Source organism: Caretta caretta, chromosome 3 (genome assembly GCF_965140235.1).
Source record: "Caretta caretta isolate rCarCar2 chromosome 3, rCarCar1.hap1, whole genome shotgun sequence".
Lineage (NCBI taxonomy): Eukaryota > Metazoa > Chordata > Testudines > Cheloniidae > Caretta > Caretta caretta.
Genome location: NC_134208.1, coordinates 146923143 through 146994770, shown reverse-complemented (window position 1 = coordinate 146994770; position 71628 = coordinate 146923143). Strand labels below are relative to the sequence as shown.

Genomic DNA, 71628 nt, shown 5'->3' with positions numbered 1-71628 from the left:
AAATCCAACCCATAATAGTATGCTCCTGTAGCACACTGGCAAAAATTCCCAGGATGAATTTAATGCTGCTCCAAACAGGAGATGCTAGAAAGAGAAGCCATGTGGGGGTGTGTGTTTGTGTGTGTGTGTGTGTGTGTGTGTATATATATATATATATATCAAATTGAAAAAGAACAGAATAAAGGCTGGTCCACACACACTTTTTGTGCTGCTATAACTTTATAAATTCAGAAATCAATATAGTTAAATCAGTACAACCCACTAGTGTGAACACATGTATATCCGTATTTAAAGGTGCTTGTATCAGTGTAGCTTATTCCCTAGGGGTGTCTCCTCTAGAGTAGTTGCTTTCAACCTGTGGTCTAATATTTCAAAGGGTTCTGCACTGCCCTTTGAAATTTTTTAGGGGTCTGTAAATGAAAAAAGGTTGAAAACCACTGCTCTAGAGGAATATATTATAGCAATATAAGCACCTTTATACTGGAATAACTGCTGCCATGCTAGAGGATTGCACTGCTTTAACTAGATCTGTTTCTAAACTGTACTGCATGCTGCTTAACAAATATAGTAAAGATTTGTCTCAGGTTGATTTCTTCCTATCTTCAAGATTTGACCTTGTTTCATTTTTTTTGAACTTTATTTTTGGAAGTACTTTTTCTCAGGATGTATTAGCTAATTTGCAGTCAACTCACTGTGGCAGGTGTACTTCTCACGCACTTGGAAGATGCTGGCTTGGCAAGAATACACAAGGTGTCCCAGAAAGAGAGAGACCTGAGAGAAAGCTTACGGAAAACACTTCCCCTTTGTTCTTGTGCCACTTGGAAAGGATACCCAGAAAGCTTCTCTGCAGGGCATATTGTTCTACAGTGTAGGTACAGCTCTACCTCCTCTCTGCCAGGAACAGAAAGATGAGTGTAGTTCTAACATGGAACAAGTGGAAGCATGACACTGTGTTCCAGCAGCTATATGCTTGAATGAACTTCACCAAGCGAAGGGAAAGCCATGATACAAACCGATTCCTCTTTTTTTTTTTTTTTTTTAAATCTGCTTGTCATTAGAGTAACTATGAAAGCTGCTGATTTAATCTTCAGTGGCACTTTTTGCTTGAGCGAACAACAGAGAATCAGTCCATGGTCCATACCTTTTATGGTTTTCTAAGTAGAGTGAAAAAACTATAATTAACCATCAATTGAAATATAAAACAGGGTTAAAATATAAACTATGATAGAGAGGCTGGTTTCTCTCTCACACAATGTTGAAGAGGTACGCAGCACCAATTCTCAGTGCTCTGCAGCAGATTGGATATCACACTCATTTTATGCCATCAGAATCTGACATAAGGAGCTTTTCAGAGCCTTACTGCTCAACAAGGAAGGCAGAAATGACCTCTCCATTTCAGCCACATTATTATGATTACACATATGTACAAAAGAACTGAAAGCGTCGTCTTTTCCCTCTTGTGGGAATAATTTCGATTCACCTTCAGATATGGATTAGATGGCAGACTTCTATCTCTAGTTACTGAACCATTGGGTCACAATATCACCAAGTGTCAGATGCGGGGGAGGGGTGGGGAGGGAATACGTGGTGGTATTTAGTGAAGGTTCCCCTCCACAAAAAAAGAAATTCCATCCCCCACTGAAAATCGATAACTGAGTCAGTCACCCACCACCAGTTCATTCTGGTGCTCCCCTTAGTACAGCTATTTAATTCTACCCCACCCCATTCTGCCTCTCCATACACACCCCTGATACAGACCTGTCTACACAAGCTCATACATAACTGATGCAAATCCCCACACAGTAAAGATCCTCTCCACGATTGGTACAGACCTTCCCACGCACACAGCTTCTCACACAAATGATCGACTCCACACACTTTAGATTCTCCTCAAATACAGAGCCCCCCTGTAATCAATGCGCGCACACACACACAACTCATGTTCCCTACGTAGCCCCTTCCACAGGCTACTCCACAATTCAAACACTCCTTCCCACACAGGTCATCCCCACAGCCTTCTCCACAGGCTCCTGCAGAATTAATATCTCCCACCGCACCTCACTCCCTCCGTCAATTGACGCACTCCGCCTACACAGGTCACCCTCCAGCACCAGCATCAAGGGATCTTCATTCCCACTCCCAGATCTGGTGAGAACAGCCTTAGTGGATTTTCACCCCTCAGGCTGGGTGGAGAATAGAGGGAGCAGGAGGCCCTGCTCTGAGCTGGCACATTCCACCTTTATGCTTTCAGGAGGGAGCACAAACTGCTCCAAGTGCTGAGGGACAGTGGGGTAATAGGCCCCAGAGGGTCCTGGGGCAAGAATTTTCCAATTTTGAAATCTGCCCTCTCCATCTCCCCCACAGTACCAGTCCAGCTCCCCATTCCCTAGCTCCACATTCCAACCCCCACCACCTCCCGCTCTAATTCCTCCTCCCCCAGTTTTCCCCACACTTCCATGCAAAGTGGCAAAATACTTTTACTTTGCACCCTGCCTCTTGGGAGGGTGCATCTCCACACCCCTGCACGTCCCCTGGCACTGTGATCCCCCCCCACATGTCTTTTCTACGTGCCCTTGCGCTAGGGGGCCAATAGGCTCCACTCTTCCCAGCAGCTCCCCTGGGTGGGCCCCATAACCTTGGCCCTGGTGTGACTGCACCACTGACACCATTTTAGCTATACCACCGAAGAAGGACTAGTTGTCCTTCAGTACATGGAGCAGCTTCGAGTGACCAGTGTAGGTGACAGGAGCAGGACAAGATGGCAGGCAGCTCATAAATGTGCTGGCATGGTGTATGGGCACACCACAGTTGTTTCCAGTCCCTGATTGTCTCACACTGTCTCCATTTGAAGTTGGTGCTTGTGGCTCCTTTTAGCTTCTCTTGAGTAAGCTGCATTTTCTCCCTCTCTTGTGCTACTGCTTCTCTGCTCAGTGTCCCAGTCTGCATTATTGCACTGCCTGGGCAGTCCCCATTGATACCCTAAGACCCTCTCAATTAGGTCTTGGTTGTTAATCCTCTCCAGGTCTGTCTTCACCTCCTTCATAGTTTCCCCGGTCCTGGGCTGATGGCCCCATTCGCCTCTCCTTCTACTGATTGTGAATTGTTCCCCAGACCCTGCTCACCTGGTTCCCACTAGCCACTGAAAATCATTTTCCACCACAGAACTGGTTCTTTAGCATTTTGTCATTTGTTCTTCTCATTCTGGGTCTAATCTTGCTCCCATTGTAATCAATGGAAGTTTTGCTTTTGGCTTTAATGGCGACATGATAGTGCCCTTGGTTAGTATGTGTTCCTAGTTTCTACTGTATTTATTGCTTCAGCTTACATGACTCCCTCTCTTGCATGTATGTTGACACAGTTCAGGAGCTACTGATTTTCCAAGAAACCCATGGCAGCTGTGTAACTCTCTCAGTATCTTCCAATTCTTTATTACCACTGAACCCGATTCACAGCCTGAATAGAAGGCACAATCATTGCTTTCAGGAGCTGACCAAGACAAGGAAAAGAAAGCGATAACTCTTCCGATGAGAAGAGGATGAACGTGCTGGAAGCTGTCTTCACAAGCTCTGTGAAATCACTGAGCCCTTGAGACCTTTTGTGTTAATTTCAATGGAATAAAAGGACCAGGACAGTCAAAGGCATTAACATGATTTTGCCATTATTCAACACTAAATAGTCACATGGTTTGGGGTTTTGAGTACGAAGACATGGGCCTGCTGAGTTCCATAGCAAACGCGCTTATAAATTCACACCAATATTTGGATATCTATTGATTAGGATATGGAGCAGGAAAAGAATCTGAAACAAAATATAAAGCATTCTGAAATTGTGGTTTTGCAGAACAAGCTTAATCAAAAATTATCAAAGTTATTATTCAGAGAGAGGCTGTTGTTTAGTCCAGTGGTTTTCAATCTTTTTTCATTTGCGAATCCCTAAAATATTTCAAATGGAGGTGCAGATACCTTTGGAAATCTTAGACATAGTCTGTGGACCCCCAGAGGTCCAGGACCATGGGTTGAAAACCACTGGGTTAGTTTCTTATTTCTCTAGCATTCCTTCACAGTGGGGAAGAAAAGGTTAGTTCTTCTGTTCGATTCTGAATTGCAAATGATTGTTGTCCTTGCCCTTGACAAAACAGACACAAGGGGGAGAGAGAGAGAGGACAGTAAATGTGGGGGGAAATTCAGCTTTTGTTGATCTTGAAGTACAAGGTTACTAGACAATCGTGCAAGGGCAGCTATGGTAGCTGTTGTTCTGCATTCTGGCTCATTTCTGCAGTCTGGGATGTCATCTGGCTGGTCTGGTCAAGTCCCTCTCCTTCAGCGGTCTGTCTCAGGCTGGGCAGAAGTAGATATGCCGTCTCATTTCATTATGCTTGTGCCATGAGGTACAGCTGGTCTCGGGATCAGATGAAAAGCTGAGTGAGAGACAGTGGGGAAGGGAAGGGAGACAGTGAGGGATAGAAAAGAACATACAAGGGGAGGAAAGACAGAAGAATCTCCCATGTATACGGATGATGTCCTCGCTGGTGCAGGGATGATGGTCAGAGGTCCTCACTGATGCGTTGAGGTCTGGGAGTCATGATGACCCTTCAGACTCATGAACAAAGGACCGTATCTGGAGTGAAGTGGGGGCCTATCAGCCTTTCCCCTGAAAATCCCCCAAGAATGGAATCCCGATTCAATTTCCCCACCCCAACGTCTCTCTTTATGAACCCCGAAAGCAGATGATGGGCAGGAGAGCCCTGTCACAATTCCTGATTTAATTGCACCTCTGACTCCTTAGGGGTCACCTCGAGGCACCCCACTTTGGTCTCTGGTCTGTAGATGTCACCTTTCTGGGGACAGAATTCTGCCATTCTCTCCTTCCTGACTGGGTTTTTAGGTTGCAGACTCCCACAATTCACTGTGATCACCTGAGCAGATCTGACTTCAGTTCAGCACCTGCAGTCCTGTTCTCTGAGGCAGTGAAAATGTTATTCAGTGACTAGCCAACTTTCACAAAGCCAAGTACTCTTGATTCAGAACAAAAGCATGATAAAGAAAACTTACCTTAAAAAAAAAATATCAACAGCTTGTATGCATGCCTGACTTACCAGGTGATCACCCATCCTCTAGTCTACAAGAAGACCCTGGCATGTTTTTAAAGTACTTAGGGTCTCTGCCCACATTGTTTCAGCAGTGAAGATTTGCATTAATTATCTGTAGTGTCTTTACTTCCTGCATGCTGACAATCACTAGCAAAGCCTTAAAGATACATATAACATTAATACAATAGTCTTTGACTATTCCATTTCCAAAGCATCTATCACAAGCCCATGTTCTCATTATTTTGACACCATAGACCTACTCTCCAATAAACCCATTTTGATCCTTTAATTTCTGGTTTCGTTCTTCTCTTGTTTACCAGACATACTCTCAACATATTCCTTGGATGGTATCAGGAGACCTTTTGCTTTTTTTGTTATGACTAATCCAGTCGTTCTGTCTCCCTTTTATACCTCTCTACATCCACGCTTATTGCTATAAGGGATTGGGAAGTGGGTTTTTAAAAGGTTCTGACCGTTGAGGTCACAATTGGGGTAGACCTGCTAGGCCCCCATGTTTACAACACAGCAAGAGCATTTCAGAAATAATTTGGGGATTTGAATAAGATATTTCTGTAATGTATTTGTTTAACTGTGACTCACTTTTCTACTTGTTTCTATCATGATGCAGATCCGTCTCAGAGCACCACCCATTTTCCCCTCGTTGCCATAATAACCGCCTGTCACAGGTTAGGGAGGTGACGACCCTATGCCATTAGGCAATCTGATGGGGGTGTGACTTGTCTGCTGTTGGATACACCCTTGCCCAATCTAGAATCATTGCTACAGCCATCATCGTTTTTAAACTGGGATCTGGTGGAGTCTAACAGAAAGTTTAGCACTTCACTCAGCCTCACTTCTGTACGCTGCAATTGCTGGCCTAAAATGACATGATTTAGAAGTTTCTTGTTGTCTGTTCAGCAGCTGTAAATTCTACCCCCACATCTTTCCTCAGGCTAGCTGAGAACTGGCAGGAACAGGCTGCTGCTGTTGCCCTGTCTAAACCTCAAGCCAAATTCCCCTGGCTGCATCAGCACAAGAGGGTCTGTTAGCACTGAAGAAGCAACAATGGAGAGTCAAAATGTGTCAGTTAACCTTGAAGAGGGAGTCTGAGTTCCAGCTTTGGACAGCTGGCTAGCCAATATATTCTGCTATGAAGCACAGACATTAGGTGGGTTGGTTAGCTGGAAGACAATGGGCAAGGGGGTACTTGAGAAGGGGAGGGGAGACAAGAAAATCAGTCAGGAGTGGTGGAACCAGTGAAAGGAGGGAGGAACCAGGAAAGGAGGAACACAAAGTGGTGTGACAGAGATTGGGGAAAGGTGAACAGGAGGTGGGGGAGATAACTCTGCCACAATCTCTCGATGCTAACAGGGAATGTTTTTCACATAAAAGAAATTGGGGGAAGAAAAAAATAAGAGATTGTGAGGGGGAAGTTTTGGGAAGACCAAGAGGTGGGATGGGTACCCAAAGATAAAAGGGGGAGGGGAAAGATGGAGAAAGAGCAAAGAATGCAAAAAGACTAGAAGAATAATACCCCAAACTGATTCTGCCTTAATCTCAGGGGGAAAATATTTAGGTCACTGCAGTCTAGCAGGGACAAAGCAATTCTTTGGCCTGACTAACTCTGGGGGGGCCACGCCATCATTTGACTTTTCCCAGGTTAAGCATGCAACAGAAATAATGGTTTTGTTTATCCAAATCCCAAAAAATGAAGTATAAACTCAGCAGATTTATTGTAAGAATAATTTTTATTTAATATTTTGGTAATACAGTGATCCATCTTAAAATGACCACAAAGATTAGCTGTTTAAGAACTGCATATATTCTGAGTATTAATAAACTTGAAGAATTTTACAGTGATAGTATGATGCACATATATGACAAGCATTTATACGGTGTATCACCTGATCATAGAAATCCACAGAAATCAGTTTTGACTGTATGAATGACACTCATGTTAGAAGCCAGATACATATTTTAAAGCTTTTGGGAGAAGTACAAAATTACAAAAAAGGTATTGTTTTTTTACTGAAATAGAAAACAATGATCCTTGAGTTAGAATAACTATTCTGTTGAAGTTTAGAGCCTTTATTATGGACATAAAAGTATAAATGAAAAATGTGTTGATCTGAGTATGAACATGTTAAGTATGTTATACAGCATTTCACAGATATAGGCTAAGTTCTGGGATATCAAAGATTATTATGTAGTCCACAAAATAACTGAGGGATACCCCTTTTAGATTTTAAAAAAGCCTTTGATTTTTAATGTTTAGTTTTGAAAAACATGGACGTACATTCCCTACAAAATCAGAGATTTGGAATAGCTGAGTCAGGTGTGTCCCTACTACCTGGGTTTAGGGAGCAATGCTTTAAAGACCCTGACAGATTCCTTTGAAGTTAATAGCAAAGCTCCTATGTACTTCAGTGGGATCAGGATCAGGACCTCAATGTTGCTCCCATCCAACACCACTGTGAGTTTTGCCATTGCTATCAATAGAGGGTAGGATTGTTACCTACTGTATAATATAGGGCTCAGTCCTTCAAATCTTTATTCATGTGAACAGTCCTCACTCTATCAGGTAGTCTCATTGTTTATAGCACCAGGCCCATATTCCTCTATATACCATAGGGTCTGATTTTGCAATAGCCTATTCACCTCAAGCAATGTGCTGAGTGCCCCTAACTCCCATGGATTTCATTTAGAGTAGAGGGTGGTTTGTGTCTCACAGGAGGTGCCCAACACTTTGCAGGGTCTGCATTTTTATATATTAAAAAGCAGGTTCTCTGAGTGTTGTTCATTATCCCATATAACCATTACACAGTGGTTCAAGACTGAAATACTTCTCATGTATGTTTTACTTAACAGCTGATCACAAGGCTCTTTATTTGAAATTTTTTAAGCGTTTTGTGAAATAATGCAAACTACAAAATGTTCAAATTATCCTGATTGGGGCCCCAATAACTGTATGTAACCCAAACTCCCATTATTTTATGTTTCATGTCCTTACTGGAAGTAGATCACATTAATAATACATGATGAACCACCATAGGCATAATTTTAACTCCAGCTAATAGAATGATTATAGGAACATAACTATATCTATTCCACATGTTATTTGATTAGTGGCACAAAAGTTCTAAGAGACAAGTCCTCCTGCAAACCTATGTGAATTTTAATGGCACTTCTCATGTGATTAAGTGTTGGCATGTGCCTAAAGATTGGCAAAATCTGGCATAAGCTTTTAGCTGAGAAAATAAACAATCCACAATAAAAGGCCATCCTTAAGGTTTTCCTAATGAAAATATCTACTATTTTTCCTTTGATCAGTACCTTTGCTTCTGCTTATGAATAAATTAATGGATTATATATCATATCTGCCATTTGGTGACTTACCACTTTTAATCTTTCTGCTTGAGATGTAATAAATTTCAGTACATTCCATTTGTTCACATATAGATTATGAAATACATTTCAAAATTCCGTTGTGCTCATAAACAAGTCTCTTTGTAGTCATACTTTAAATACTTTGGAATGTTAAAGGCAAGCTTGGCATTTTACCCAACTTCATTTGAAAGTTTATCATCAAGGCACTGAAACACATCCCAGCGCATGTCCCAGGACACAACACGAGCCCATGGCAGTTCCCTGCATAGGGCGCTTGCAGAATCTGGCTCCAACAATCTAGGCACCTGTTTCCAGATAAGATTTCACTTTGGGATGTAGAGTCTTGGAAGGCAAACTAGAGCTGAGAGCTGCAATGAGACATGGAACGTGTTGTGCAAGGAGTGGCGGACAGGACACTGCAGCCAGGCAGTTAATGAGGAGGGTGTTAAAATAACTGTTTTCTTCTGCCTGTTCACCAAAAACAAATTTACTTTCAAATCACATATTTTTTGCCTGTATTTCAGCACTTAATGTATTTATAAGGCTCCCCTGGCACGCTCTCTCTCTCTCTCTCTCTCTCTCTCTGGAATTAAAAAAGAGGACCTGCTTAATGCTTGGGCAATTCCACTCCCCTGTGTTTTGTGGTACTTGGTATATTACAAAGAGCTCACCAGCACAGCATATTATTATTATTTATTTTATTTTAAGTCTAAAAAAGAGAGAGGCGGGAGCATCCTTATATATTTTATTCAAATGTCAGTGTTCATAGATTTGCTGATAGATGATTTTCAGTAGCTGTTTTCTCTGCTTGTAATCTTTGGACAGCTTTATCTAGCAAATCCATAGTCTCCCTAAGAGTGACATTAACTGTAAATGGCTTAGGTTTAATGGTCAACCCATAGGTGAAGTCCATTTTAGAGTCCTCATTTGGATTAGCAATAAAATTGCACTGGTGTACCAGTATGGAGGTAAAGAGAAAGAGCTGCATCTTGGATAACTCCTCTCCAATGCACCTACGTTTACCCAATGAGAAAATCATCACATTGCTAGTAAGATCTTTGTTAATGAATCCATTCTCATCCAGGAATCTTGTTGGATCAAAATCCTCTGGGTTGGACCATTTTTCTGGGTCATGATTCACTGACCACTGGTTGATGAATATGACTGTATCTTTTGGAATGAGGTAGCCCATTATGGAGGTATCGACTGTGGTGGCATGTGGAATAGTGACTGGCACAAAGCTGCTGAAACGCATGGATTCATAAAGGAAAGCCATAACATAGGGCAAATGAGGTTGATCTTCTGCACAGGGCAAGCGATCTCTGCCAACAATCCTATCCACTTCTTCTTGCATTTTAACCTGCACCTTTGGATATCTGTTGGGATTTAAAATATATTTATTACATATATACAAGTCATCTATGCAAATATAATCTACATTTTCAAACAACAGACTTCCTTTTCGAAAGAATTGTATTTAACTAGAGCTGCTCAAACTTTGTCACAATTTTTCGCAAATACAGTTGTGTCAAAATAAAGTATTTCATGGAAACGTTGATTTTGACAAATTTTCAGTGGGGAAAAAGTCAAAATGATTTGTTTCAATAGTGTTTCAATTTGTTTAATTTAGACTGCTATATTAAATTTTTATTTTATATTACATTTAATATTTCACATATGTATTACATATTTTAATGCAATATAAAAGTTGAAACAAAATGGATTTAAATGACACTAAATGAATCTTTTTGGAATTTTTGTTTTGTAGAAAATTTTTGAATTTCAGCTTTTCCTTCTAAATCAGAATTACTTCTCCCCTTCCCCGCCCCCAGTAGGAATTTCTCACAGAATGGAAATTCTGGTTCTTAACCAGCTCTGTATGTAACCCTAAATCTGTTTGCATTGGTATTTGAATTAACACATACGAGACTACATACAGCTCTAAACCATGTGTAATATAGTGTTTTTAAAACTAAAATATTTATCTGATAAATTATCATAATAAGAAAGTTCATGAGCTCTTTGTTTGTGGATATTTACATATCAAAATACACCTTTTCATGGTACTGCATTGTATTTCGGATCACTAGCAAAAAATTATTCCAAATTTGTTATATAAACTTGGAGAAGGATTTCCAAGTGAGAGATTATAAAAAAATAAACAAGCAAAAATGTCAGAGAGAGAGAGGAAAAAATAGACTGATCTCCTTGTTGAGGTTTGTTTTTTTTTAAGCCCTCATTCCTTCCCTGTCTAAAAGCAACATAGCTCTATTGTCTTCAAAACATTACAGATGCGGGAAGTTTTGATTTTTAACTCATCAAGTTTGGGCTTTTCATGTTCTTGTATCCCCCCCTCTCTCAGTATGTCTGCATGAGACAAGGTAGGTGAGGTAATATCTTTTATTGGACTAAGTTCTGTTGGTGAGAGAGACAAACTTTAGAGCTACACCGAGCTCTTCCTCACGTCTGGGAAAGGTATTCAGAGTGTCACAGCTAATACAAGGATCAAACAGATAAAGCACTACTTATGCTAAACTAAGGGACTATTCCAGGTGAAGTGGCCCATTAACACCTCTGTAGTCATAAGACAAAAAGGGGAAATAGTGGGTTACAAATTGTTGTAATAAACCATAAATCCAGTGTCTTTACTAAGACTATGATTTTTAGTGTCTTGCAAAGTTATGAATTTAAGCTCTCAGGCTCATCTTTTGAAAATGTTGTAAAAGTTTCCTTTGAGGATGAGGACTGAGGTCAGATCGCTTTGTGAAATATATGTCTGCATGGCAAACGAAGTCCAAATGTAAAGTACTCCAGTTAGAATGCCAGACAGCTTATGTAAATATTAGAAATTATCCCCCTACTTTTCAGGTGTTAAATATGTCCGCTTTTTAAGCAGCAGCTAAGTAGATGAGCCTAAGGAGATAAGGTCCACAGAAAATGCAAATGATTAAGGAAACGCGGGGAGATGAAAAGGAGGTAAACACCAGTTTCTTGCTATTTAAATGCCTCTTCCAACCATAAGATTTTTGCTGAGTCCAATCATTTTCAGAGAGGTGAATATTATGGTGCGTTTATATGCACACGCTGCCCAAGGGGTCTACCTGCTCTAATGCTTTGAGGTTGTTTTTCACTAGTCATGCAACCGCAATAAAGGCACCCACATTATAGGAGCAATAACATAATAGAGGGTTTGTAAACCGGTGCATCAACTCTTTCTCTTGTTTAAGTAGATATCCTGTTCCTACAATCTCTTTGATCTTGACCGGGTAAAATCTGTTACTTTTTGAGTTTGTTTTGTTGCCTTTTTGCCAGCCTGTATCTTTATGCAACGTTTACTGGATCGCACTGGGTTTTTTTTTAATATCTTTAGTTTTTGGCAGTTTTCCCAGAGCTTCCGTGTGAGTTAATCAGGAACAACCGAGGTACTTTAGTGCACACAAATACAGGATTGTTAATTTATGTTTACTTTCTACTAGAACCAAAGAGCTAATAACCAGATCAGTTCAGTTTGATGCTTGCACTCACTGGCAATCTGAACATTCACCTCTAATAATGGGCCAATTTGTTCATGGAGCATGTTTAATACATTAGATTTTGGTTGCAGGATTCACTCCAACTTGTCTGTCTTATGTCACACAAAATGTTCTGCACAGCTAGACCTATTAGTTTATAACATTGTTTATTTTAGTTGGCTTTTATATATGGATCCTTTCCAACAGCTGCATCTAATTGTGTTTGAAGGAACTGGAGTGGGGAAAGCAATAGTCTTGCTATGTGATCAGTGACACAACCTCACTGTCACATTTCAGAAGCATGGCAGGGGAGAGAAGAAAACTGATTAATTTTTTTAATGAAACTGATGGGGTATATTTTCCCAAAACGCTGAAATTTTGACTGGCAAGGGGCAACTTTATTCTTTAGACTTCAGCTAGCAGGATGTAGCCATACCTGGGTCTTATAAACTGATAATAAACCCACCCTGCCTAAGACAACAAAAAGCCAGGTTGGCCCGATTTTGATCTCTTCCCCCCCGCCCCCGCCCCCAAGAAAGATCAGAATCAGGCTCTGTATTTGTAAATTATTTTAACCCTTAGTGGCAGCTCTTGCCTTAAAGAGGGGAGGTCATTGCCATGTTTCCCTTAGAGGATTTTATTTTTATAAAGTTGTGAGAAGATTCTCACATTCGGCTTCCCCAAGACAGCCGCCAGGGGGTTCTGCTGCTGCAAAGAAAGAGCTGCAGTCAGGATGATGTAGCAGCAGTAGTGAAGAGGGTCTAGGATCATGCACTAAGGGGGACTCTAGGTTCATCCCCGCTTGCGGTAGGTAAGAAGGGAATGATACCTATTTCTTGTATAGCACTCTTCAAAGTCTTTTTAATGTATTTATCCTCCCAACACCCCCCTGAGGTAGGGAAGCAGCATTATCCCGCTTTTACAGATGGGGAAGTGAGGCGCAAACGATGTGATTTAGCCAAGATCACTCAGCGGGTCCATGGCAGAGCCAAGAACGGAACCCAGGTCTCCCCTACCCGAAGCCACTCGACCCTCCTTCCCCTCGGAGGGGTCTAGTTCATGGCCTGGAAGGAGAGGAGAAGAGCTCGGCTCTTGCACTAGCAGGGATGCTCGGTTCATGCTGGTTGCTGAGGTGAAGGGTTGGGACGTTGGTTAGGGACAGGCAGCCCCAGCCTGGGCGGCCATCCCACTCCGCTGGTGCTAGGGGGACCAGTTGTCCCCATATTAGGGGCTTTATCTTCTACACACAACTCTTACCCCCCCCCCGCCCCGCCCCGGAAAAAATGCCCCCGGTTTTCACCCCTGCCTTTAAGCCCCCGCCCCTCCGCGCTGGGTGCCCGCGGTGGCTCTCGGAGCTGCTGGCCCCGCTCCGCCGGGGGCGAGCCGGCCCCCGCCCGAGCGCACCCACCGGAGGAGGAAGATGAGGAGCCACTGCAGGGCGGTGGAGAGGGTGTCCTGGCTGGCCCCGAAGATGTCGGTGACGGTGGCGGGCACGTGCTCGAGCGGCAGCCGGGGCTGCTCCTGCTGGAGGCGGATGAAGGCGTCCAGCATGTCGCGGGGGGCGGCCCCGGGGCGCAGGCTGCCGCGGTGCTGCAGGAACTTGCCCCGCACGAAGCTGTAGAAGTCGCGGTTGAGCTGGCGGAAGGCGCGGTAGGCGGCGCGCACCGGGTTGGGGAAGCGCTGGAGCCAGGGCAGCGCGTCCACCAGGCTGCCGGCGCCCACCGTGCGGCCGAACTGCTCGTTCCGCCCCACCAGGCGCAGGAACTCGGCGTCGCCGTGGCCGTAGCGGCGGCCGAAGCACAGGGCGCTCATCACGTTGGCCACGGCCACCACCAGGCCGCGCGAGGGGTCCAGGAAGGCGCCGCCCGCGCTGCCCCGCACCAGCAGCGCCACCAGCGCCCGCGCCTCGCCCAGCAGGTGCTGCTCCAGCAGGCGGCGCGGGGCCGGGCTGCCGGTGGAGAAGGCCCGCACCGTGGCGTGCGCCAGCCGGCGCTGCAGCTTCCACAGCTCGGAGTAGCCGCCGAAGGCCAGGCTGCGGCCCCCGGACACCAGCTGGAAGGAGGGGAAGCGCGGCCGGCCGGCGAAGGCGGCCCCCTGGCGGACGAGCGCCCCGCGGATGGCGCGCTCGCCGTTCAGCACCACCACGGGCCGGCTGCCCAGGCGCAGCTGGAACACGTCGCCGTAGGTGCGGGCCAGGCGGGCGAAGGTGAGGTGCGGGGCGCTGCCCAGCTGAGCCGCGTTGCCGATCAGGGGCCACGGGAAAGGGCCCGGGGGCTCCAGGCGCCGCTGCCGCAGGAGGAGCTTCGCCAGGTGGATGGCGGCGAGCAGGGAGAGGAGCAGCAGCAGGGCGCTCTGCAGGGGCGGGATGCTGGAGAGCGCCTCTCCCAGCCGCCGGAGGGCCACGCTGCGGGGAGAAGGAGAGATCAGGTCGGGCTCAGGGGCAGGGGAGGCCCGTGTAAATAGAACACGGTCTGATACCGGCGCCAGCGAGCGATGCGTATCCTGTCACGGCGGAGCCGGAGATGTGCCTGGAAAGCGCCTAGCGCGGGGCTGGGTGCTGAGCGAAAACCGCAATGAAGCCCCACTGGCGTTTGGGGAGGCCGAGAGGGGAAGTTTGCCTCGTGGCCTGCGGGTGCCCGCGGCAGGAGAGGGAGAAAAGAGGAGGATGCGCTCGCCGTTAGGAGCTGCCGCGAGGAGGAAGCTGCAAGAAACTCCTTCCCTATACAGGTCGGGCAGGTGGGGCCAGCTGTGGTCACCGCACGTCTGTCCCTTTGGAAGATGCGCGCAACGCTCCTAATTGCCTTTGGAAGGAAACAGTGAGAGACCCTGTAAATCAGGACAAGATTTCCCCCTTCTTGACTTGAATTAGCTGTAGGCATGAACTGGTAACAGTCCGTGTGCACGCACGGGTTGAGGGAGATGGGCACAGCCCCAGTGATCCAGGAATATCATTCAGACCCAAAATAACAGTTACCAGTGTGGTGACTAATAGCTCCTAGACAACGATCGAAACGTGCTTCACATTTTGTCTTTTAATTTGAGAGTGTGTGTGTGTGTGGAGGGGGGGGGGGAGGAAGAGGACGGGGTAAGGCAGCTTTTAAAAAAAATCTCTAATAAAACTGACCTGTTGGCAAACGCTTCCATCAGAGATTTCTGGGCCGGGCAGCCTGCAGCAGCTGAGCTGTGATCCGTGCAATTGGGCAGCACCAGCAGGGCACTCAGCAGGCAGACGGTGGGAAACTCCTTAGAAGCCCCGGTTCTTGTCACCCGGAGCTTGGCAGGTCAAGTGCAGGCAAATGCCAATTGCACCCGATCCCGCATCGTGCGTTGTTTTAACCTTCCAAGCGCTTTAACCCCGCAGAGCTCGCACTTCAGCAGCCTGCCTCGTTCAGACTCAGTTGACACCAGCCAGGTGGGATCCCCGCACGGAGCCCGGGTGATGGGGCAGCCAAAACCTGCGGGAGAAAATGAGGGGTGTGAGCGGCTTACAGGACAATTTAGGGTCCCTCAGAGCTGAGCCGGGCTGGGCAGCCTCCTGGCGCTGGTTCTCGTGGCTTCAAAGCCGCCAGCTGCTGCAGCCCCCAGCCCGCAGTTAGCCCTTCCCGAATTGCCTGGTACCGACAAATCGCAGCCGCCCGGCTCTTCCCTACGGGACCCCGCTCTTCGTCAATGGCCCTTGGCCCCAACCCGTCTGGACTGGCTGAGCCTTCGAGGGTTCCTGCCTTTTGGTGAACGTTTAGCAAAGCGGTTCCCGCTGAACGGCTGGCGGGGCTGCGGGATCGCGGACTTCTGGGGCAGGAGGGAAAATCTCGTTCATCTTCAGGGTTTTTGAAGTTGGAAAGTTTCCCCCTCCTCTGCCTGTCGCCTCCCAGTTGCGTGCGGAGTTTGCATTGCGTGAGCCTGTGGTGGGACCCGCCAGCCATCTCCTCCCCCCGCTCTCCCTCTCCCCGGTACCTGACACCGGTTTAAAGGGAAATAACGCGAAGCGGGGCAATCCAGGCGCCCGGCCGCGGGCGAGATGAGGAAAGGGCTGTAGCCTGGGGAGCCAGGCTGATAGCTTTGCCACCTGCTGAAGGGAGCTGTTAGTTCCCAGAAGTGAGCTATTTCCTCTGGGAGAGGACGGACAGTTCGTTCCTGTTCGGTTTTGCTCCTCATCGGAAATGTCTGTGGGTCGCCGGGCTGTGTCCCCTCCGGCGGAGGGTGCGGAGTCTCGGCCGGAGGTCCCTGCGCGTCTCTCCATTCGTTCGCGTACCTCGAGGAGAGCAGGAACGGTTCCCTCGGGCTGCTCAGGGAAGCCCGGGGAGACTTTGCTGTTGACTTGAATGGGGGCAGGATAGGGCTCTTGGCAAAGTGAAGGGAACAGCCCAGATGTTTGCTACGGTTCCTCCTTCGGTCCCATTAGAGTTTCTACTTGTTTGTTTAGGGAGTTTTAAGAGGTTGACAAATCCTCGCCGTGTAAATATCAGAGACAATACAATAATCATTATAACACTGGGCTTTTGGTCAGAGAGGTACAGTGATACAGTCATCAGATCTCTCTATGTTACTGTATTGCAGAGTGAGCATGTTAAGACACCCAAAGATATGTTATTTCTAATGATTTTATTAAACCGAGTGAAACCTCTGATTACACATTTAACGTAGCAGGCATGTCTATCACATGTTACTATTCAAAAGCAAATGTACAGTTCCCCTTTTCAGGCACAAATAGTGATCTTTTCAGAGGTATATTTTCCAATATTATTGGGATGCTTTCCATGGTTTATCTGGGGGATTTTTTCCTTGTAGACACACACAGACCGAGTGAGAGAGTTAAGCACTATCATACATTTAGGATGTATTCCAGTCTTTCTTGATTTAAAATGGATTACAGAAGTCCTCAGAGGTACCTACAGAAATGGGTTTCTGCGTTTCTTTTCTAACTGCTTTTCAAATATTCTTAAACTCTTACACACAAGATTTGCCCCAGGCTAACAGACTAGATTACAAATTATTAGCCTGGCAGCTTTGAGTGGAAAATATCATCTTGGCGGCATTTAAAGTTTCATGAGATGAGAACATGGCATTTTGTCCATCTGAGAAGCTCTTTTTATTTTTATTTTGCTTTACTATTTATTAATTTGTTATAAAATGCACATTGTATCCACAGAATTATATCTGGGTTCATATTACAAACATTTAAACAGACTGTTACCAACAATTGGCACTGGTCAAACCCATCTCTCCTTCTACCACCTCCATCAGCTGAGTAATGACCTAATCCTGTTTCCACTGAAGTCAATGCAAACCTTACCATTTATTTCAATGGCAGCAAGAAGGGGTCTGTTAGGAGCTGGGTGAAATCTTGTTATGGGTTGAGTTAAAACCTCTTTGAAATTAACAGGTGTGACTGCACCTTTAAGTTAACATACTGTAAAGATAAACTTCACCTAAGACAAAAGGATTATGTGAACACATCCAGAAATTTTTGCTGTGTAATGTTTATGTTCAGTGGCATGGATGTATGCAAGAGGGACGAACACACAGAAACTGAGACAGCTTAGTATCTGACCTGGAAGAAACCCGGGAAGAGATTTTTTGGGTCAGAGGGGCAGGCTGTAAAGAGTGATCTTGGTGCTGTGAGCCAAAGAAGCAATTTCCTACTATTTGATTCCTTCTGCATTTAGAGACACGGAAGTTTGCATGTTCTTTTTAAATAAACAAAACTGCATCAAAGAAATCCTTATCACCAATTTCTACTCCCAACTGGAACATCCTCAGGGCCCCAAATTTTGACTAGCTGCTCTAGTCAAAAAGAGGCAACAGGTCCTATATCTCTGTCCTGTCCTCCTCCCCTCCCCTGAATTAAGAAAAGGGCAGTGTGTGTTTTGCATTAATCCCCAGGTCGCCAAACTCCAGTGCTGGTGGACTACAAGAGGGAGAAGAAAAGGAGTACTTGTGGCACCTTAGAGACTAACCAATTTATTTGAGCATAAGCTTTCGTGAGCTACAGCTCACTTCATCGGATGCATACTGTGGAAAGTGTAGAAGATCTTTTTATATACACACAAAGCATGAAAAAATACCTCCTCCCACCCCACTCTTGGGATCTTGGGAAGATCTTGGGATACAGGCCAGTCCTTGCCTACAGACAGCCCCCCAACCTGAAGCAAATACTCACCAGCAACCACATACAACACAACAGAACCACTAACCCAGGAACCTATCCTTGCAACAAAGCCCATTGTCAACTGTGCCCACATATCTATTCAGGGGACACCATCACAGGGCCTAATAACATCAGCCACACTTTCAGAGGCTCATTCACCTGCACATCCACCGTGTGATATATGCCATCATGTGCCAGCAACGCCCTTCTGCCATGTACATTGGTCAAACTGGACAGTCTCTACGTAAAAGAATAAATGGACACAAATCAGATGTCAAGAATTATAATATTCATAAACCAGTCGGAGAACACTTCAATCTCTCTGGTCACGCGATTACAGACATGAAAGTTGCTATATTACAACAAAAAAACTTCAAATCCAGACTCCAGCGAGAAACTGTTGAATTGGAATTCATTTGCAAATTGGATACAATCAACTTAGGCTTGAATAGAGACTGGGAGTGGCTAAGTCATTATGCAAGGTAACCTATTTCCCCTTGTTTTTTCCTACCCCCCCCCCCCCCCCAGACGTTCTTGTTAAACCCTGGATTTGTGCTGGAAATGGCCCACCTTGATTATCATACACATTGTAAGGAGAGTGATCACTTTAGATAAGCTATTACCAGCAGGAGAGTGGGGTGGGAAGAGGTATTGTTTCATGGTCTCTGTGTATATAATGTCTTCTGCAGTTTCCACAGTATGCATCTGATGAAGTGAGCTGTAGCTCACGAAAGCTTATGCTCAAATAAATCGGTTAGTCTCTAAGGTGCCACAAGTACTCTTTTTCTTTTTGCTAATACAGACTAACACGGCTGTTACTCTGAAAAGAGGGAGAAGATTTCCAGAGCCAAGGTTCACTTACCAAGGACGCCTGGCTGTCTGCACCCAGGAACTTAACACTGGGGCAGGGCCGGCTCTAGGCACCAGCAAACCAAGCACGTGCTTGGGGTGGCACTTTTCAAGGAGCGGCAAAAAACCTAGAGCCGGCCCTGCACTGGGGACAAAGATCAAGAACATCCTGACCCATCACAACAGGACACTGGAAACAGGCACCGGAAGAAGCTGAATCCTAGGCCACTGAGAGCACCTTTAAATGGCATTTCCTGACTGTTGAGTGCCTCACTTTGCACCCTTAACATTTTTTTCCTATGGAATCTCCAAATTAGACTGTAAGTATAACTGCTCACCCTGGGTGGTCAGCAGGGATTGAACCAAGGACTTCTCCACTAAAATCATGAGCATTCACTGTTCAAGCTAAAGGACTCAGAACTAAAGTCCATGTATTATTACAAGCCTAAGTGTAATTTTTTCATTCTGTAATAAAATATCTATCGTCTCCTTTCATTTTCCTTTGGCCTCCGAGAAAGATAAGTGACTTCCAAGAGTCATGGATGTCGAGTCCTACCATTAATCAATGATTGAGGGAAAGAAAGAGAAACAAGGCAAGATGAGAAAAAAGATATTACAGTTATTGTTTCATATTTATATTGAAGTGGTCCCTACTGTCCAACCAGGTCTGGGACCCATTGTGCTGGGTGCTGTACAAATATATAAACAGTGATGTCCTCGCCCAAAGTGTCTAGTGTTTAAATCCAGTATTGTCCAAACTTTATTTTAACCGCATATAGTAAACACTCACCCAACTTTCTAGGGCCTGATTCTCTAGTGTTTTGCGCCTTGTGTAGTCGCAACTGTGCAAAGCATGTGAAATGTTGCCATTCTGATTTCTTAGTGTTTTGCAAGGTGTTTACAGTTTCAGGGTAACTGCACCTATATTCCTCCTCCATGGTCCCTCGGGAGCACTCACTCAAGGTTTTCAGCTCCCAGGTGTCCCCCCCTTGGGTGGACACCCATGTGTCTCTCCCTCCTGTCTGGGGTTTTAAGGCTACACAACTCCTTGCCTTACACTGTGATATCCCCAGCAAGCCAGTCCACCTCCTAAAGGCCAGTGCCTGCGCTTTGCGTTCTCTCCCCAAGGGCTATGAACAGTGTATTGCCAGGAGTGGCAAGTTACCGTGCAGCTCTTTCTAAGCAAGCACATTTACTCATAAGGTAAAAGCATTACAGGGAAAACATAATAAAACAGTAAACAGATTTTAACACATGCTAAACATACTAGAAGTCACTCATGTGTAAGAGTTAGTTTTTTTATTTAAAGCTGGCAGAGTTTACCACAAGAGTTCAGTTTACATGAAGATATCTTCTGATACAGGTTCCACTAGTACAAAAGATTATTTTCCTCCGTTTCACTGCCTTACACTGATACAAGGGCAACAGTAGGCATCTGATTCTCATCTGCACTCAGAGTGCCAGGGATGCAAGGGAATTGGCTGGGGCTCCCTGATTATGGGGCCAATTCTATGCTGGGCCTGGCCTAAATTAGAGCATCTTGGGATTGCTTTTTAAAATATATATTGTTACATTGTATATCTTAAAACTTTGTTAATTTCTTATATATAGTTGAGGCAGGGGCCTGTGGAAAAAACTGTGTGTGTTCATAATACATAGGCACCAGAAGAATGAATAAAGGTTGCACAAGCACATTAATTCTGGCATTTCCTAACTTTTTGGTGGTGTTATTTATTAGTTGTATTATCGTTGGACCCAGGAGTCATGGAACAGGAACCCATTGTGCTGGGCACTGTACAAACACAGAACAAAAAGACAGTCCCTGCTCCAGAGAGCTTACAATTTAAGTATAACACAAAAGATAACAAATGAATACAGACAGACAAATGGAGGCCGTAGCGGGTTGGTCACCCTGCTCTGGCCCTGAAGGGGTTAAAAGCAGCCCTGGAGAGGGCTGCAGCTGGGAAAAGCTGAATGAGTAGCTGACCACAGGTGTGGCCAGCTCAATCAGGGCCCAGCTGGCCCTTATAAGAGGGCTGTGGGCCAGAAGCAGAGGAGTCTCACTCTAGCACTGGAGTGGGAAGGGCTAGCTGCCTGAGAAGCAAGGTATTTGAAGTGGAGCAGTGCTGGGAAAGGGCAAAGGGAGCTGGAGAGCTCCAGCCTGGTAAACCCCCGGCTGCAGACCTTGTTTACAGCCAAAAGGGGCCTGGGGCTGCAGAGGCAGAGGCAGCTGGTCCTACTCCCTTGCCAGTCATGAGTGACAAAGCTGTCACCAGCGGCAGGTGAGAAACTGGCCTGCAGAGGGTGCTCTGGGCTGGAAGAGCTAATTCCCAAGATGACCAGCAGGAGGTGCCGTGCTGGTGAGTCATCGCATCGCTACAGAGGCGTACAAGGAAACCAAGAGTCTAATTTGGTCAGCATGATAGGCTGTGGTCTCGGCATGGGGGGTGGCAAAAGGCATATTCCTCACACAAAGGCCACCTGCTTGCCAAATTTCAAGTTCCCACTCCAAAGAATGTGGCTGTTCAAGCTTTAACATGAACAAAACAATGTATTTTCACTCGACTCATTCTTGGAAAAAGCTGGACTGTTTGGGCTGAAACATTTCCAAAATTTCAGCCTGAAGGCGACACCCAGCATGTAAAACTTCAGCCCGAATGGTTAAAGTTTGGCAAAGTTATAAGCAATTGAAAACATCAAGATTGGGGCCCATTGTGCTAGACTCAATTCATACACATAATGAGAAACAGTTCCTGTCCCAAATAATTTTATCATCTAAAAAGAGAGGATGGGTAGAGGGTGGGATGGGAAAAGAGAGGCAGAGATGAATAAAGGATCAGCTGCAGAGCCAGATCTAGTTTCCCAGTTCAGTGCACTATCCCCTAGGCCATTTTATCAGCTTACAGTTTCTCACGGTATAATTTCCCATTGTATACATATTTTTCACTTAATTTCTTCAATTTGTATTGTGCCCTGATCATCATTCTTTCTGCACAAATACAGTTTTGTAAAGAGCAAAAACAGACAATGCAATATTGAACCTGGTTGTTCTGAACATAGCATATATCATTAGGGCAGTAGGGTAAGGTGAATTTTAAGTACTGCCCCTTCACCCACAGAATATACCTAACTGTGATTCCTGTAGTCTTGCCCTCTTGGGCTTTGATCTCATGAGTTCATGGGTTGGGCTGGAAGCTTTCAACTGAAAACGCTATGCTGCAGAAAGTGGTAGTAAGGATTCAGCAGGTGGTGTTCTTCTCTCTGGAAGTCTGCATTGAACCATTATTGAAGTGTAACATCAGGTGATGCTGAGGAGTTTGTCCTTTCCATGAGTTATAAAACAGGCTCAGACCACTTGTGCTCGTTAGACTGATCACATTTTCCTTAGGATTTGGCACGTGTGCCTAGTATCTGGGCTTTCTTCTGCCTGGGGGGAATCACATTCTGCTTACCACCACTTTCAATTGTAAGGGCAAAAGTTGCGTAAACCGTGACCCTCATAGTATCTATGATGACTTCTTGATGTGGTGTTTGCAGAGTTCAAATGGTTACATTTTGACAGTGGGAAATGTTCAGGGTTTTAAATAAGTGAAGTCTTAGCACTCAATTACACACAGGCAGACAGTATCTCTGGTGCTCTGGAAAGTGGAAACGTGCTTTTCGTAGAGACGGTGTGTGAGACAGACTATTACTTGTTTGCAATGTTGTTGATTGCTACTTGTCTATCTGGTGGCTTAATCAAACAGGGACATAGCAATGTGAATAGAATGAGGGCTCTACTCAGCTCAGGAGGTCAGACTAAATGATCATGATGGTCCCTTCTGATCTTTGAGTCTATAAGCTCAAGCACTCTAATCTCAAAGGGGCAGATCCTCTGATCTGGTGTAAATGGTCAGAGTTCAGCTGAAGCCAATGGAGTTATGACCATTGAGACTAGCTAAGGATTTGCTCCTAAAGGTCACTCCCTAAATGCTACTCCTAAAATAAGCAAACCATAAACCTGGCCACTCCTTTTCTTTTAATTGTTTGGTACTTTCTGCTACTATCACATCATTGCTAGAAAGCCCCACAGAATAGTGAAAAATAGACAATCAGAGCAGAGGGGAGAGGAAAAACACAAAGATGTGAGTTGCCCTGAAGAGGAGCAAATCTTCCCTCTGATGCACTAGGTCTTGATGCCTCAACTTTGATGAATTTGAAATGTATGGTTATATGGCAATAAGAGCCCTAAAGGGTTTTTTTTTCTTCAGTATTTGGCCAGTGAAAAGATGCGGAGTGTGTGTGTGAGACGTTCCCCTGGTATCATCTGGACTGGTGATCTGCTAGGTCACTCCAGTCCTCGACTCTGGGAGCCAGCCTTACCCTGCTCCGTTGTGAGAACTCCCACGCCCGGGCTGTTCACACACAGCCTCTAGCATGTAAGCTGCTCCCAGCGCATGAGTGAGCACTTTTAGCCAGCTGCTGCTTGGATTGTGCAACCGAATGACACTAGCCAATATCTCCGGTCCCAGACACAACCCTAGGAACCTCCATCTTGCAGTGTCCAGTTATGTCCACTGGAACCTGCAAGTTTGTATGGGTTCGTCAATTTAACAAAGAAATTGATATGTATCAGGCTTGTTAGCCCAAGGGGAGTCTCTGATATGCTTCAAACCAGAGGCACTGCTTCAACTAGAATAAACAAACAAATTTATTAACTACAAAAGATAGATTTTAAGTGATTATAAGTCAAAGCACAACAAGTCAGATTTGGTCAAATGAAATAAAAGCTTAACACTTTCAGTGCCTTACAAACTTAGATGCTTCTCACCACAGGCTGGCTGGTTGCCCTTCAGCCATGCTCTCCCATTTGATCTGCATGTCAGTTGCTTAGTGGTGTGTCTGTAGATGGAGGTGGAAGAGAGAGGGAGAGCATGGCAAATGTCTCTCCCTTTTATCATGTTCTTTCTTCCCACTTGGCTTCTCCCCCCGCCGCCCAGGGTCAGGTGAGCATCATAGTCCCAAACAGGGCCATCCTTAGCTATTCTGGGGCCCTACGCAGCTCCCCCATGGGGGGTGGCAGGCCTCCACAGGGGGGGAAAGAGCTGGCTTGGGGGGCAAGCAGGAACCGCCCCCCCAGTGCTCACCAGTGACCCAAATTTCCTGGTGCCCTACGCAGCTGTGTACTTTGCGTATGGGTAGGGATGGCCCTGCTCCCAAACTGACCAATGGAAGGGGGGTGACTCACTCGAGAGTCCAGCAGATCCTTTGCTGCTGCGTGGGCCAGTATCCTTTGTTCCTGTGAGGCTGGGCTGGGTTTGTCCCGTACATGCTCTGGTAAGGTGTGAACTGCCCCTCTGTTCCTGGAGAGTTTTGCCTGGGCTTGTTTTAAGCCATGAGGACACACTTTCAGCCTCATAACTATATACATGAAATTACAACCTATAACCAGTGGTGAGCTGGAGCCGGTTTACACTGGTTTGTGCAATCCGGTTGTTAAATTTTGCAGCCGGTTTAGCACCGGTTGTTAAAGGGGTTCGGCAAACTCCAGCCTGAGGGCCACATGCAGCCTGCGGGACCGTCCTGTCTGTCCCGCCTGAGCTCTTGGCTGGGGAGGCTCCCCTGAGAATTTCTACTCACCCGGCGACCCTGCAGTCCTTCGGTGGCACTTTGGCGGCGGGTCCTTCAGTCGCTCCGGGTCTTTGGCAGTGGGCCCTTCAGTGCTGCTGAAGACCCAGAGCGACTGAAGGATGTGCCCCTGAAGTGCCACCAGAGACCCGGAGAGACTGAAGGAACCGGTTCTTCAGCTTCTGGCAGCTCATCACTGCCTATAACGTTACTATAACAATAATGCTCAGTGCATCATGAGCCTTCCGAAGACACCTGACATGACAAACTTTGCATTGGATACCACACAATCATATTATAAGGGTGAAGATGGGGGTACAGGGTGTTTCCCCGAGATACAGAATGTCACAGGGGGTCATAAGAAAAAGTTTAGAACCACCTGGGCTAGGATATTGTTCTTTGCTAACTGTTGCAGTGATGACAAGTCCTGATTAGAGAGGTATGTGGCTTCATCAGCCTGGGAAAATTGACCTTGATGAGAAAACTCCTCAAAGAGGTAGCGTGGACTAGTGGAAAGGGCGTTGGACTGGGAGTCAGGAGATCTGGGTTTTATTCCTGTGCCTGTCACTTCACCTCTCTGTGCCTCTCTTTTCCTTTACAGTCTAAGGAGACTTTTCAGGGCACTAGTCTCTTTCCCAAAGAGCTTGTCTTTTTGTTCTGTGTCTGTACAATGCCCTGCATGAGGGGGTCCTGCTCCATTACTCAGGTTCTGAGGTTCTACAGTAATACAAGTAATAATACTGAGTCTTACTTTATGGTTTTACAGTGCTTAGCACAAAGGAGCCCTGATCTTGGCTGTTTCCACCCCCAGGCATTCTGATAATACAACAATAATGTCTGCCCTCGCCCCTCCATGCAGAGTTCAGCAGCTCCAAAGAACCCATATGTATTTATTTGGGAGCAAACCCAAGGGAAGTGTGCATGGGTTTCTGAACCATTCTGTTACTCTAGCCTTCAATGGTGGCAAAGACCAGGAGGAAAACAAGACTGCAGGTGCCAGTCAGGACAGGTTTGGTCTTGACACAACTCCCCAGTAATAGTCATTCACTAGTTCTTGCTAATCTCATGGCACTTGGCACGCCAAGTGGGAAAGACAGAAACAATTAAACCAATCCCCCCGCTTCTCCAAAACACGCACATTACACAGGACTCAAGTCAGCTGCAAACAGGCAAGATGTCTCCCTCTACAGGGGGCAGCAGCAGATGCAGTCCTTGAGCCAGGGGCCAGGCTTCCCATGGAAGAGGCAGAAACAGCAATTCTGGTACCATACAGGCAGCTGCTGCCTCTTATGGAGGAAACAGCAATGTCCAGGTGAGGCAGGGGGAGATACCAAAGGGAAAATAGCAATAGCTGCAATGCTGGGAATAGACAGCAGGTTCCCACCAGAGGCAGCAGTGCTGGGATCAGGTGAATTCCTTCTGAAGGGGGATTAGCAATAATGTAGGCCACACATGTGGGCCCTCTGGCTGAGATAGAAAGTAGTGTCTGCCTATGGTAGGTGGGTTCCCAATGGCAATGATGGCAACAGCTTAGCTGAGAACAGGAGGGTAAGGTAAGGGTCCCCCTTTGGACAACACGGGACCTGCATGGTGTGGAGCAGACCAATGGTCCATCTTGGCTGGTATCCTGTCTCTGAGGGTTACTATTTCCATACAGCAAGGAGAAAATGTAAAACAGCCATAATAGACAATTATGTAGTAACATGGGGCAGAAGCAGCAGCAGTGCAGGGAGCAAATATTTTACCAGTTTCCTAGGGGATTAGGAGCTGCACCAGACCCTTTGTGGGGCTTCTTGGCTGAAATCCAGACTGGCTCCTGAGGTGTGAATGGCATGCAAGCAAAGTCTTAGTGGTGGCTGCTCTGAGAAGATAAATAGCACAATCCCCTGGTTATTAGTCTCCCTGCACTCCTCCTCTTCTCCCTGAATGACTTTGATTATTGTTACTTTACACAAGCTTTCAGTTTGCGTGCAGGCAAGTACAAAGGCACAACCGGATATACCTGTTATTTGCCAGTGACCTGAGAGTGTTTAGTTTATGTTAAGCCTTGAGTTGTGGTAACGCTTGCACGCGATTCCTCAATATACTTGCTCCAGGCAACTGATGGATGGTGGTGTTGGAGGATGAAGGAAAGTTTTAAAGTGACAGAAGCTTATTTCAGTCCTTCTTAACTTTCCAGTTATGTAACCCTCCTTGGTTTATTTCACTGTGGAGCCAAAGCTTTTCCTTCTATTCAGGCAAGAAATGTATCATTGACACAACATTTAACCTGTGAAGTATTTGCTGTAATTTGCTAATAGCCACCACTGCAGCTAACCTTGTGACTGTTTCGAGTGATAGCTAAAAAAAGCTAGTCAGAGTTGCCCCCAAAAGTTTCCAGACTATGCAATGACTATGAAGAACTGTGGCTGTACTTTATTAGTGTGATGTCCTAATGGCACTTCATGTTAGGAGGCACTTGAGGAAAGCACCCAATAACAACAATTTCATTTAATTCCCTTTCCCCCTTAAAAGATTTAAATAAAATAATTTCCAACCTCCACTTTTCACCTGTTCAATATTGATTGTTACTGCACCAGAGGAAGGAGAGGAATCTTGTCTAGTAGTTAGAGCTGGTGGCTAGGAGTCTGGAGAACTGGGTTCCTTTCTATGTCTACCCTCGACTTACTGTGTGACCTTTGAAAGTAACTGCAAAAGTGGCCTAGTGCGTTTCAATGTTTGTTGCCTTTCAATTATACCACATCAAATTAGCTAAGTCTGCAAGCGGAAAGGAAGCGTTTCCATCTGCTAGGTCACTAAACTTGACTTGAGGTCTGAAACTTGAGCTCTTTTATTTCTGGCATGTGTATTATCCCAGTGATAAAGATTCTACAGAAGGAATTCAGTCTGCATTTCTACTGAAGATGCTTGACACAGAATGGAATCCAGCTCGTTCTCAGCCCTATCAGGCAGGCATGCTGGAACAGTTTGTATAGTGGGGGTGCTAACAGCCTTGTATGTGATGGAAACCACTTCAAGCCAGGGGGTGCGGCAGTCCCCCCAGCATCCCTAGTTCCAGCACCTATGCTGTCAGGCCCATAGTGCTAGCAGGAGTGAAATATAGTAACATGTATTTTAGTCACTATGGGCCAGATTCTGATACCTTTGCTCATATTGAAGATTGCCTTTCTCTGACACAATGGAGTAAGGTTCTACTCAGCTTGAATAAGGGCATCATAATATGTGTGTTGAGTAATTAGATACATCACAAAGCAGATCTATTGAGTAAGTAAGTGTCATTTTAAAAAATTCGCTTTTTTGACCATAACCATATGTCATCTCTTCTGTGCCCGTTTTCTCATTACTAAATAGGGACACTGCTTAACAGCTGGAATCATACACCTTATACTGCTTCCGAGGCCTATGCTGTCTGCTCCCAGTGAAGACTCTCTTTTAATTTGAGTGGCAGGGAGCTGTTGTTTTTGAAGCAACTGGCTCTGAGTTCTTTCTGCCTTTTGGGGAAGCTTGGACATAACAGGGGCATATTCTGTCCTCTGCACAGAATAGATCAGTTAACAAAATTCTTCCAATCAAAGGCATTTACAACCAATTGACCCTTGTCTCCATGAAGTATACCTGTGGGTTTTTTTTTCTTTTCCCTCCTCATTTCCTTTTTTCTGTCCACATCCCTCCCACTTCTCTGCCCTTTTAAGCAGTTCTTTAAAAAATGCAAATATTTTTCCTATTTTCCATCACCGTTTATGTTTTCAAAATTAGAAACTGAGATTTTGTGTAACGTATCTATTATCGGCTATACCCCTTTTGTGTCGGCACTTGGGATAAGTATGAAAAATTTGCTACACTGATGAGTTTGTAAATTCTAACTAGAACATGAGACTGGTCTTTCCATAGTCAGAATGTTTCTGCAGGGCCAATATTGGTTTCCCTGCTAAACTACACATACATGCTTGTACCAGGGCAGGATTAAGGCAGGGGCTTTAGGGGCTGCAGCCTAGGGCCTGACTCAAAGGGGGTCCCGCAAAAATAAATCACAGGCAGCGATCTCCAACTCTGGGCTGCTAAAAGTCTACCAGGGCACTCAGGCATGCTGCATTCATGCCGTAGCCCCATGCCGCACCCGGAAGCAGCTGGCTGCTAGCATGTCTCTGCAGCCCCTGGTGGGGGGGGGGGGGGGGGGGGGAGGTGGCTCCGTGCACTACCCCTGCCCCCTGCCCCATCCCCACAGCTCCCATTGGTCGGGAACCAATATCTTAATGCCCTACTGCATATTGCCTCATTATGCAGACATATCTTTTTGCCATTCAGTTATGATTTTTACTAACCAAATAGAAATCCTGACCCTGCATCCTTGGGATCCACACACTCCATTGAATCACTGGGTGATTTGGATGTGCAAAGAACATAGAAATGGGCCCAGCTTCTGAAGCAGCCCCCATTTAAAACACTGGAATAATATTTCATTGCTTAATTGTGTCTGTGAATTAATGAAACAGAACCCCAGTGGAGATGTTGTCAATCTTACACTGGTATTTATGCAGGGGAAATTATAACTCTACAGACAGCTAGTAAATATTTTGAAAAAATGTTGGTAAACTCAAGAAAAGCATAAAGAGCAAGGCTTAAATTTCCACAGAGTGTTTCCTGGAGCCCCCCAGGCCTTCTCTCCCCAACATGCTATGAAGTCTTGGGGCACGTGGGTGTTGAAAATATTTACCAGAGTGCTGCTCCAGACAACTCCAGCTGAATTTAAGCCCTGGAAAAGAGTAATTATACTCTGAATAGATGCTCTGCAAAAATGGCATAGTGAGTTCCATGTTTATACTTCCTCAGTGACTTCCAGTATTCAGCTAAAATGTTATTTTCTAACTACAGGTTTCAGAGTAGCAGCCGTGTTAGTCTGTATCCGTAAAAAGAAAAGGAGTACTTGTGGCACCTTAGAGACTAACCAATTTATTTGAGCATAAGCTTTCTTGAGCTACAGCTCACAAGCTTATGCTCTAATAAATTTGTTAGTCTCTAAGGTGCCACAAGTCCTCCTTTTCTATTTTCTAACTACCAGATCTGAGGTGCCCTAATGTGTTGCACTGTTACTACCCAGTGTAGACTCTGCTGGCATGAACTAAAAGTACCTAGAACACGGTAGCAAGGTCTACATGGGGCAGTTAGAGCGCACCACATTCTAGTGCACTCCAGTCATCTCAGGGTGTAGTTGGGGAGTGAATCCAGTGCCCCAAACTCCACTGAAAATTGCTGTGGCTTCACCTCCTGTCAGAACCTGGAAATCATAACTGTGCATTGGCCACGGGGCAGTGGAAACGAGAGCTCCGCTGCTAAATATGGATCATGAACACAGCAGGCCTATGGGAGGCTGCTATTTGCCGTGTTCACCGTTGTTATTTGGACACTTCACGCTCACGCTCTCTCACACACGCTTTTATATAAAATATGTGTATGCAGTGCCCCATCAGCCTCTAAACACGAGCCACCATGGAGCGGGTCCCTGAAATCAATGAGGGCAAGCCTATGCTACAAAATTAAGTTGACCTAAGTTACCGCGATGTACAGCCGCCACAGTCATTAAATCACTTTTACGTGTCCACACGACACTCCTTGTGTCAGCGGTGCGCATCATCACCAGGAGCACTTGCACTGATTAACTGTCAGTGTGGGGTATTGTGGGATGGTTTCTGAAAGGCAGCAACAGTCGATGTAAGCAGTGCTGCATCTACACTGACACTACGTTGATCTAAGTAAATGCTACGCCTCTCATGGAGGTGGAGGTAATAAGTCGGTGTAGCAGGCGAGTTACATGGGTGGGAGCTACATTGTAGTGTAGACGCTTACAGAGTTAGGTCGACGTAAGCTGCCTTGCTTCGACGTAACTCAGTAGTGTAGAGCAGGGCTGAGTCTCAAAATGTGCGTGTAGACATATGGCCAACCATGTGGAGGTCCTGTGCTCTTGGCAGAACAGTTCTTGCAGGAGCTATGTCATTTGGGACTTCTCTGCTGGTCACTGCCTCTGGAACCTCCCTCTTGGATGGACACTGGTGCTGGTTTCCACAATTTACAGAGAGAAAGGAGGCAATTAATTCGGATAGGGTGAGGATGTATTTACTTGTTGAAGTCTCTTGTTTTCTACCTGGATTATAAGTGCTTTGGGGGCACGGATTGGTGGTTTTGTTTGGTTTTTTTTTGGTCTGTATTTGTACCATGCCTAGCACTATGGGGTCCTGGTTCATGACCAGCACTCCTAGATGCTCCAGTAATATAAAGAAATAATAATGAAGTCCCATGGGGTTATTTTGCGGTGAGGTAGGAATGACACTGTCTCTCCCCAGCTCTCCCTCCTCCTTCAAAGGCACAGATCCAGAACCCCACATAGGGCTACTGCATGGTCACGGGAAGAGGGTGGAAATGGTGCAGCATAGGTGTCTCTCTACTCTGCAATACCCCACTGTCAGGGTTCCCTCCCCGCTCTGAACCCTGGGGTACAGATGTGGGGGACCCGCATGAAAGACCCCCTAAGCTTAATTCTACCAGCTTAGGTTAAAAACTTCCCCAACGCACAAATTCTTCCTCGTCCTTGGATGGTATCGCTGCCACTACCAAGTGAGTTAGACAAAGATTCAGGAAAAGGACCACTTGGAGTTCCTGTTTCCCCAAAATATCCCCCCAAACCTCTTCATCCCCTTTCCTGGGGAGTCTTGAGAATAATATACCAACCAAACAGGTAAACAAGGTGAGCACAGACCAGACCCTTGGATTGTTAGGACACTAAAAACCAATCAGATTCTTAAAAAACAGAACTTTATTATGAAGAAAAAAGTAAAAGAAGCACCTCTGTAAAATCAGATGGAAGGTAATTTTACAGGGTAGTAAGATTTAAAACACAGAGAATTCCCCTCTAGGCAAAACTTCAAAGTTACAAAAAAACAGGAATAAACCAACCCTTAGCATAGGGAAAATTCACAAGCTAAAACAAAAGATAAGCTAATGCATTTCCTTGCTTTTACTTACGATTTTTGTAATCTTGGATACTTATTTCAGGTAGGGTTTTAGGAGATAGTTTTTCCTGCCCTGGTCCCTCTCTGTCCCGGAGAGAACAACAACAACAAAAAAAAAACACAAACAAAAACCTCCCCCCACAGATTTGAAAGGATCTTCTTCCCTTATTGGTCCTTTTGGTCAGGTGCCAACCAGGTTATTTGAGCTTCTTAACCCCTTACAGATAAAGGAGGGATTTTATGCTACCCTCAGCTGTTTGTTTATGACACCCCCCGACTCCCCGGCTAGATTCTTTGGGTAGCTGTCCCCCCGGCAATCAGAGGTGGAAGGGATATTCTGGTTCTTTGTCAGTATAGTCAGTGGGTGGGAGGCTGAATGAGCATGAAGCTGTCGCTTTTACATGGCCTCCTTTCTGCTCATGGCTGCACATTCATTAAAGCCTGCAGCTTTCAGTCTCTCAGGTGCCCCAGGCAAAAAGAAGATGTGAATGACCCTTGTTTTCTCTCCCAGCAGTGATCTCATTGTGAACATTATTGGGTATCTTTCTTCAGCATCTGCCTGGGTCTGGGTCAGTTTGTGACACCCTGGTGGCTTTCTGGCACTTCGGATTTGCCCTACACCCAGTGGGTGAATGGGAGGGAGACTCTGGAGCCCACAGACAGCCAGGGTCTTGCGATCACCAGAGTTTTGTTAATTCCTTTGCACTTTTCTGTTTTAATGACTACTTCAAAGCAGAGCGCTCGACCCAGCTTTATGTAAATGGAGAGGTTTTACAGGCAGGGTAATGACTGGGCAGGGTTTATTGTGGAATATTACGCATTGCCAGTTTCCCCTCCAGGTTCTGTTGTGCGTGATGTTTGCTTGACAGAACAATATGTTGAATAAATGCTTGAAAGTAAACCTCATTTTCTTAGGGCGGCACATTAAACACAGCTCTCTGGAAAGCGTAAGGTATGAAATACTAAGGGTATGTCTACACTATGAAATTAGGTCAATTTTATAGAAATGGATTTTTAGAAATCAATTTTATACAGTTGATTGTTGTATGTCCCCACTAAGCGCATTAAGTCGGCAGAGTGCATCCTCACTACCGTGGCCAGCATTGACTCACGGAGCAGTGCACTGTGGGAAGCTATCCCACAGTTCTCACAGTCTCCACTGCCAACTGGAATTCTGGGTTAAGCTCCAATGCCTGATGGGGCAAAAACATTGTCATGGGTGGTTTTGGGTACATATCATCAGTCTCCCCTCCCTCCCTTCCTCCCTTCCTCTGTGAAAGCAACTGCAGACAATCATTTTGCACCTTTTTTCCTGGGTTACTTGTGCAGACGCCATCGCATGGCAAGCATGGAGCCTGCTCAGTTCACCGCTGCTGTTGTGAGCATTTTAAACGCTTCACTCATTATACTACAGTATGTGAAGAACCAGGCTAAGAGATGCCAGCACGAGGACGATTGTGATGAGGACATGGACACAGACATTCCTGAAAGCATGGGATGTGGCAATTGGGACATCATGGCAGCAGTGGGGCTGGTTGATACAGTAGAAAGCCAATTCTGGGCCCAGCAAACAAGCACAGACTGGTGGGGCCGCATAGTGTTGCAGGTATGGGATTATTCCCAGTGGCTGCGAAACTTTTGCATTTGTAAGACCACTTTCCTGGAACTCTGTGAGTTGCTTTCCCCCACCCTGAAGTGCAGGAATGCCAAGATGAGAGCTGCCCTGACAGTTGAGAAGCGAGTGGCGATAGCCCTGTGGAAGCTTGCAATGCTAGATTGTTACCGGTCAGCCAGGAATCAATTTGGAGTGGGCGAATCTACTGTGGGGACTGCTGTGATCCAAGTAGTTAACATAATCATGGACCAGCTGCTATCAAGGGTAGTGACTCTGGGAAATGTGCAGGTCATAGTGGATGGCTTTGCTGCAATGGGTTTCCCTAACTGTGATGGGGCAATAGATGGAATGCATATCCCTATCTTGGCACCGGACCACCTTGCCAACCAGTACATAAACTGCCAGGGGTACTTCTCAATAGTGCTGCAAGCACTGGTGGATCACAAGGGACATTTCACCGACATCAACTTAGGATGGCCGGGAAAGGTGCATGGCGCTTGTATCTTCAGGAACTCCGGGCTGTTTGAGCAGCTGCAAGAAGGGACTTACTTCCCAGACCATAAAATTATTGTTGGGGGTGTTGAAATGCCTATAGTTATCCTTGGAGACCCAGCCTACCCCTTGCTCCCATGGCTCATGAAGCCGTACACAGGCAGCCTGGACAGTAGTAAGGAGCAGTTCAACTATAGGCTGAGCAAGTGCAGAATGGTGGTAGAATGTGCCTTTGGACATTTAAAAGCTTGCTGGCGCTATTTGCTGACTAGGTTAGGCCTCAGCGCAACCACTGTTCCCATTGTTATTACTGCTTGCTGTGTGCTCCATAATATCTGTGAGAGTAAGGGGGAGACGTTTATGGTGGGGTGGGAGGTTGAGGCAAATCGCCTGGCATCTGATTTTGAGCAGCCAGACACCAGGGTGATTAGAAGAGCACAGGTAGGTGTGCCATACATCAGAGAGGCTTTGAAAACCAGTTTCATGACTGGCCAGGCTATGGTGTGACAGTTGTGTGTGTTTCTCCTTGATGCAAATCCGCCCTCTTTGTTGATTTTAATTCCATGTAAGCTAACCACCCTCCACCCTTTGATCACAGCTGGCAAAAGAAATAAAGTCACTATTGTTTTGAAACCATGCATTCTTTCTTTCTTTATTAATTTTTTAAAAAAGGGAGATAACTGATAAGGTACCCATGTGGGGTGAGGGAAGGACAAGGCCACATTGCTTATTGTAGCCACACTACAAATCAAAACTGTTTGAATGACAGCCTTCTGTTGCTTGGGCCATCCTCTGGAGTGGAGTGGCCCAGAGCCTCCCCCCCGCGTTCTTGGGCATCTGGGTGAGGATGACATGGAACTTGGGGAGGAGGGCAGGTGGTTGTACAGTGGATGCAGCAGTGGTCAGTGCTTTTGTTGGCTTTCCTGCAGCTCCACCAGACACCTGAGCATGTCTGTTTGCTCCCCCATTAGCCTCAGCATTGCATCCTGCCTCTTCTCATCATGCTCACCTAATGCTTTCCTGGACTCTGCCACTGAATGCCTCCATGCATTAAGCTGTGCCCTATCAGTGCAGGAGGACTGCATGAGCTTGGAAAACATGTCATCGCGAGTGTGTTTTTTTTGCCTACTGATCTGCGATAACCTCAGGGACGGAGATGATAGGGGGAGCATAGAAACATTTGCACCTGCAGGGGGATAAAAAGAGAGAGTAAAATGTAAGATGATACATTTCTGAGAACAAAAGGGAGACTCTTTCACAGTGAATCAAGCCATTCACAGCAGACAGCACATGTGCTTTAGGTACAAGGTTGCATTTTGCCTTTTATATTGATTGCCTGTCCGTATGGTGACACATCAGAAATGGCTGGGCAACATAATTCGGTTTCCAGGCAGCCATGGTAAGCCAAAGGGTATGCGGGTTTGGCTTCTAACGCCTTCATAACATGTGGGAATGGTTTCAAACTGCAGCACCCTCCTTTCCAGTAGCAAGCACTGCCAGTTGGGTTTCACATTTAAAAGGAGGGGCTGCAGTTTTCAGGTGGATATGCAGCACACACCTCCCCCCACCCCACCGCATGGTTATTCCCTGGGATGATCCCTTCACCCCTCCCCCTGCCGCGTGGCTATTCTCCGGGGTGATCCCTTTTAACCAGGCACAAACAGCCCAGCATGAACGGGGTCCTTTTACTGTTCCCTTACAAAAATTCCCCTATTTCAACCAGGTGACCTTGAATGATATCACTCTCCTGAGGCTAACACAGAAAGATATAGACCAAATGTTGCTTGAATGCAACCAAAACCCAGGACCATTTGCTGCCAGGCTTTGTGCTGCAATGATTCCAGACTACTTGCTACTGGCTTGGCGTGGTAAAGTGTCCTACCGTGGAGGACGAAATAAGACAGCCATCCCCAGAAACCTTCTGCAAAGGCTTTCAGAGTACCTCCAGGAAAGCTTCATGGAGATGTCCGTGGAGGATTCCTGCTCCATCCCCAGACACGTTAACAGACTTTTCCAGTAGCTGTACTGGTCGCGAATGCATGCCAAGTCTTCAGGGCAAATCAAACATTAAACACTATTGCTTTAAAACCCTGTACTGTAGTTACGAATGTGCACTCACCAGAGGTGCCTTCTCTGCCTTCAGGGTCGGGGATCCTGCCTTGGGAGGGTATTGGCTCCAGGATGATGAAAACGTCTTGGTTGCTGGGGAGAATGGATTCACCGCTTGCCTGCTCATTCTCCTCCTCCTCCTCCTCCTCCTTCTCCTCATCCACAAAATCCTCCTCCATGTTGCATGAGACTCTCCCCTTGCAGGTGTCCATGGACAATGGTGGGGTAGTGGTAGTGATCTGCACTACCCCAAATGCAACCCAGCAAGGTCGATTTTAGCGCTACTCCTCTCGCTGGGGAGGAGTACAGAAGTCGATTTTAAGAGCCCTTTAGGTCGATGGAACGGGGTTGCTTGTGTAGACGCATTCATTATAAAATCGACCTAACCCTGTATTGTAGACCAGGGCTAAGAGAGACTGTGTGCCCCCTCCTCGCCCTCCCCTCCTGCTCACCATAGCCTGCAGTAGCAGTCCCAAGCCAATAGCCTTAAAATTATTAGTTTGGCAGGGGTGTATTCACAGGCAAGCGCCACCTCTGATTCCCAGCTGCTGAGCTTGGGGAAGGTAAAATAGTTCTTTTACAACACAGAGGAAAGAAAGTGCTGCTGAATCAGAGCATTGCTCAGAAGTGATTTGTGGAATTAAAGCCCAGTGAATAAAGTCTCTCTTGTAAGATCCTTTCCAAGGCTGGGAAAGATCCCTTTAAATGGCTGCATTCATCCATAACTAAGTAAAGAATGCACTATCCGAAACGTAAAGCAATAGGACAAACATGATCTCCCAGGCACCAGAGGAAAAGAGGGAAAGCAGTGAGACAGCGCATGGAATCAAAAGGGTGGTGCTATAACAGCAGGTTAATTTTCAGATCCACATAGCAAAATAGGAGAAAACCTTCACAACATAAATAGATAAAGCAACCTACATCACAAACCACTAGATGTTGACTAGGATTTGAAAATTCTGGACACAAGTACATTTTGAGGGTAGCAAGATTTTCTTTTTTAAAATTAGTAGTTACCACAAAAACATAGATGGTTCACTACAGTCTGCCCACTGCAAGCAATATTCATTTATTGTTGGTGGCCAAGTATAATGTGGGCTGGGGCAGCCAGAGTCATTTATTAACAGTGAAACTGCTCCGATAAGATTGTTTTCTTACTGTTAACATTAGTGACTGAGTTCCTCTGCGCTTCCTTTGTCTTCACCCTTGGGAGAGCAATAAATCAATTGTTTCACAATAAAATTGAAGATTTCTCAAGGGAACTGTGGTTTTTATGTACTCGCGTTTTTATTAGATAATATACAATTCTCGCTGAGATGAAAATGACAATTGCATGTAGTGTAAATTAGCTCCATGGTGCTGCTTGTTGTGTTGCAGTGATTCAAGACAAAATTAGACTGAGGGCTTGTCTACACTACTCGCAGGATCCAAGGGCAGCGATTGATCCAGCGGCGGTTGATTTATCGCATCTAGTCTAGACATGGTAAATCAACCACCGAGTGCTCTCCTGTCGAATCCGGTACTCTACCGGAGTGAGAGGTGCAGGCCGAGTCGATGGGGGACCGTCGGCTGTCGACTCACCATAGTGAAGACACCATGGAGAGTAGATCTAAGTACGTCGACTTCAGCTATGTTATTCACGTAGCTGAAGTTGCATAACTTAGATCGATCCCCCCCCCAGCCCACAGTGTAGACCAGGCCTGAGCAAATCTTGCTGGACTTTGGAATTAGTTAGGACTTTTAATTCATAAGGAATTCTCCACCTTTCACCTAGAATCTTTGATTTCGGTCCTCTTTGCTTTCCTGATCCTGTGTTCAATGTCTTAGTGGAAAATTGGATTTGTCTCGCTCTCTTTTCCCAACAGAAGAGCTTTGCCAGAACAGTCCCAAAATGTCCTGTTTCAGGAGAGCTTTTATTAAATAACCTCTGGGCTAGTTATTTTGCCCCAAATATTCACGATTTGGCAGCCAGATGACATTCCCACATGACGAGGGCAGAAAGAAACATTTTCTATTGCTAAAGCTTATGCTAAAGCTTTCCTAAAGGCTGTGGGGGGAAGCTGCACAGGGGGTTGCAATGACTTAACCTGTTTCCTTCCTGTGGAATGACCTGCCTTTTGGCATGGGTGAAAATGAATGGAAATGATTGGTTACCAAGAGAGGCCAACGTAAAAAGTAGTGAGAGAGAAAAACCAAATGGAGAAAATAGACGGATGCAATTGCACGTGTCGTCCTGGAGAAACACAGGCAAGAGCGTGCATATGGAGGGACACATTCCACAGACCCAGGGGACAACAAACTGCAAACTGTTTAAAGCTTCTGCGGTGGTGGATATTGATGGGCTTTTGGGAAATGCTGTTTTGTAGATTTACTGTCGCTTTTTGTAGTTGGATCTCCTACAATGCGTGGCAAGCAGCCGAGTTTACAACCTGGCCCTGGCTTTGATATCAAGCACTGCAGAAGTGTGTGGTGTGTGTGTGTGTTGTGCATACATATACCTATAAAATCGATTTTTTTACTAACTCATTTACAGCTATCATCTGTACAGATCTGTGGGGTGGGTAAACGAATCAGCATACAAAGCAGACACAGGACCTGACACAACATGCTGCTCTGCATACTGTTAAACGTACAGACTGCATCAAACCTTAGAGCCTGTGAGTTCATGGTTCCCAGTAAAGATTCTAATGAAATTAGCACAAATTATCAGAGCTACCACAGACTGCTACAGAAAGGACATAACGAAGCCCTGATCCTGCTCTATTCCTTGCAAGACCATGAACGCAAAACCATTAAGATAGCAAGAACAGAATTGTGGATGCCGAGAGATTGGGTATGCGAGACCCAATCAAACCTAGTCTCTAAGGTGCCACAAGTACTCCTTTTCCTTTTGCGGATACAGGTTAACACAGCTGCTACTCTGAAACCTATCTCAGCTACTATCTCAGATTCTGGGATCTTCACCCTATTGATCATGTATACATTTCTGCCAACGTCGGAGGATTAACTTCAGTTTTACACAGATCCATGAGAATTCTGATTCATTATGAAATGTAACTAACCTCAATATCTATCTTGTAAGATCATGTTTAGAGCTACTCTACCCAGAAATCTGAATATGAAAATATTTTGAACATTAACATACCTATAAACAGGATCACATAAATAACTGTATTGTTCTGGACTTAAATTGATGGTGTTATAGTAAAACTAAATTTATTTATTCATTTATTTTAAGGGTAGAGGCCCAGTCTGAGATCAGATCACCTTTGTGCTAGTCACTGCAAATAGTTTTTCCCAGTCAGTAAAGACCATGGATTTCAGACGTGTAAAATTAAATACAGGCAAAGTTCCCCATGGCTGAATTTATAAAGATCAAAAGTGATCTTTACAGCTTCCTCACACACATGGATTTAGAAAATAGTTAACAATTAAACCTGCACAGATTAATCATTGAATTTTCAAGAGGAATGGGCTAAATTCCAACCTCCTTAGACTCCCTGAAAGCTACTGCAGCCAAGACAGGGTCAGGACCTTTTAAAATCAGTGGTGTTTGGACTGTACCAATACAGGGAGTTCACCATTTCCCTGTCCTTTCTTGGAGCTGGCCGGATTAATGTAATATTTTAATGCAAACTTTCCTGGAATGATAATGTTAGAGAGTGGTGCAGAAGTGTGAGAGATTTATATGGGAATCCACCAGCAGAGGGCTCACATGGCAGAAGTACGTGATTGCTTTCTGTCAGTTTCCCCAATAATTTTAAAGGAACTACAAATAAACTGCTGTGACAAAGTTCCTGCTCTACCTTTGTGGGTCTTGCGCTTATTGGCGGATTTGCTTGCCTTGGAGCTTCACGGCAGAACTCAGCTTGGCCATTTTTCTGAATTCACAGTCCAGGTCAACTCCTCCTGTGTCTGACCAGGAGTTGGGAGGATTTGGGGGGAACCCGGGCCCGCCCTCTACTCCGGGTTCCAGCCCAGGTCCCTGTGGAATGCAGCTGTCTAGAGTGCCTCCTGGAACAGCTGTGTGACAACTTCAACTCCCTGGGCTACTTCCCCATGGCCTCCTCCCAACACCTTCTTTATCCTCACCATAGAACCTTCCTCCTGGTGTCTGAAAATGCTTGTACAACTCAGTCCTCCAACAGTCCGCGTTCTCACTCTCAGCTCCTAGTGCCTCTTGCTCGCAGCTCCTCACGCACACCACAAACTGAAGTGAGCTCCTTTTTAAAACCCAGGTGCCCTGATTAGCCTGCTTTAATTGATTCTAGCAGCTTCTTGATTGGCTGCAGGTGTTCTAATCAGCCTGTCTTAATTGTCTCCAGAAGGTTTCTGATTGTTCTGGAACCTTCCCTGTTCCCTTACCCAGGATAAAGGGACCTACTTAGCCTGGGGCTAATATATCTGCCTTTTATTAGTCTCCTATAGCCAACTGGCCTGACCCTGTCACACTGCCTAAATCACAAATTGTTCCATTAGATCTCATTATAAATCTTCCTTACAACGAGGTCATGTCCATTGCATTAGTTACACTAGTGCCAGGCTCAGAGTCCAGAGATTACTGAGATTTACAAATTAGTAGTTTTAGAAGTTCACCAGTAAAGGCCTGAGAGAAATTTTGCACTTCTAGTAATGATGCATTACGATGTCCCCTTCTCAAAATTAGGATCTAATTCTGCTTTTACTCAGACAAAACACCCTTGAAGGTCAACTGAAATTTTGCCCCAGTAAGGATTGTAGAAATCTCCATCTATTTTTAAACTGAAACCAGCGGGGACTCTGCCTACAACCTGATGCTAAATTAAATATGACCCATATTTCCTACAGTTCAGCGGGATGGACACGTTCAGTGGGATTTCCCAAGTGTGCATTTAACTCTTTCCTTTGATGTAATGGGGGGGTGTAGACACACAGAGGTTTGGAGGATTGGCCCCTTTGTAACACTCCTAGTCTGAAAAGCTAATCCAGACAGAACATCTTTGATGCTAAATCTGTTGTTTAATGTGAGATGCTGATCCTACAGCTCCTGGTGAGTCCACCCCTGGAAGAGGTATCAAAGCGCTCAGGGAGTTCTCTAAACCCCGCTCTCAATCCTTTCTCAGACCACACTCCCCTTTGTCTTCATTGGGCTATTTGCTTGTGGAAAGGATGTGTCCCAGTTTGTAACCTACATACTCGGCCTAAGGTCCTTGTTCATAGAATCATAGAATCATAGAATATCAAGGTTGGAAGGGACCTCAAGAGGTCATCTAGTCCAACCCCCTGCTCAAAGCAGGACCAATCCCCAATTTTTGCCCGAGATCCCTAAATGGCCCCCTCAAGGATTGAACTCGCAACCCTGGGTTTAGCAGGCCAATGCTCAAACCACTGAGCTATCCCTCCCCCCAAATTGTTGTTAATTATGTCGGAATTTTGGATTAAACTGACAACCAAGAGTTGACCTGATCTCAAACTTTCATGAGGTTGATAGTATTTTCTCAAGACTACTGAATTAATCGAATACATGCCAGGGACTTATTCTTATCTGGTCTTCTCACTATATTCACCTCCCATTACCAACCCGATATTAGGTATAATGTAAAAAGCTCTGACACTGAAAAACAAGACCTAACTCTATTAAAACCTGAGAATGGCCAAATCTGGAAAGAGACCAGCCAAACCATTCATGTTACTTCCTATCACAAAAAGTGTGAGATAGAAATACAGCAGAATCCCTATTTTATGAACTAATTGGGGACTAAGAAGTTTGTAACATTGAACTCCTCAAAATGACAGTCAGTGCAATGCACATGTTGCAGCATAGTACACTGCATCACTTTCTTCTTGACTTTCAAACCACTGCATAATAATTTCCAGTGCACTGAAGGCACTGATTCTCTCCCGCCCCGTCAGCAGTAGTGTTGTGAAGCCAGAATGCCCTTCCGGTAATATTTCAAGGTTGCCAAAGTAGCAGCCTACGTGTGTCACATGGAGGACGCCATTTTGCAGAGCATGCTGCTCTGCCCTGCCAGCGTGACCTTGCATGCACAGTGAGCGAGAGGTCACACCAGCAGCAGGGGGCCCACAGCGTTCCAATACCTTGAGATTTAGGATTACTCCACTGCCCGCTGGTTCAAATCTCTGGTTGTTCATAAGATTGGCGTTCAGAAAATTGAGGCTGTACCGGAAACATTCATTAGCACGAAATAGAAACATGTATACGCACTTCTGACGTTTTCCCATAGTTTGTCTCAATAATTTCCACTTGTATCAAAACCAATTAAACACCAAGCTGACAGTTTAATGCCAACATAGCAAGCTGACTCCTGTTGTACCAGCTCTTTTTGCTCTAAACATCAGAGTCTGGCATGTGGTACAGACTGCTGCCAGGAAATCTGACAGTAAAACATACATTTAAAAGACTGAACCAGGTGGAAAATATTTTATGATGTGGTAAAAACAGTGTATTCCTTATGTGGGACAGGCATGTCTTTTCATTACATTTGTTAGGGATGCTCTGGAACAACTAACTCAGGGCTTCATCACTTATTATTTATGTGGTCATCCTCTGACTCATGGGGAAAAAAGCATGTTCCTAGTTTACACGTGGAGACTCAGATATGAATGAGACGCTCACAGTGCAAGTAATATGCACGTGTATGCGAAAATACAAAGATGATTGAAAGCTCACCTTTGTGCCTTCTTGATCCAGGAGCTCCAGTCCCATGCATAAGTTACAGTAGCCCAAGAGGCCAGGGGCCCGAAACCACAGCTGGGAAAAGGAGCAGCTTGGGGGCATATCAACTGAAGTCGCTGTCTTACAGCCACACCCCACAATACCAGAAGAAGGATGGGGATGTCAGAGCGTCTCTGTCTGCTCTGTGACACTGGGGGATTCCCCTTCCATTGGTATGAAACTCCCCGCTATTGCAGCCAGAACACACCAGAAATATGCCACAGAGCAGCTCCACTGCACAGATGATATGGCTCCCAGGGTATTATTTCTATACAAACTGTGTGTGCGGTATCTCATAACACTGCATATTTGAGACATGCACATTATGATGATGAATTATTATTATTTATTTGTATTTTAGTAGTGCCTAAGTGCCAAATTCTCTTCTGGCAGCAGAGCCTCAGGCGGTGGTGGAAAATCCAGCTACAGAGACGTCAGGGTGGGGGTGTCAAGCACAACTGACTGCAACTTCGTCTCTGCTTTGGGGCCCAGAACCAGTCAATGAAGCCCAGGAAGTGTGTGGGGCTGACTAAAGAGAGAGAGAGAGAGGGGGAGAGGCCTGAGAAATATGTATATTCAATGCGTCACCCTGACAGCTGGTGGGGCTCCAGCCATAAATTAAATCTCCTCTCTCATGGCATAACCCACTAAGAGGTCCGTGATAGAAATTTCACCTACCCTCCTCTAGAGTTGAATCCTCCCAGGGCATAGTTGCTGCCCATCAATATAGGATGGGTGTGATATACCAGTAGCCCACTTACTACAATTATTTGAATAAGAGCAGCTATATGAATAACAGAAAGTACCCACCTTGTAAAACAAAACAGGCATCAAAATGCTGAAGGGGACATCAACATACAGAGAATCATCTCCATGCTATCTGGGATTGTAATAAATTGAAAGGCTTTTTGGTCTGACACAGGGAAATTGATGCAGGAGTCGCCTGAGAGAAATGTCTCCCAAATTCCTGTTGCTATTGATCAAATGTCCTGATTTGCTGAAATTAAACAAACCAGATATCTGTTTAGTATTCTTGTGACTGAAGCCAGTAAATGTAGTTCATTGTTATGGTTGCAAAAACAAATGCCAACTCTGTGTATGTGACTGACAGAATTAAGAGAAACAGGGTGCTACTTAGTGTCTGGATTAGATTAGCAAGTGAACTATTTGATGAGAGAAGGGTCAAACAGAAGGAACCACTTCAAAAGGACTCAGTGATATAATTTTTTACAAAACCAATTTGCATACCTATTGTAACTCATAACCTCTCACCCTCAACTCTCATAGAATCATAGAATATCAGGGTTGGAAGGACCTCAGGAGGTCATCTAGTCCAACCCCCTGCACAAAGCAGGACAGATCCCCAATTAAATCATCCCAGCCAGGGCTTTGTCAAGCCTGACCTTAAAAACTCTGCTGCAGTCTGTTACCTTGTGTATTTGTCTCCTTCTTTTTCAATATTTGTGGCCAAAGATTATACTGTCAACTATTTTGTTTATCCTTAACCAAAAGACAGTAACAAAAAAGGACACACCTACAGTTGTGTAGTCTGTGCTCTTCAGGATCCCCAGCTGCCACGGAAAATATATTTATATATAGCAGTGGTTAATGTAATGCTTTATTTTCATAAGTTAGGGGAACTAGGTGTGAAGGTATCTAGTTAAAATATGACTATATAGATCATTGTTGCAACCACTGTTCTATATTTGCAGCAAATCTTGTACAAAGGTTATCAAGTGAGGTGTCTATGAAAAGGTTATGATTTGCTCATTATGATTATGCTATTTGTATGCATGTATCATTTTTGTATTTGAAGTTAGGAATATTGGCTCTATACCTGGATTTCAAATGTTTGCTCCTGGGGTAATGCCCACAAAGTACTTAGCCAGCACATCTTGGAGGGACTATTCAAATTGAGTGGCCCATCAAAAGGACACTTAACTCACAATGGACCATGCCCATCTACAGCAAGTGGACTGTTCTATAAACATGGTGACTTGCCCATGTGACTCCAAACACTATCTGGTCATCTGTGATTCTCCACTACCTGTGCTGAGGTTTTGTTAGAAACAATGGGTTTCCCTCCACATGCTGGAGGATATAAGTGGTCCTGTAAACCCCTCCATTTTGCCTTTATCCTGCTCCAGCCTCTTTCCTGCCCAAGCCTCTGGACTATGAATTTATACTCATGGGCGCATTCTAACCAAGGAATTGAGGTCCTTCCAAAGATTTGGAAGCAACCGGAGACTTATTAAGCCAGCAGTTTATTCCATCACGGCTACAAACCTGAACCAAGAACTTTGCAGTTACTGTATGTATTTGATTCTTTTAACCAATTTTAACTTTCTTTCTTTCTTTCTTTTTATAAATAAACCTTTATATTTTAGATACTAAAGGGTTGGCATCAGTGTGATTTTTGGGTAAAATCTAAGTTATATATTGACCTGGATGTGTGGCTGGCTCTTTGGGATCAGAAGAAACTTTCATTTGATGAGACTGGTTGTAAAGAACCACTCATCTCTGAATCCAGTGTTTTTGGTGGTGATATAAGAACTGGAATGCCCAAGGAAACTGCTTTTATGACTTCTTGTAAGCTAGTGTGGTGAAATAGGAGTTTGCTTTTGTGGCTGGTTTGGTATATCTTATGAAAGTATAACCACCAGTTTTGGGTTGTGTTTGCCCTATTTCTCAGCAGTTCATCCTGAATTTGGCATCCTCAGTTGTAACCCACTGAGGCCTGGTTACACTAGGCAAAACACACATATGGTTTCTCTCTGCCCCAGCACTCGAAAGTCATATAAACAGTCCTAGTTTAGAAAGTATATTATACTCCTCATCATGACATTCTCAATCTGTATGTGATTTATTGCACGATTTTAATTTTGAAAAGACAAACCAACAGGTGGCAAAATATTGCCTTACACCTTTAAATACAAAGTTTCTCTGAAAACCAGATCCACACTATCTACTACAGGCCTCTGTAATTAGACACAATTAAATGTCTATTTTTCTTTGAAGGCTACGTGGGTAGAGAACGGCAATGAATAAACTGATGATTGACACTCCTCCTTTTGCCCATTGTGTCTTTATAGATCAATTCATGGTCTTCACACTGCACTAGATCTGGAGAGGGTCTGAATGCAAGCTGGGGAATGCTACTAGCAAATTCATAGCAAATACATGATGTTAAACCCCAACAAGATAGAATGTGGTATCACTTTTTTGACCATTAGGATCTTAGACCCGTGATTAAAGTAGATGTAAATGGGACCTAACCCATTTTGGTGGCTTTTGTTGCAGGTTTTGATGTTGGATGGCAATGTGATTTGGCCTCTTTTTGTAGTGATGGGAAGCATAAAGTGAAGTAACAGCTACAGTGAGCACCCAGAGGGAGCAGTACTGAAACTCCAACTTTGGTTATTTCCTGCCTGGATTTCCATACAGAAAGCCAGGCCAGAAGTAGAGCAAGGACATTGGAGAGTAGCATCTTTCCTAGTTGATCCCCTGCCCCCTTCATGTTCCTTGTCAACGTGACTCCACTGGACTCATGCTATCAGGGCTTCTCATTGCAGCAGCTGCCCTCAAAATGTCCCTTAAAGAGAGAGCCCCACAGCAGAGGTGCAGAAAAGGCGTCACAACGGGCCCCGACTGAATAGTCAAGTAGTCTCTGCTGAATGCAGAGAAACCATTAAATTTCCTCTGGACATGTCCTGAGCTCTGCCCCACTCCTACCCTCAACCCAGTCAGTTTCCACCACCTCCCGCTGCATAGACTCCAAACCCCTGGAGCACATTCTGCAGGATCTGGAGAAAGGGGGTGGGAAATGATTGTGAAGGCAACTGAGCCTTTTGCCCCTCCCTTGCATTCAAGCACAGATTGCATGTAAGGACGGTGTGGCTAGTGTTGGGAGATTGTGTATCCTGCATGGGAGGGGCACCAAATCATCCAGGATATGCAAAATTTCATGTCCCTCTTCTCTGAACAGTGAGTGATTCATTAATATCACGTGTGCTGCGACAATATCTAGACACAGTGTGGGAGGTGAAAGGTGTAATGTAGAGACAGGGTATGCTGCTAACTTTGATTTTCCTTGCTTTTATTAGTTTGTTTCACAGCTCTGTTATTACTGTAATAAATTAAGGGTGCTTCCTGTTTACAAGGTAATAATCAAATCTGGGCTCATAAACTCTGAGCCTCAAGGCTGTGGAATGTATTTATCCCACGAAGCAGTTATTACTGAGTTAGCAGGGAGTACTTTCCAGTTGTTGTTGCTGTTATCATTATTTAAGTGCTTTCCCTCCCTCTTCTCATACCTTCTCCTCCTCTCCACTCAATTCCTCTACTCCCCTTTGAAGTTCAGGACCTGAGTGAAACTATTGGATTGAAATACAAAATGAGGACACTCCCATTTATCAAAATGGTTTTAAATTTTCTTTCTCTGATGAATTGATCATCACTAAAACAAACGTGGCACTAACGCATTTTCAATCCAATGTCCTTCTTGCCATTTTTCATATTCTGCCCATCGATATTTTCTCTACGTTTTACCCAGTAGGCAAAATCTGGGGAAAAGCTAATTGTGAACTTCATGTTCTCTATGCAAAGTCTGAGTAAGGGACTGAATCCTACCTGGACCCCAATATAAAGCGGTTGGTTGGGCACCTGTGCAGCTCACCTGTGACTTGCTGCATTGCCTCTGTTTGGCTTGTGTCCAGTGGATCCAAACAGTTGCTGGACATTAACTTAGTTGTCATGCCTGGGTCAAGCCACTGCCCCTCTCCCACATTCCTTCATGTAGAGAGAATCGCTATAGGGTTTGACTCCACAGCATGGAGGGAGCTACAGATCTTTTTGGCTTCCAGATACTCCCCCACCTTCTCCAACCCTACCACATGCTGTGAAAGTTCTGCTGCATTTTGAGCTTTCTGTGACTGGGGAAAGGGATGAGAGGATTTCATCCAAAGCTATTTCTGTTTGTTGTGACCATCCTGGGCCAAGTTCAACCCTGGCGTATGAGGGTATAACTCCTATGACTTCAGTGAAGCTGTGTTCTTTTATGCCAGGTTTGTGTTTGGCGCCATGAGTTCTGGTATGGGAGGCACACATAGAGGTAGGGATTACAACCTGAAAATATTGTTAAAAAAACTGGGCTACCTCATGGAAGCCAAATTAATTAAAAATTGTGATGGTTGTCATCTTTTCTCCCAGGAGCATTCATCATTTATTCCCTGTCTCAGTATTACAAGCCAATGCGAAGTGAGGGTTTACAATAATACCACTGAGGAAGCATGATATCATGTCCCTCACAGGTGTTAAGTCAGTTTTCCAAGGTGTGTTTGTACATGGCTTACATTATGAATGCTAGCACACACGCGAGGTACTTAAGCAATATCCATAATTACTGGAAAGTTTGTGGAAAAATCATGGTCTAGCCAGATGTGAGTTGTAAAACACCTAAAGCAAAGTACAGTGATGTCATTCATCTTCGTCTTGACAAATACCTGTTAGAGCCTGAATTTGACGGAAGTTAAACGAAGTTGATAAGGTATATACATGCACCGTACCAAGATCTTATGTAGTAATACTCTGGAGGTTAATATGATGAATTGTCTGTGATATAGTTTGTGTTACTGCAAAACAAATTTGCTTGTATTTTGACATGTATAATGTCTATTTCAGGCACTAGTCTGTGTTTATCTAAGTTGTAAACCACGAATACAATAAACATTACAAGATTACTACAAAAAAAGTCAATAACGCATAACTTGCTGTTTTTCCCCCCTTGTATCTTCAGAAGATTGAATAATCAGACAAGTGTTAGCATCGTCCAAACATGATCCATCTAATTTCTATACTCACTATGTTGATGTTTATTGAAACAGTTTGAGGCAATTACCCCGGTACATTAAAAGGGATTATAGAGGAAATGGCACTTGCAGTCTATTTGCTGTTCATGATCTTTTATATTTGAAGAGCCCTTTGTGTTTTTAGCCACAGAATGGAGTGAAAAAACAATACCACAATACCTTTATGTCACTGTAGTTCTCGGACAAGTTCACAGCTATCTTTCATCAGGGCCTTGGCTACTCTAGTAAGAAAAAGGTCTATCTTTCTTCTTTGAGACGTTTGAGTAACTTCATTTCAAGTGAAATACCTTATGTGGTTATAGTTTAGATTCTGCTAGCCCATATGTGAGACTGTGTGTCACCATTCTAACACCAATAAAACTCTTCAGAATTACAAACCTCAAGGCATCTAGTACTTCAGTGAGTTATGCTAAGGGTGATTTTGGCCCATGAGCTATAACAAATCCCCAATTGTGATTTTTTTTTCTATAGCCACACCAGTGGGAAGGGAAGCAAAACCTCAGCTGGTAGTCTGGGAAGAGAAGCAGAACCTCTGCCTGTGTTAAGTGAAAATATCACCTCTCACTTCTCTTCTAAGGAGCTAACTGACCTCAGAGTCCTGTTGTTGCTGAGGGTGTCTTGCAAAAGCATAGACTGCTAGAGGTTCGGGGGGAGGGTGGCAGAGAAGTTCTTAAAGCTGGGCCAGACAAGAAGTTCATTTAAAAACAAGTTCCCTCCAGCTCACCAATAAAAAGTCATTGGTAGAAGCCACCATCTTCATACAAAGGCCTAAGAGAACAGTTAAATCTTGCAGGGTTACCCTAAAGGTCAACAAGCTCACACTTTGCACTAATGGAGGAAGTACATTCCAGAGCCAAGAGTCCCCACCTGAGAAACATCCTATCTCCAGCCTGCCCCACCCCAGTACTTGATAATCTATCTGACTCACGAGGGAACAAATGACTAAACTCCATCATTAGAGAGACAGGCTGGGTGAGGTAAGATTTTTTATTGGACTAACTTATGTTGGTGAGAGAGACAAGCTTCTGAGCTTGTTCATTATATCTGTCTCTGGTCATCTTGCTTAAGACATCGCTGAGAAAAATGCTGGCACTCTACTACTCACTTGTTGAAGGAGACAGATTCTGGCAGCTGATGATATCTGCAGTTCTGCAGTGGCAGGTGCTAAAAGCTGTCCCAGAGCTTTGCCAGATATTGTGGACTACACAGTGCAGTGTGCCCCGGGGAGCTGTGAGGGTACAACAAATCCCCTCACAATGTGGGCCAGTGGCCAGATCACTGATTATATATACCTTTTAGTGGCTATTTGGTCATCTTGACAGGATAAAACTTGAACAGGCATGAGGGGAGCAGCAGCATCTGGCTACATGCCACACTGTGTGTGTACGTACATATGTACGTACACACACACACACACATATATATGTAGTATGTGGTTTCTGGAAGCTACAGAATTAGTGTGTGTGTGTGTGTGTATATATATATATATATATATATACACACACACACACACACACCTTAGCTGAGTAAATCAGCACAACTCCATTGAACTCAGCTGGTGTAAACTGGCAGAGCTTTATTAAAGTCAGTGGTGCAATGCTGATTTATACCAGCTGAGGACCTGGTCTATAATCTGTTGAACAAACTGAATGAGGTAACAGATAGGTGGCAGCTGACCAGCTCCTCTCTCTCTCTCCCCTATGTTTGGGAACTCAGATAGCTTGGCTGATGGGGTACATGGTAATAGGTTTGACTTTGCACACCCTATGCATTTAGTTGTGTGGGAGCTCCTAAATAAAGAGCAAGAACAGGAGCAGGATATTGACTCTGACCTGGAAGATCTGTGGCCATTTAAGTCACTCATACATGGCAGATCACATCCCGAGGGAGCTGCAGGTGGAGAATGCTCTTCCCTGGCTGAAGCAGGATGAGGTAACAAACTTGAATTCCACTCTCAGTGGCCCCACTCTAGCTTCCACTTGAAGTCAATGAAAGCTGCCATCTGCATCAATGGGATAGGGATATGTGCTGGAACAGCTGTATCAGCAAAGTGTAAGTTGCTAAGCTTTCTCCATGTACTGCGAAGTGGACATCTGTGGTGCAGCCTCTGATGGTTCACTGTCAAATGGGGAGGGCATATCTAGTGGAGTCCTGGAGGGGTCAGTCGTGGAGCCGGTACAATATTTTCATTAATGACTTGGATAATGAAGTGGAGAGTGTGCTTATAAAATTTGCGGGTGCTGGGAGGGGTTGCAAACACTTTGGAAGACAGGATTAGAATTCAAAACGACCTTGACAAATTAGAGAATTGGTCTGAAATCAATAAGATGAAATTCAGTAAAGACAAGTACAAAGTGGTACACTTGGGAAGGAAAAATCAAATGCACAACTTCAAAATGAGGAATAATTGGCTAGGGGGTCGTTCTGGTGAAAAGCATCAGGAGTTAGAGTGGATCACAAACTGAATATGAGTCAATAGTGTAATGCAGCTGTGCCAAAGGCTAATATCGTGGGGTGTATCAACATGAGTGTTGTGTATATAAGACATGGGAGATAATTGTCCCACATTACTTGGTGAGGCTTCAGCTGGAGTACTGTGTCCAGTTCTGGGCACCACACTTTAGGAAAGATGTGGACAAAAATGGAGAGAGTCCGGAGGAGAGCAACAAAAATGATACAATGGTTAGAAAACCTGACCTCTGAGGAAAGGTTAAAAAACTGGACACGCTTAGTCATGAGAAAAGAAAACCGAGTGGGGACCTGTTAACTGTCTCCACGTATGTTCAGGGCTGTTATAAGAGGACGGTGATCAATTGTTTTCCATATCCACTGGAGGCTGGACAAACATAATGGGTTTAATCTGCAGCAAGGGAGATTTACGTTAGATATTAGGAAAAACTTTCCAACTATAAGGATAGTTAAGCACGGGAATAGGCTCCCCCCTCCCCCTTATATTTTGAATTCTCTTGAGTCTTTTCTGATTTCTTCCTCCTCCTCATCCTCCTCCCCTTGGTATTTGAGTCCATGACCCACAGCACCTATGTGTTAGAAGTGAAGGCTGCTGTACCTCAGTGCTGGGAAGTCCCCCTTAATTAAAGGAGCACCTTGGGTAAGAAGCTGGTAGAGGATTCCATAGCTTTTGTGGAGCCACACTGCTAGGGAGCCAGGTGGCGGCGGGAAGCTAGCATTGAGGCACAGGACTTCTCTGCAGATGGCATTAGCCTCCTGTAGACCCCTCAGGATCTGTGGAGATCCTGGAGACCGAACTGCTGGTCACTCTGTATGTGGCAAATCACAATCCCTACAGAATGATCCCAGGAAAACTCCATAGGGAGGCCACACAGAATCGTAGGACTGGAAGACTCAGAAATATTACAATATTTTTAGATTAAAACAGAGTTGTGCCAGAGATTTTTAGGCCATTCATTACAGGGGGAGTGAGGGGGACCACTCTCATTAAAGGCCGTGTGAATGTTTCCATTCTCCCTGCTTGTTTTCAGTTCATTATATTCTGAAACACCCCCCTCACAGACTGACATTTTCTAAGTTTGGTCTCTACAAAGTGAATCTCCTGGAAAGCATCAGCTGTTTTTTGAATATAGGAAGAGTAAAACACAAACGTTCCCCCATTATTAAAAATATTGTGCTCTTTTTTTGTTTTTAAACAGTTCTATAGCTGAAAGGGCTCTGCATGCAAAATAAAAAATTGGCAGGAAAACAGTCCTCATTTAGGAGAAGTTTGAGTTTTCCAATGAAAATTGGCTTGGAGATGTTCAGGTTATGATCCTTGAAAATTACATCGAACACATGAACAGTAAATTTAGTTTTCTTGCTCAGCTCTTTGAAGCAGGGACTGTCACTTACCATATATTTGTACAGCGCATTAGGACCCTATTCAGGTTAGCCTCAGATAATATCTTGCCTCAGATGCAGAAACCTGGTTTGCTTGTTTCTTATAAGGTTTCAGTAAAGGGTGAAAATTTAAAGTAAAAATCTCTGCCTCATCTAGAGCACAAAACAAACAATGTCTTTTCTTCAGCTCATTGTCATGCTATAGCCACCTCTCCACTCAATAGATCCCTGCATTTCCACAGAGATTTGAAACTGTAACGTCTGAGCCCAGCAATGACTAAACAAAACTGCTTGAAAGATAATGATTGGTGCTCTCACCCCTTGCCAACAGCAACATTTTAAAATTAGGAGTAAAGTTTCCAACCCACACGCACACACAAAAGAAAGGCAGTTTTGGTCTTAGAAGCGTCTTAAGGTGACTAAATAAATTACTCATGTTTCATCCCCTGATGTCTGAGGTAGTAACTGCCTTTAAGACTGATTGAGAGAGATAAGGGTGGTGGTGAGGTAATACCTTTTATTGGACCAACTTCTATGTTTAATATTGATTGACAGCACAGATGTGGAGTCACCCAGGAAAGCGTCTGCTATACAGATTTACTCAGTGCCTTCCACAGCAGAGAACAGAGAGGTGTAAAAAGTAAATGATTTTCAAATGCTGCCTCAGGCTGCTACACTAAACAGCTTGCTGCCTGTGGAACATACTCTTAAAAGCAACCAAATTAAACGATCATTGAAACACTAAGCCCTGGCAGACGGCTTAAAATCTTCTTGTAATAGTTTTAATGTAAGAAGTTGGTAAAATAAATATGAAGTTGGAGTTGCCACCCCCACCCCCAACCATCAGAATTAGCAGGGCAAGGTAGGGGAGAAAACATAGGCCTGCCAGCCCTCTGTCCCTGTTCACACCATGCAGTTCTCCCTAAGGCACAAAACTTCCTAAAAACTCCCAGCTCCCGTTTATTCCTTCCACTTCCAATCTATTGTCTTGGGGGAACATTGATTTCCAATCTGTCTTTCCCCAGCACTACCAGAGCATCAAGGTGAGTCATTGGAGTCTGTTTTTGAAGTCTTTTTGTTGTAATATTGCGACTTTTGGGTCTGTAATCGAGTGACCAGAGAGATTGAAGTGTTCTCCGACTGGTTTATGAATGTTATAATTCTTGACGTCTGATTTGTGTCCATTTATTCTTTTACGTAGAGACTGTCCAGTTTGGCCAATGTACATGGCAGAGGGGCATTGCTGGCACATGATGGCATATATCACATTGGTAGATGTGCAGGTGAATGAGCCTCTGATAGTGTGGCTGATGTGATTAGACCCTATGATGGTGTCCCTGAATAGATATGTGGACACAGTTGGCAACGGGCTTTGTTGCAAGGATAGGTTCCTAGGTTAGTGGTTCCGTTGTGTGGTATGTGGTTGCTGGGGAGTATTTGCTTCAGGCTGGGGGGCTGTCTGTAAGCAAGGACTGGCCTGTCTCCCAAGATTTGTGAGAGTGATGGGTCTTCCTTCAGGATAGGTTGTAGATCCTTGATGATGCATAGAGAGGTTTTAGTTGGGGGCTGAAGGTGATGGCTTGTGGCGTTCTGTTATTTTCTTTGTTGGGCCTGTCCTGTAGTAGGTGACTTCTGGGTGCTCTTCTGGCTCTGTCAATCTGTTTCTTCAGCAGGTGGGTATTGTAGTTGTAAGAATGCTTGATAGAGATCTTGTAGGTGTTTGCCTCTGTCTGAGGGGTTGGAGCAAATGCAGTTGTATCATAGAGCGTGGCTGTAGACAATGGATCGTGTGGTGTGATCTGGGTGAAAGCTGGAGACATGTAGGTAGGAATAGCGGTCAGTATGTTTCCGGTAAAGGGTGGTGTTTATGTGACCATTGCTTATTAGCACCATAGTGTCCAGGAAATGGATCTCTTGTGTGGACTGGTCCAGGCTGAGGTTGATGGTGGGATGGAGATTGTTGAAATCATGGTGGAATTCCTCAAGGGCTTCTTTTCCATGGGTCCAGATGATGAAGATGTCATCAATGTAGCGCAAGTAGAGTAGGGGCATTAGGAGACGAGAGCAGAGGAAGCGTTGTTCTAAGTCAGCCATAAAAATGTTGGCATACTGTGGGGCCATGCAGGTACCCATAACAGTGCTGCTGATTTGAAGGTATACATTGTCCCCAAATGTGAAATAGTTATGGGTGAGGACAAAGTCACAAAGTTCAGCCACCAGGTTTGCCGTGACATTATCGGGGATACTGTTCCTGACAGCTTGTAGTCCATCTTTGTGTGGAATGTTGATGTAGAGGGCTTCTACATCCATAGTGGCCAGGATGGTGTTTTCAGGAAGATCACCGATGGATTGTAGTTTCCTCAGGAAGTCAGTGGTGTCTCGAAGATATCTGGGAGTGCTGGTAGCATAGGGCCTGAGGAGTGAGTCTACATAGCCAGACAATCCTGCTGTCAGGGTGGCAATGCCTGAGATGATGGGGCACCCAGGATTTCCAGGTTAGAATACCCCAGGTCAGGGTTCCAGAGGTGTGTCTGTGCGGATTTGTTCTTGTGTTTTCTTTCCCCCCGCTCTCCTGCTGGTATTAGCTCATCTTAAGTGATCACTCTCCTTACAGTGTGTATGATAACACCCATTGTTTCATATTCTCTGTGTATATAAATCTCCCCACTGTATTTTCCACTGAATGCATCCGATGAAGTGAGCTGTAGCTCACAAAAGCTTATGCTCAAATAAATTTGTTAGTCTCTAAGGTGCCACAAGTACTCCTTTTCTTTTTGCGAATACAGGCTAACACGACTGCTACTCTGAAACCTGTAATGGGAAAGGACACCTCTGTCCATGCCGTGTGTGACCAAGACCATGAGTGGGGTACTGGCATGCAGAAACTGCTTACCCTTCAGTATCTTTTTCTGATTCTCATCTCTTTCCTGGAATTCTGCATGAAATTATCCAATACATCAGTCTTCTGAAAAGCAAGGTTTATTAACAGTAGAGGGAGAATGGTAGTAAAAACACAAGAAACTGTTTGTCTGACATACCTCATCTGGACAGTTTGCAAAGCCCAATGAAGTAGGCTCCCCTTAGCTCAGTTACAGATAAAAGCAAAGAAAATCTTACATTTCAAGAAATCATCCCCTGTCTGCCCATTCCCTGGTCGTATCAGACAGCCTCTGCGTGCTTTGTCCAGAGATCACCCTATCCCTCACTTGACCTGTTTTCCAAGTCCCTGTTAGAGTTCATAATAACCATGTCAGGGTGAAGCTACATCAACATTTTCACAAAGGAGTGTTTGATCAGGAATACCATCTGGAGTAAATGCCATAGTGTTTGTCCCCCATACAAGGATTATTGCCCCCATAACCTCTGGGCGGTTCCTTCAGTTCCCTCTTTCCAAGTCTAGCATTGTGCAGGCCATTTTGATCTCCAACTCCCTAGACACTCCTTACCAGTCAAGGTGTTACATGTCCATTATTCTTATCTAGATGAGTTAGCTCGCACCTTAATGCTGGATGTATCCTGTTTCTATCTTAGCTGATTCCAGAGGTGGCCTGGCTGTAAGCTGTTTTCCCTTGCTGCAAAATATAAATTATTGATAGGCCACATGCCCTCTGTCACAATTTGTTTTTACAATATAAGGTAGGGAAATTTTCTTTTCTTCAACCATCTTTTCTCTGTCCATAAACATTTAGAAATGACTTGTCAGATTTTATATATGTCTGTGTGTGTGTGTATCTCATGTTGTAATGCACATTTAGCAAATAGCAAAAAGATAATGCAAACAGATCTGTGGCCTTTATCAGTTTACAACAAATTTATCTCGGTAAACAGCTTTGAGACTTCTGTGGGTTGCCCCACTCTGGGTATTTTGGGCCTCATCCAGTGGCCCTGGAATCGGGCTGGGGGGGTCAGAGTTTATGGCCCTTCTACTTTTTGCCATGGTGGACCCTGCCCCCTTCCTCTCCTCTTCCCGCCCATGTCCCTGCCCCCCGGGCTCCCTGCCTAGGGCAGATGGAGGGGTGGGTCCGCGCCAGCTCTCCACAGCTGCCCGCTCTGCTCTTACCATGGCTAGGTTGTGGCTCCAAGGCCCCGGCCAGAGCTGGGTCGGTGTAAGAGCCACACGGGTAGCCTGGGTCCCTCCACCAGCCCTGGGCAGGGGGGCTCGAGGAGTGGGCAGGTGGCTGCTTCTGTCCCCGGCGGGGGCCTGGGCTTCCCCCACTATAGCTTCTGGCTTGGCTAGGGTGGGGCCTCTGGGGAAGACATGGGGCATGGCCTTGGGGAAGAGGAGGAGGGGTTTTGGGGTGTGGAGGTGAGGCCTTGGGGGAAGGGGCAGAGTGGGGGCTGGGTCTCAGGAGGTGGGGATCCCTGGTTCCCCTCACTTTTGGGAAGGCTCTGCCTCCCTTGGCCTCATCATCAGTGTAAATCATTGTAGCTCCAATGACTTTTCTGATACTATGCTGCTTTACATCAGCTGAGTATCTGGCTCCAAAACAGATAATTGTCTAAATACACTACACTACTACAAACATTATGGGAGTTAGAGAAAAGAGGCAAAGGATGCAGCTGGCAAGGAAAGAGTCTCCCGTGTGATATTTAGTAGCATTTACAGTTCATGAACTCACCTAAGAAATTATGAATTATTCATGAAATTATGATCAAGTATGACTCTTTTTTTTTCTTCTTCTCTTTTTGGTATAAAATATCCAAATGAAAAGATTTCCAGACCTTCCTATGTTGCATTTTCAAATATAATCCCATCATTAGTGTGTTAGTAGTTCAGAAGCTGCTGTTTCAGCAATGGCAGTCAGTTTTGGTTAACTGATCTCAAAAGTGTATAGCAGAAATAAAGGAGGGGTTGAAAGACCATCAACGAAAATTATTAGAGGCACGGGAGATTTTCCAGATGAAGAGAGATTGAAAAGATTGGGATTGTTTTGTTTAGGCAGGACATGAGCAAGAAAGGACATGTTAAATGGAGAAAACATAATAAAAGGCACAGAAAAAGTAGATTTGTTGCTCCTATTTACCTTTCTCATAACACAAGAGCAAGGGGACAATCCGTAACAATGAAAAGCAGAGAATTGAAAACTGGTTGAAGGAGATACTTTTTACACCATGCACAATTAGCCTGTGGGACTCCTTGTCATGAGAGATTGGTGAGAGCAAGGGAAGACCTTCATTTTCCTTTGCCACAAGATAGCTCTTAGCTGTGATACATGTTGCACCTACATGGACATATAAGGCCCCATGGGTCTAGAACCCAGGCATACAAAGCAGCCAGGCAGCTGGCATCTCCATGCTGCCACCCAGCAGCAGGAGCTGTAACCAGCTTGCACTCCACAGCTCATGACCTGCTATGGAAGTCTCAAGGGGTCTGACAGACAGCAGGCCCATGGCTCCTGATTGGCTCCCCACCCTATATAAACCTAAGGGGCATGCAGAAATCTGTCCAGGCAACAGCATGGATTCCCTGTAGCTGTCATGACTGTTCTTTGCTCAACTCCTGGCTTTGGCCTTGGCTAGATTTGGACTTTGCCTTCTGACTCAGACCCTTGGTATTGACCCTGGGCTGGAACCTGACTATACACTCCTCTGCTACTCCCCACCTCCAGTTTGCCCCTGCTCTGACCCGTGGTCCTGACTGTCTGTGTTGGGAACCTGACAGGACAGCACTTTGGGTTTCACTTCCTCAGTGTTGTCCAGTCAGATCTCTCAGATCTTTCTCTATATACCCAAGCCAAAGAATCCAACCTCTCTGTCCTCCTGAAGGTATTATGTGTTCGTAGTGTCCTATTTTACATGTTGGACAAGTTTGATTCTGGTATGTATTTGGCAAAGAGTTGTATGCTTACACGTGGTGTATCTGGAACCCATTTGTGTTTCTATGTAGTTTTTGATACATTCACTCGTGGGACATCCCTCAAGCCACTTACTCTCCAAGAGTGAGAATCTTGTGTGGATTGTGTCTAAATTTGGCACAGTTTGATTTTTTTTAAAATAGTTTTGACAGATAATGTTGACAGATAATGCCAATATTTATCTTTACGCATTTTTCTATTTTTATTGACTTAAATTTTCACAGTGGGGAGGTGAGACAATCGGAGAGGTCAGAAAATAATTATTTAATAACAGTAGATGCTGAGCTTCAATAAGTTAAAGTTTTATAAGTGTTCAAACACAAATTGTCAAAATTACCTTTCTGGATATACAAAGTAAATAGCGTTAAATGGAACTCTAAGTTCTCAAGCAGCATTTTTCTGACTTTGCCAATCTGTAAATTTTGATTATTGTCAATGGAAATATTTTTGTTGGTTTGTCTGTGTACAGTGAAATTGACATTTACTGATTAAAAAATCTATTCCTTCCAAGCCTAATTATATCTTTAGAGAAGGGGAAATTATTCACCTGCCACTATGCTCCTCTCAACATTATCAGCTTGCAGGATTCTTGCTCTCTCACAACTGTCTGTTCAGGTTTTGGGTGTTCTTCACTCACCTTCTGGGTGATTGTGTACTTGTTTCTCTCCTGGAATGCTAGTCTACCTAGGGAGTGTATATTCAGGCTGTATATCCAAAGGTTAAGGGGAGCAGACCTGAACGTTCTGTGGCCTCTGAGGTGCCAGGATTTGGAGCATGTTCACTAGGGCAGTACCCTTGAGCAAGTCTACAGATATAAAAAATAATAATAAATTAGAGATAGGAGGGTTCTTTGCTAGGCAAGGTCTGACCTTTTTGTGGCCCCTGTGACCTTTGGATTGGCACAGAAGGAGGGTGGAGCAAACCAAATGATCAATCCTAGAGGGCCACCTCTGTGACATTTCCATACAAGCTAGAGGACAAGGTCAACACTTGGTTATCTTATAGAACTTCATGCTATGTCACCTAGGTGAGCACCAGACAGACTCTACTGAGGCATCTCAGAGATTAGTCTGATATTGATTGTCTTTAGACGGCTTCACATCCCCCTAACCTTAACCATAGATCAAACTATTTAAAGTTTTTAAGAAAGTGCTGTTGCTCTTTGCTTTGTAAACAAGAACCTAACCTATTCAACTGTAACTATCTTTACAATCTGGTTTTTGATTCAGTGGAAAAGTGCTGACAGGTGTCATCATGCAGAAATTAATTTTCATCATAACTGCCGACGGTTTCAAGTGATTTATCCTGTGTAAAACATTTGGCAAAAATAAAATCTGCTTATCCTGTTTAAACAACGAGGCAAAACTATTAAATGTAAAACACAGTGGCCTAATTGTATCCTTTTGGAGACAACAGTCTCTGAAGGTAGGTCTGCACTGCAACTGGGAGGTACGATTCCCAGCACGGGTAGATAGACTTGAACTAGCTCCGCTCAAGCTAGCGCGCTAACAAAAGCAGTGCTAATGTTTCCATGGGTGGCAGCAGTGGGCTAGCCACCTGGGCTTGTATCCAGAGGGTTTGGCAGGCTTGGACTCAGATCTGAGGGGCCTGGATGGAATAATTTTCTGCATGTGACGTGAGCATCCCTGTGGTGCTTGCTTCCACCAGGATCTCAGGGTCCACTTAAGTTACCTTGCCTGGTAACATGCTGTGGCAGTTCAATGATGAGACCGAACACAGCTTTATGCAAGAAAGCAGGCTGGTCAGCTGAGATGGGCGTTCTGCCCCCCGCCTTCCACCTTCTCCTTTTATTATATTTCTCCCCCCTAAGCATTACACACTGCTACAGCAAAAAGATACACAAAAGAATGTATGACGTTGATTAATATACTTAGTTGCATCTTTTAGCTACTACAATCCTGGTTCTCAGGCCTTGAGCCCAGGCTAAGAAAGCCTCCCGCAGTTACTGTCCCAACAATCAAGTTTTCATGGTTCATATCTAGCCCTTGTCCTTGGATAGAGCAATGTGTGCATTGCTTCTACAAAACAGTCAAGGTGTGCCCTGCCTGCTTCCAGGTGGAATAGCTAAACATGAACCCTTCATCCCCCCGTTTTTTATTTAATGATAATTGGCCATCTCATTGTAGCCGTCAATTTGTTTTGTCATGCTATTTAACTCCCAGACAGACAAGGACATAACTTGGGGAGCTTTCCAGGGCAAAATTTCACAAAATCTTAACAAGGAAGGAATACATTGTACACAGCAGCAGCAAAAAATAAGCCCAATAATTACAAACACAAAATAACCAAAAAGCTGTCGCAGCCATTCTAGAGAGGGCAGCCAACCTGTAAGCCAATTCCAAAAGCCCTCAAACCCCAGATCTTGGCGTATGTGTGTTGTAAGATTGGCCAATTCAGCCAGTCTAGTTTCTATGGAGCGACTATTATCAGTTAAATTAAAGCAACACATGTGCTGAAATGTGGAGCAGCCTAGATGGTGTTTTAGGAGCAGAAAATCAATGGCTGCTCTGTTATCCAAAATTGCATCTCTTAATTCGTGTTGTTCTGTGTTAAGTAAGGCAATAGCCTGGGATGTTGTATTAATTGCCTTTGCTGCAAAGCATGCCAGGTTATTTAAAGTTCTGGCTGAATATGTGGCAAGCGCGGGGACCCCAACAATAGAGGCCGCTAAAGCAGTATACTCAGCACAACTAAAGAGCTCAACATCTGCAATACAATCATCTAAAAGGGGTACACTTCTTTTACTACGATTTTGTCCAGCAAAAGGCAATATAAGGGTCATTCTACTAAGACAGCAAAGGGTGCCATCACTTAAATTTGCAGGAATATAATTAAAGGTGCGAGAGCCACAAGTAAAAAACCATCCTGATGGTAGGATGATATGGCCATAATTATATGAAACATTAACAGCATGGGAACAATTTAAAAGGGGTTGAGAAATTTTTCGACAGCCCAAGGGCACCTTTGTACTAGTGCAGTTAACTATACGCGCACAAGTAACATTATGAGCCCCGGCCGGGTACGGTGTGTGGAGGGATATAGCCGTGCGAGGCAGAGTATAGTTGGCTGGGCCCCAATTAGCCATGCTAGAATACTGGGAGGAAAGATTCGCATAAGCAGAAAACAGTGTCTTATTCTCCATCTCCTCAGGGTGATGACATACTGGAATAAGGCATGTGCCTAACAAATCTCTGGCTGCTACAGAATTAGATAGACAAAAGTGGGTAACATTTGCTATTGAAGCCAATCTTTCCCATATGTTATATGTCATTCGGGCTCGTAGCGGGGGAAGCGCGTCCGAGCCAACCCCTACAGGAAATAGCAGGCACAAAAGGCACACAATCATCACAGAATTAGCAGTGATTTGGGCAAGAATCGCCACAAACAAAGTCTCAGGAGTCTCTGGCTGTTGATCTGCTGCCAGCCTTCGTTGGGCCGCGGCGACCAATGCTTTTACTGCTCCCCATGTCACGGGCCGGTTTGGGACACTACGCCTCCTCCGTTTCCGTCCCGTCGTTGTCGACTCGGGGGGCAACGCGGTCTCCTCCAAGGTCAGCTGAAACTCTGGTATGGGATTCGACAGTCCCTGGTGCCATGCCATGTTGTTTAAGTGCCGGTCGCACACACCGAGCTGGAACCCACAACGGTCCTGCAGGGAGAGACACAGCAGCATATCCCTGACCCCAAGTGATTAGAGGTACTGGGCCCAGCCACTGTGGATCGGGCAGCTGACGATAAAAGACACGCGGTCTTTCCAGTACCTCAGATTTGTGAAAATGCCGATCCGCAGGGGTCTGGTGATCTGCATTCAATGTTAAATTATTTAAAGAAAACAAGAGGATATGCATTTGTTGTTGAATATCTCCTAAGGTTCGGAGACGCAGCTCCCCTTGTTTTAATTGTTTGTCCAGCAAGGTTTTGAGTGTGCGATTGGCACGTTCAACAATGGCTTGGCCCGTAGAATTATAAGGGATGCCGTGTTTAAGACGGACGTCCCAGCGGGCACAAAAGGTGGAGAGGGCTGCAGAGCAGTAGGCTGGGGCATTATCTGTTTTAATTTGGCAGGGGCGACCCATAACAGAAAAGCAGGCCAGCAAATGGTGAATAACTTTGTTAGTGGCTTCCCCACGTTGTGGGGTTGCCCAAAGGAAGCCCGAATAAGTATCAACGGAAACATGTAAAAACGAATAGGGGCGGAATTGTGGCACATGAGTAACATCCATTTGCCACAGCTGATTTGCTGCGGTACCTCGGGGGTTAACGGCATAAGAAAAGGTAGGAGCAGCAGCAGCACAGTGGGGGCAGGAACGAACAATGGAACGTGCATGATCAGCAGGAATGTGAAACTGCCGGGCCAAAACAAAGGCAGACTGATGAAAAAAGGCATGGCTTTCAATGGGGTCAGAAAAAAGGGAATTTACCTGACCACGCAACGCGCGATCGGCGCGTGCATTGCCCTCAGTGAGTGGCCCAGGTAGAGGGGTATGACTGCGAATATGAGCAACAAAGTAAGGGAAATGACGAGTGGCAAGAAGATGCTGCAAAGACAAAAACAGGCGAAGGAGGTCTGCATCCACCTGAGGGGTAATGAGGGCAAGGGGTAAATGATCAAGTACCTGATAAACATAATGGGTATCCACAATTAAATTAAAGGGACAATCAGCAAAAAGTTGAAAGGCCAAAATAACAGCAGCCAATTCTGAACGCTGTGCAGAACGCTGAGGCAGGGTAAAACGAGAATGCCAACGAGGGGGGTCACCCAACTGATAAGTGACTACACCTCAGTGGGGAGAGCCATCAGTAAAAAGAGTGACAGCGGAAACAATGGGTTGAGAGCGGCTAAGACGATGAACAACTAGGGGTACCTTTTGGGTAATGACCAACCGAGGATCTTTTGGAGGATTGTAAGAAATCTCTCCCACATAATCACAAAGAGCAACCTGCCAGGCCAAGGAGGTGTGGCACAAAGAGTCAAATTCAGTACGGGACAAGGGGAGCACAATAGCAACTAAATCAGTGCCAGTGAGTTGCACTGCACGGTGGCGGGCTTTACGAACAAGATCAGATAGGGCATCTAAATACGGATAAATATTTCGAGGAGGGGTGGATGAAAGGTATAGCCATTCTATAATAGAGACGGCTGTGTCTGTACGAGGTACAAACAGAGCCGCAGTTGGCGTATGAGGGGTGGCAAGAAGAACCAATCGTAAGGGACGGACCTCTGGGAGTCTGTCCACAAACTGCTGACTCAATGCTGCATTGATTTGTCGAATGCAGGCAGTATGTTTTTCAGTGATGGCAATAACTGCACCCGGTGCCCGGGCTCCACGGAGGAGCTCAAACAACGGTTGCAGCATGGAAGTGGGGAGACAAAAGTAGGGCCGAATCCAATTTAAATGACCCAAGATCTGTTGCAATTTAACAAGGGTTAGGGGTTGAGGTAGAATTAATTCCGGACGAACCGGAGCAGCATAGGTTTGTAAAACCTTATATCCGAGGTAGTGGTAGGGATAAGAGCGTTGGATTTTTTCTGGTGCCACTAACAGGCCATTTTGGCCGAGAATCTGAGATAAAGATTCAAGCTGTTGTGCCGTGACCCGGGGACCACTTAGCAAAATGTCATCCATGTAATGGTAGACCTTTAGCGAAGGGTACCGGGCACGAAAAGGGGCAAGGGCCCGATCCACAAAAAGCTGACACAAGGTTGGACTATTTTGCATTCCCTGGGGCAAGACCTTCCACTGATATCTTTGAGAGGGTTGCTGATTATTATATTGTGGCACCGTAAATGCAAATTTTTCACGATCTTGAGAGCAAAGGGGGATGGTAAAAAAACAATCTTTTAAATCTAACACACAAAGTTGATCGGTTTGAGGAATTAAATTTGGATTTGGCAAGCCAAATTGCAAGGGGCCCATAGGTTGGATGCGTTTATTTATTTCCCTTAAGTCATGTAACAGCCGCCAAGCACCCGATTTTTTCTTAATAACGAACACCGGGGTGTTCCAGGGACTAGTGGAGCTCTCCAGTCGCTGTGCTTGCAAATGCTGCTGCACAAGCAACTGAAGTGCTTTTAGCTTTTCTAGAGGGAGGGGCCACTGGTCAATCCATACGGGCTCTAAGGATTGCCACACCAAGGGTAATGCGGAGGGCACGGTGGGTGAGGGAGGGTTTTGGGCCATCAGATGTTAATATCGAGGGTGGTGTCCAACTTTGTAAGTAAGTCACGGCCCCAAATATTAAGGTGGACAGGGAGCACAAAAGGGCGGATAGTAGCAAGGGTACGGCCTCCCGGTTTAGAGACCGTGACCCAAGACAAGCTTTGGCGCCCGGGTTTACTACCCCCGATCCCCCACAATTCTTTAGAAGGAACCGTAGGCCAACTAACCGGCCACTCCAGATCACGAATCACCGTAACGTCAGCTCCAGTGTCCACCAGCTCTGTAAAGGGAACATTATTTAAGAGAAGTGTTAACTGAGGTTTCGAGGGGCGGACTGACATTGTCAGAGCAACAAGTGGAGAAGATGCGCTGTGAGACGGCGAGTGAGACAACGTCGATCCAAAGCCGCCTCCGCCCCGAGTTCGATCCTCGGCAGCTGGCACCTGATAGGGGACTAAAATCAATTGTGCAATTGACCGTCCACGCGGGAGCGACTGTGGAAGATGAGTCCACACCTGAACCTTAACAATGCCAGTGTAATCAGCATCAATGACCCCTGGAATGACAAAAAAACCCTGTTTTCCAGCATGTGAGCGAGGGAGAACAAGACCTACAAAGCCGGCAGGGAGAGGTCCCGTCACCTGTGTAGGTATGGCACAGACCTCCCCTGGCAGCCGAAAGTCAGTGTCCTCCTGCATGATCAAATCAAGCCCTGCACTTCCAGCAGTCGCCGCCCTCATAGAGTCTATGGATTTTAAGGCAGAGGAGCGGTTGTCTGAGTGGGAAACACCCCCGTTTGGCCCTGGGTTCGGGGGGGACCCGTCGCGCGGTTTCCCGACCCGCTACGACACTGATTAGCCCAGTGATAACCTTTCCCACACTTGGGGCACTTCTTTGAGGGTCAGGCTGGTGCCTTAGATGAGCGGCACTCCCGCTGAAAATGACCCTCCTTACCACAGCGGTAACAACGCTTCCCCTCCTTCCCAGTTTTTCTGAGGGCGGCAGCCAGAACTCCAGCCTTGTGGGCATGTGTGCCAATGTTCTGGCACGCCCGCAGCATGTCTGAGAGCTCTAAAATACCAGAGGCTTGTGCTGCCTGGAGAGCACGGCGGCAATCCTCGTTTGCATTTTCAACTGCCAATTTTAACAGGAGCTCGTGAGCTGCCTCAGTGTTATCCACCTGCCGGAGGATAGCCTCATGCAATCTGTTAGTAAAATCCAAAAAGGACTCTGAGGCACCCTGACGGATACTGACAAAGCTTTTGGTAGGCTTGCCTGAATCCGGGATCTTCTTGAAAGCATGCTGGGCACAGGTGGAAATAATGGGGAAAATGGCCTGAGGGAGTTGAGACTGCATTTGAATAGTAGCAAACTGGCCCTCCCCTACCAATTGATCATAAATGATAGCCCCCGCGTGTATCTGAGCTTGGCGTTCTGCCATCTGCCGAAACTCACTAAGCCAAATAACATACTGACTAGGTGATAACATCATGCGCAGCAGCGTTTTCCAATCCTCAGGGACTAGGGAGTACCCTGTACCTATCCCTTCAACAAGACCACGCACAAAAGTGCTAGTCAGGCCAAACTCACGAATTGCTTTCCTCACCTCTCTAACCACCGAGTATGACAAAGTGGTCCAGGTGCCCACGGGGTTGCCCTGGTCATCATTCTGCCAGGTCACCGGGCAAACTGAGAGCAGATCAGCCAGCTCCTCAGCTGTAAGATCTGATCGAGCTTTCGCCGCGTGAACCATTTGTTGCACCAGCGAAAGCTTCTGAGCAGATGCAGATGACCCTCCGGGGGGCCCCGGAGCATGGGGCCCCACGGAGGGAGGGTGATCACGCACTGGCTCCGGTGGGGAAGGCAAGGGAGGCGGTGGTAATGAAGACACCGGGGGCAAGGCAGGGAGGGGGGGGGCTGTGGGTACGGGAGAGGGTCTTTCCGAAGCGACACGCTGGGTTGTGTCAGTAGAAGGGGGGATAGCTGCAACGGGGATGGCTACAGGAGCCGACGGGCGTGGCGAGAGCACCAGCCTCGTGAAAGAGGGCCTATCCGAGGTGACACGCAGTATTGCGTCGCGACAGAGGTGCCAGGCATGTAAAGCCTGCACGGGCGCCCGAGGCTCTTCGTGCAATATCTGGCCCAATCGCTCCCAGTCCGCCAGCTTAAGGCTTCCGGCTTCAGGATACCACGGGCACTGGGCACGCACCTCCTGTAGCAGGAGAGTAAGTGCTCGAGCCGGGCAGTCATGCTGAGCCTTACGCAGCAAATACTGCAGCTCATTGCGGTGTTGCACTTGCAAAGCAGAGAGGGAGCTTCCCATACTTACCACAATGAAAAATACTCACCGGGATCCACGAAGCGGATGAGTGACGCGTCTGAAACCCTTGCCGGGCGAGGTGAGTGCTGAGGGCCCCACGTTTGGGCGCCAGTTGTGGCAGTTCAATGATGAGACAGAACACAGCTTTATGCAAGAAAGCAGGCTGGTCAGCTGAGATGGGCGTTCTGCCCCCCGCCTTCCACCTTCTCCTTTTATTATATTTCTCCCCCCTAAGCATTACACACTGCTACAGCAAAAAGATACACAAAAGAATGTATGACGTTGATTAATATACTTAGTTGCATCTTTTAGCTACTACAATCCTGGTTCTCAGGCCTTGAGCCCAGGCTAAGAAAGCCTCCCGCAGTTACTGTCCCAACAATCAAGTTTTCATGGTTCATATCTAGCCCTTGTCCTTGGATAGAGCAATGTGTGCATTGCTTCTACAAAACAGTCAAGGTGTGCCCTGCCTGCTTCCAGGTGGAATAGCTAAACATGAACCCTTCAACATGCTATGAGGTTTTTTTTTTTTTCCTGTGATTTATACAGTCCTCTGCTCTCTAATGGGATGTAGGTGTCTGATTTGCATAATGACTTGAGTTATATATAATTAACCATATAGTATGCAAATAATATCTGCAGAGACTGTCACGCAGTTTCTAGGGTTTCTAAATTTGACCTGTAATTTACAGCTCAAACATAGGAAAGTTAGAGTAATTATCTGTTCTGGTTAAAACTAATATGCAAAACACCTATGCATCTGTTAGACCAAACTGCTTGAGTTATGAGTAGTTTTAAAAAGAACATCCAAAAAGGATTTCAGTACTTGTCTGTTTGCTGCTTCCAGAAAAGAAATAATAAAACCCCAAACCCAGTGAGTAGGGGGCTTGATTCACATGCATGTAATGCAGCCATAGGTTTACTGCAATGGATAGAACCAAAACCCTAGATCAGAAAACCTGTGAACTTTGGAAATTGGATCCAGATCCAATCTTTGTCGCTGGACTTTATCTCTATAATGGGATGACATAATGCCCTGGATTCAGACACTCCCAAACACTGGAGAAGTGTGGATATAATTTGGCTTCAAACTTTGCAACACAGGTAAGGCTTTAGTTAAGAGTGGGGACCAAAATTGGGCTTGTCGTCACCATCATGGCTCTTTAATATACTTGGGAAAATATTTTCAAACTAACGTTTTTAAATGACTAAAAATCCTAAGTGGTCAAAGTACGGACTTTTTCACTGAATATGTAAAAAAAAATATGGAACATTAATATTACATGCTATGGAATGATATGATCTCTTACACTCATTATAAAATACTATCCTTACTTTACCAGAAGTAATAGAATTTTGCAGTCCGGTGAAACATAATAAAGGAGAGAGCCTGGCATAGGTGTAACACTGACCTATGATACAATGAAGAAATTTGTAATACAGCATATAGAAGGAATTGTTTATATTTGTTTCTTCAATATGCAATAACAAATCATCATGTTCCATGTAATTTAGGAAAGTGCATTAAGCACTAAACAGTACTGTGTGCCTACTTTAGACTATATTGTCATCACCATTTAAAATCACTTACAATAATTATGGTGGGCACCTCTTTCCTTTTGGTGATTCTAATTCTTCATCACTTTGAGATATGCTGAATACTAACAAGTTGGAAAGCTTAATTTTGTGGTTACAGACTGAAGTAATGTAAACTTTCTAACCGACTTTCACAAATAAGTTTTGAAAATCTGACTACAATTATAACCCCCAATCCTGCAATTTACAATACTCAGGCAGATTGCTGTCCTTTGCTCTGTGGCTGCCTTTTTTACATGCATGGTTAACTTCAGGATTAGAATCAGAGTTAAAACTCAAAATTATTTCTCTAATAGCATGTCAATACCCAGAATTATGGATTGTGACACCACTTATCTGGGATTTTTTTTTCCATTGCTCATCCTGGGTAGAACCATGTCAAGGCAATAATCAGTATCACACTTTAAGGGATGAATCAATTCCCACTGAAGTCAGTTACTTGGATAAACCCTATGCTAAAAGCTGAAGTCCTTGTAATCTAAAACAGGTAAATAAGGAATAATCTGCACTACAAAAATGGAAGGAAAGGTTTCCCAATGAATGCAAGATCCCAGCTCTAAATCTAACCCCAGTCTGGCACATCAGACTTTTATTACCTTGGTACTATATCATTCTTTTAAAAAAAAACAAAAAAAACCCACTTCAGATAACATGTTAAAACCTGTCTGATGAGCAAGTTTTCCCTCTCTTTCCAAGAGCTCTGACAGCTTGTAAGCCTCAGGAGGTCTTAACTTGCTGTTGTATAACTTTATAACATCCACAATCTGCTTTTGCTTTGATGTAACTTTGTAGGGAAAGTGACACTTTCAAAACTCCTTTTAAAAAGCTTTTTTCATTTGAATAGTTGCATTGAATGCAGAATTCTAGGCAAAGTGCTTTCCACAGCTATGAAGTTACTGAGATCTCAGAAGAGAGGTTACCCCAGTGGAGTTCCCATTTTGAATGCAACACATCTCCAGAGACTCATGTAACTATTCCCTTCTTCTCTACCTTTTTATTATGAGGTGTTGTTCAGTCTTTCTTTCTAACTAGGAGATTCAGCAGATATTTAAATGAAACAAATGCCATTGACATTTTTGGTCCACAGATAAGTGGAATTTCCTGTGCACACATGGTTTAATCCATCTCCCACTAAAGTCAATGCAAAGACTCCCAGTGGCTTTAATGGGAGAAGGATAGGGCTCTCATTGAATGGCTCTAGTCTTGATGAAGGAGCAGATAATGCTGCAATGCCATGGATTTAAATCCATCTCATATAAGACCACAATGAATTAAATAGTGAATCTTAAAAAATGGTCCCTTTGGACATATGTAATTGATGAGTTATCATTTTTTTTTTAACTAGACAGGGAATTTTCTTTTATTCTAACTCTGGGCTTGTCTACATGTGTAAATTGCATCAGTTTAACATAGTGTAATTTTTGGAAACAGGTTTGTTAACTAAAACAAGCCACTTTTAAACCAAATTAAGACTGTCTACACAGGAATTTGCATTGGTTTTAAAACAGAATTTAGTTAAAATGGCGCAACTTGTGTGTGCAGATGGGCCTCTTTCTAGCATTTTGCAATATGCTAGCTGTGTTCATAGCATATTCTTCTTTCCCCACAGCATCAGTTCAGCTGGGCATAGAGTTAGTCTGGCTTTAATAATTGTGCTTGTTTAAGTACAGATTCTTAGGGTATGTCTACACTACGGAATAAGGTTGAATTTATAGAAGTCGGTTTTTTAGAAATCGGTTTTATATATTCGAGTGTGTGTGTCCCCACAGAAAATGCTCTAAGTGCATTAAGTGCATTAACTCGGCGGAGCGCTTCCACAGTACCGAGGCTAGAGTCGACTTCCGGAGCGTTGCACTGTGGGTAGCTATCCCACAGTTCCCGCAGTCTCCGCTGCCCATTGGAATTCTGGGTTGAGATCCCAATGCCTGATGGGGCTAAAACATTGTCGCGGGTGGTTCTGGGTACATATAGTCAGGCCCCCCGTTCCCTCCCTCCCTCCGTGAAAGCAAGGGCAGACAATCGTTTCGCGCCTTTTTTCCTGAGTTACCTGTGCAGACGCCATACCACGGCAAGCATGGAGCCCGCTCAGGTAACCGTCACCCTATGTCTCCTGGGTGCTGGCAGACACGGTACGGCATTGCTACACAGTAGCAACAACCCCTTGCCTTGTGGTAGCAGACGGTACAGTATGACTGGTAGCCGTCATCGTCATGTCCGAGGTGCTCTGGCCACGTCGGCTGGGAGCGCCTGGGCAGACATGGGCGCAGGGACTAAATTTGGAGTGACTTGACCAGGTCATTCTCTTTAGTCCTGCAGTCAGTCCTATTGAACCGTCTTATGGTGAGCGGGCAGGCGATACGGACTGCTAGCAGTCGTACTGTACCATCTTCTGCCGAGCAGCCATGAGATGTGGATGGCATGCAGTCCTTCTGCACCGTCTGCTGCCAGCCAAAGATGTAAAAGATAGATGGAGTGGGTCAAAACAAGAAATAGACCAGATTTGTTTTGTACTCATTTGCCTCCTCCCCTGTCTAGGGGACTCATTCCTCTAGGTCACACTGCAGTCACTCACAGAGAAGGTGCAGCGAGGTAAATCTAGCCATGTATCAATCAGAGGCCAGGCTAACCTCCTTGTTCCAATAACAACGATAACTTAGGTGCACCATTTCTTATTGGAACCCTCCGTGAAGTCCTGCCTGAAATACTCCTTGATGTAAAGACACCCCCTTTGTTGATTTTTAGCTCCCTGAAGCCAACCCTGTAAGCCATGTCGTCAGTCGCCCCTCCCTCCGTCAGTGCAACGGCAGACAATCGTTCCGCGCCTTTTTTCTGTGCGGACGCCATACCAAGGCAAGCATGGAGGCCGCTCAGCTCACTTTGGCAATTAGGAGCACATTAAACACCACACGCATTATCCAGCAGTATATGCAGCACCAGAACCTGGCAAAGCGATACCGGGCGAGGAGGCGACGTCAGCGTGGTCACGTGAGTGATCAGGACATGGACACAGATTTCTCTGAAAGCATAGGCCCTGCCAATGCATGCATCATGGTGCTAATGGGGCAGGTTCATGCTGTGGAACGCCGATTCTGGGCTCGGGAAACAAGCACAGACTGGTGGGACCGCATAGTGTTGCAGGTCTGGGACGATTCCCAGTGGCTGCGAAACTTTCGCATGCGTAAGGGCACTTTCATGGAACTTTGTGACTTGCTTTCCCCTGCCCTGAGGCGCATGAATACCAAGATGAGAGCAGCCCGCACAGTTGAGAAGCGAGTGGCGATAGCCCTGTGGAAGCTTGCAACGCCAGACAGCTACCGGTCAGTTGGGAATCAATTTGAAGTGGGCAAATCTACTGTGGGGGCTGCTGTGATGCAAGTAGCCCACGCAATCAAAGATCTGCTGATATCAAGGGTAGTGACCCTGGGAAAT

At 45.2% G+C, this 71628-nt stretch overlaps 2 protein-coding genes across 4 annotated transcripts; both read right to left on the bottom strand.

The window, feature by feature from the left end:
* Positions 1 to 9206: 9206 nt before the first annotated feature.
* On the bottom strand, positions 9207 to 16136 carry CYP1B1 (cytochrome P450 family 1 subfamily B member 1). The gene is made up of 4 exons (XM_075126999.1): positions 16055 to 16136; positions 15113 to 15443; positions 13397 to 14392; positions 9207 to 9852 (listed from the first exon to the last, which is right to left on the bottom strand). The coding sequence occupies exons 2-4, from the start codon at positions 15130 to 15132 to the stop codon at positions 9240 to 9242; spliced, it is 1629 nt and encodes a 542-aa protein (XP_074983100.1). The 5' UTR covers positions 15133 to 15443; positions 16055 to 16136; the 3' UTR covers positions 9207 to 9239.
* A 43706-nt stretch (positions 16137 to 59842) lies between these two features.
* Positions 59843 to 67250, bottom strand: LOC125633812 (uncharacterized). Of its 3 annotated transcripts, none has more exons than XM_048843620.2 (2): positions 66632 to 67250; positions 59843 to 61771 (listed from the first exon to the last, which is right to left on the bottom strand). In XM_048843620.2, the coding sequence occupies exons 1-2, from the start codon at positions 66839 to 66841 to the stop codon at positions 60221 to 60223; spliced, it is 1761 nt and encodes a 586-aa protein (XP_048699577.1). In that variant the 5' UTR covers positions 66842 to 67250; the 3' UTR covers positions 59843 to 60220. The 3 variants fall into 3 exon arrangements, with proteins under 3 accessions (XP_048699577.1, XP_048699578.1, XP_074983099.1); XM_048843621.2 differs by lacking the exon at positions 66632 to 67250 and adding an exon at positions 65890 to 66148; XM_075126998.1 differs by lacking the exon at positions 66632 to 67250 and adding an exon at positions 64511 to 65666.
* Between the last annotated feature and the right edge of the window lie 4378 nt (positions 67251 to 71628).

Bases quoted from the DNA above. Each gene is read 5' to 3' on its own strand.
- CYP1B1 (XM_075126999.1), bottom strand. From the start codon at position 15,132: ATGGAAGCGTTTGCCAACAG. The intron at 14,393-15,112 runs GTCAGTTTTATT...TTCTCCCCGCAG, and splicing joins ATGGAAGCGTTTGCCAACAG to CGTGGCCCTCCGGCGGCTGG. The intron at 9,853-13,396 runs GTGGGTGCGCTC...AAATCCCAACAG, and splicing joins CTCCTCATCTTCCTCCTCCG to ATATCCAAAGGTGCAGGTTA.
- LOC125633812 (XM_075126998.1), bottom strand. From the start codon at position 65,023: ATGAGGGCGGCGACTGCTGGAAGTGCAGGGCTTGATTTGATCATGCAG. The intron at 61,772-64,510 runs GTTAGTTGGCCT...CTCTCCCTGCAG, and splicing joins TTCGTGATCTGGAGTGGCCG to GACCGTTGTGGGTTCCAGCT.